This window comes from Anastrepha ludens, chromosome 2 (genome assembly GCF_028408465.1).
Source record: "Anastrepha ludens isolate Willacy chromosome 2, idAnaLude1.1, whole genome shotgun sequence".
Classification (NCBI taxonomy): Eukaryota; Metazoa; Arthropoda; class Insecta; order Diptera; family Tephritidae; genus Anastrepha; species Anastrepha ludens.
In genome coordinates, this window is record NC_071498.1 from 151692676 (window position 1) to 151764764 (window position 72089).

The 72089-nt window shown below is 37.5% G+C and overlaps 2 protein-coding genes and 1 long non-coding RNA gene across 4 annotated transcripts; all 3 read left to right on the forward strand.

The window, feature by feature from the left end:
• The first annotated feature begins 34803 nt into the window (after nucleotides 1–34803).
• On the forward strand, nucleotides 34804–35982 carry LOC128855605 (phospholipase A1-like). Its single transcript, XM_054090638.1, has 2 exons — nucleotides 34804–34862; nucleotides 34931–35982. The coding sequence occupies exons 1-2, from the start codon at nucleotides 34823–34825 to the stop codon at nucleotides 35929–35931; spliced, it is 1041 nt and encodes a 346-aa protein (XP_053946613.1). The 5' UTR covers nucleotides 34804–34822; the 3' UTR covers nucleotides 35932–35982.
• A 12537-nt stretch (nucleotides 35983–48519) lies between these two features.
• On the forward strand, nucleotides 48520–49653 carry LOC128859975 (pancreatic triacylglycerol lipase-like). The gene is made up of 2 exons (XM_054097163.1): nucleotides 48520–48559; nucleotides 48659–49653. The coding sequence occupies exons 1-2, from the start codon at nucleotides 48520–48522 to the stop codon at nucleotides 49651–49653; spliced, it is 1035 nt and encodes a 344-aa protein (XP_053953138.1).
• Nucleotides 49654–69876: 20223 nt separating this feature from the next.
• On the forward strand, nucleotides 69877–70344 carry LOC128859982 (uncharacterized). Of its 2 annotated transcripts, XR_008454211.1 has the most exons (4): nucleotides 69877–69918; nucleotides 69978–70066; nucleotides 70121–70188; nucleotides 70245–70344. It is a non-coding gene; the product is annotated as an uncharacterized LOC128859982 (long non-coding RNA). The 2 variants fall into 2 exon arrangements; XR_008454208.1 differs by lacking the exon at nucleotides 70121–70188 and having other exon boundaries at nucleotides 70232–70344.
• The last annotated feature ends 1745 nt before the right edge of the window (nucleotides 70345–72089 follow it).

Sequence of the window (72089 nt, forward strand, 5' to 3'; positions counted from 1 at the left end):
TTTGAATCGAGCTCTCAAATAAAAGTGGCCGAAATGGGACGGTAGACATAATAAACTGATTTTGCTGCATGATAACGTCAGGGAACACGTTGCCAAATTAGTCCAGAAATATTTAGACGGCCCACCCGCCGTATTTCCCAGACATTACACCTTCGGATTACCACCCGATCCGATCAATGCAGTGGCCCTTAAGGGGGGCCTCTACTGTAAAACTTAAAAAAAATCGATTTTTTACTTTTTGTTGAAACATACTCAGAAATAACTCCAGAATGTTCCATGAAAATCTTAAAAAGAAATCTTGAATAGTTTTCAAGTTATAAAAGTTTTAGCCAAGCAGGTATAAACTGAGCGCTCGAGCGGTTTACGGTCATATGCGCTTGATAATGCGCTTGTTTAAGCGTGTTTTTCTCGAAACCACGTTTTCAAAATTGCCCACATCACAGCTCCGTGAAAAATTAACATATCAAGCTCAAACTTTGATAGTATATTTTTAACAATATTTACTAGTTTTTAAAGCTATGGTGGGAAAAAATTTATTATTTATAACCCCTTTTTTAATAACAAAATGACAACAAAAAAATGTCGATTTTTTAAAAAACTTCAAAAATTTTACAAAAAAAATTTTTTTTTGCAAGTAATAGGCTTAACAACTAAAAATAATGATATATAATAAAAAAAAATTGGTTTTTTTCATTTCAGATTTTTTTTAAATGCGCGACAGTGTGGGCAGATTTCAAAAGGCGTTTCGGGGGAGCGGCTGTACAGCTGCCATTTTGAAATGAAAATAAATTTAAAAAATTTGTTTGTACACTCAAGACCTGTGTTTATGTAACCCTAAACTTTTTTTTACTAATTAAATTAATACAAGTATGAAAACAAAATCCATGGAAATTTTATTTTTACAGTAGAATCCCCCCTTAAAGGAGAGCGGTTCACTGCTTACGAGAGCATCGCAAACCAACTGAATGAATGGATAAATCAGAAGAAGTTGAAATTTGTGCCAGACGAATCCTTTTATTGCCTGAAAGATGGAGCAAAGTGGAAGCTTGCAATGACACATATTTCACATGAATTCATGAATTATTTAATTGACTTTGAATAAGAAAGGACGGAAACTTATTCCCATACCCAATAATTAAATTTATTTAGTACTTTGCTTGGTATCTTTTATTATCAATAATAGCTTGAAAACATGGCTTGGAGTCAACTATTTTCTTTTTGTGTATTCTGAAACTAATTTGGTGCCTCTCTCCAAGTATCGCACTTTTAAGATCAGATTTGTTATGGATGTCATCTGTATCAAATGAGGTGTGAGTGGCTGCATATTAATACAAATACAGGTCTGCAGAATTGTTTACTTATAATTTATACTATATTAATTATCGGGTAGTCATCCTAAATACTTAAGGAAGTGATTGTTTAAGTAAATTCAGATTAATTTAGCTATAAGATATGACCGTTTTCGAGTGCTTCGATTTTAAAAATTATTTAAAAAAAAATTTTTGTTTTTGCTTGCACGTCCACTTCTTTTAAATTTAAGTCAAGGATACGACTTTTTTTTATGTTTTTGATTAAGAGTTATGTCAATCAATGAAATGCATCATTAAAATTTGCACAAACACCAAACTGCTTGTTGGCTGCTTAATAAAGTTTTGAATTTTCGATTTTTCGCTAAGTATTTCCTACTTCAAGCATTAAAAAACAATATTTTATATGAAACTGCAAATTAATTTAAAAACTAATATGCCATCTTAGCTATCAAAAAATGTATAAAATTTAAAGCAAAATATGTTCCATTAGACTCAAATTGACTAGTGACCAGGACTTTGGTCTCTGTCTGGGAATACGAAAACGTTAAGCACTGAGAAATATGCCGACTTCCTAATCTGGAACTGGATGGATACCGTTCTGCGTCCTCCCGATGTAAGCAGAAAGGAGTCCCGAGATGAGTGTCTATGCAGAAGAAGAGAAGGGATTGTTCTAGTGGTTAGACCACTCAACGCAGTAGACGACGGTGGCAGTAAGTACGAAGGCATTTTAAACCACCTACTAAACCAAACACAAAAAAACAGCGGCACAAAGCATTTGAAGGTCAAGGAGTGTATATCGTTATGAGTTTAAAAACTTTCTTGTAGATTACGAATAAGCAAATCTTTAGATGACATTTGCAGTGATATGGTATAAAGAGCTTCAACTCTTATTTCTTCAGAAATCGTATGACCATTAGAGTAACCTTGGAGCAATCTTTTGCCAGCGTTGTTTAGTCAATTTAGAGCATCTAAGTATAAGAACGTATGGCTGTATGGGATTTAGCAATACAAGGCAACGAGCAACCAAATTGATCATGTTGTGATCGACGGAAGGCATGCTTCATGTGTGCAGGATGTGCGAACGTTTCGTGGAGTGAACTTCGACTCTGACCACTATCTTGTCGCAGCCAAGATATGCATGCGGTTATGCAATGCGAAGAACCAATACGCAACGAAAGCTAGACGTCGCTAAGCTGCTATCACAACGGACTGCCGAAACTTATTCCGCTCACCTCTCGGAGTTGCTCCTCCACGATTCTCTACCTGCAGACGCAGGCGGACTTTTATTACATATATCCCGCTCTATGCGAGCTGCCGCTGAAAAAACGATTGGGTTCTAACGCCCACCTAAACGAAACCAATGGTACGACGAAGAGTGTCACGAAGCTACTGCAGCGAAGAACACAGCTTACAAAAGAACTCTGCAGTCAGCTACAACGCGGGCCGTGCGAGATAACTACAAGGAAAAGAGATCGGAAGAGAGGTGCCTCTTCAGACGCAAGAAACGAGAACAGGAGAAGCGTGAGCGTGAGCTGCTAGAGGAGTACAGGGGCAGGAATGATGCTCCAAAATTCTATCAATAAGTCAAGCATCTGACTCAAGGTCTCAAGACCGGAGCATCAGTCTGCAGAGATGAAAACGTAAATCTGGTTATGAATACACAGTGGCATATGGAGGGAACACTTCTGCAATTTACTTGCTGGCGATGACGCACACAAATCCGCCCCAGTAGAAGATGACCCGATACCACCAATCGATGATAAATTGGACGTTTCACCACCTAGTCATGACGAAGTCAGAGTTGCCATTCAGCGGCTCAATAATAACAAAGCGACTGGCGCTGACGGCTTGTCCGCTGAATTGTTCAAGATTGGCGGTGATGTGCTGATAGGGAGCATGCATCAGCTCATCTGCAAAATATGGCAAGCAGAAAGCATGCCCGACGATTGGAATCTCAGTGTTCTTTATCCTGTACTGAAGAAGGGTGACCCGACGATCAGCATCCGGGGCATCAGTCTTCTAACCATCGCTTACACGGTCCTGTCTAGCGTCCTATGTGGAAGACTTAAGCCGTTTGCCAACACACTGATCGGGCCTTATCAGTGCGGCTTCAGAAGTGGTAAGTCCACCATCGACCAGATTTTCACATTACGCCAAATCCTGGAAAAGACCCATGAAAAGAAAGTCCACACCCATCATCTCTTTGTCGACTATAAAGCTGCGTTCGATAGCCCGATAAGGGATTGCCTGTATGCCACCATGTCTGAGATCGGTATACCAGCGAAGCTCATACGGCTTTGCAGATTGACGTTGAGCAACACAGCCAGCTCCGTCAAGGTAGGAAATAACCTCTCCGAGCCATTCAATACCGCTCGAGATTTCAGACAAGGCGATCCACTGTCATGCAACCTCTTCAACTTCGTGATGGAAAGGGTGCTCCGAAAAGCAGGTGTTCATCGTAATGGCACTATTTTCTACAAATGTGTCCAGCTCCTTGCGTACGCCGATGACATTGACATTATCGGCCGCTATAATCGAGATGTCACCGCTGCGTTTTCTGCTATCAAAAAGGAATCATCACAAGTGGGTCTGGCGGTGAACGAGGATAAACGAAGTATATGCGGTCTACAACGCGGAACACACGGCGTGTAGGAACGCACGTCATTGCGGACACCTATACCTTCGGCACCGCCGTTAATAGCAACAACGATATCAGCCTGGAGATCAAACGGAGAATCACTCTTGCTAATAGGTGTTACTATGGACTAGGTAAGCAATTGATTAGTCGAGCCCTCTCTCGCATGACCAAACTGACACTTTACAAGACGCTCATCATACCCGTGTTGCTTTATGGCGCAGATGCATGGGTAGTGTCACAAAGCGATGCAGCCGCTCTTGGGGTGTTCGAGAGAAAAGTTCTTCGGAAGATCTTCGGTCCTTTGCGCGTTGGCGAAGACTACTGTTCAAGAATGAACCACGAGCTGTATAAGCTCTACGCCGACATTGACGTAGTTCAACGCATCGCCATCCAACGCCTGTGTTGGCTAGGGCATGTCGTGCATATGAATGAAGAAGCTCCAGCAAAGAAGGTGTTTGAGGGCGAAGTCCAAGGGAGCCGACGAAGAGGAAGACCATTACTCCGGTGAAAAGACCAGGTGGAGGAAACCCTATGCTCGCTTGGTGTACAGAATTGGAGAAGCCGCGCGCGGAGCAGAGGCCCCTGGAGAGAGGTAGTGAGGTCGGCCGTAACTCGGTAACGGGTTGTTGTGGCCACCTAAGTAAGTAAGTAAGTAAGTATAAAAGTAGTATAGTAAAGTAAGTATAAGCAACAACACTTAAAGAGAAGCCATACAATGCAATTGCCCCATATTTATCATTGCAGTCCAGTACGGATACAACCTTAGAGATGTTCAGGCATAATCCAACGGACATAGCATCGTACCACTGCTCGCTCGAACAAGTATTGTACCATTAGTCCGTACCTGCGGTTCCTCTCGTACCACGCAGGAATACTGTCGCAGTAACAATTGTCATTAGTAGGTTAAAACTAACCTATGTCATTAATCATGGCTAATTAAGCCTGAAAATTCTTTATTCCTGAGCAAAGAGAATAAACAATTTGTAATTGCATCAAATCGCCACCCCGCATTTTTAATCCTGTCAATGAGTGTAATGCCGTATAGGGCATTCTGCTGTTTCTGTAAAGTAACTTTTAATATATTTACCCATTTCGCGCCTTATGTCAAAATTTAATTTTCCTCTTTCCTTATTAACTCACGGTTCCTCTTCTTCATATAATTTCATAATATTCTGCCATCACCAGATGTGAAACTGAAAGTTTTGATATTCTTAGTAAGTATAAAAAAAAATATGTCATTGAAAATTGCATCTCCAACCATCGATCTTTAAACATTTTGCGAAGCTGTTGTTGCTTCGATGACTTTGTGTCAAGTCAGCGCGTACACCGCGCGTACTTAAAAACATCAATTAACGGCACAATAATTACCAACACCTCCACCATCATCACACCTCTATTCGCAGCCATAAACTACAGTCTGTTCAAGAGCAAGAGAGCAATGAAGACACTGCACACGCCCAGCAAATTCCCATATGCAAGCCCAGCAGGAAACTGCATAGCATTGAAGAACGAGCTATGCAGTTTCCGGCCCTCAAAGGGGGTTTATTCTTTAGGTCCTCAACAAAATATTGGTATCCGAATGTGTAATTCAGACAACAGAAGGATTTAGCTCCACTTCAATTTACATTCTGTCAAAAACATATCGGGAACTATTCATTTAAAAAGCTCACGTTACACATACAAGTATGTCTAAATTTTTTCCACTGGAATATTGATACAACTGTCCTCTATATTGTCACAGAGTTTGAGGGTGATCTGTTAATTAGCTTGTTTTTGGCATTTATTATATCAGTGTGCTCTGCGATTTTCACTATGGATAAAAATATCGCACAAAGATTTTGTTTTAAATTTAACGTTTTGAACGGGATTTCGTGTGCCAAATGTTACAAAAAGTCTAAGGCGATTATGCTTTATCAAAACCATGGTACAAGGGTCTACGAATGGTATAAGGCTTTTGCAGAGGACTCAGAATTCGTGGAAGATCTGCTCGCCCATCAACGTCTTCAACGGATGAAAACGTCGACAAAGTCAGGGAAATGGTGCTGGAAACCCATTATTCAAGTTTGAGGGAGGTAGCTCGTGACCTTAGCGTGTCTCACGAATCAATTCGCAACTTTTTACACCATCAATTGGGCATGAGACGCGTGGCTGCTCGACTCGTTTCAACAGAGTTGAATTTCTTTCGACACATTCATAGGGAAAAGGTGGCTTAAAACATGCTTGAGCAAGTGAATTCGGGCCCAACGTTTATCCAGCCCATCAGCGTATCATAACAGATGATGAAACGTGAGTATATGAGTTTGACATGCAAACCATGAGACGAAACCCAAAAAACCACGTCAAAGTCGGTCAAAAGTGAAAGTCGTGCTACGCGTTCTCTCTGATTATTAGGGTGTTGTGCACTTGGAATTCATTCCAGATGGTGCTACGATAAATAAAGAATATTATTTGGAAGTTATGTGACGTTTGAGCGAGAATGTGCGTGGGAAAGAGCCCAATTTGTGGAAAGAAAACTCATGGATCTTGCACCACGATAACGCACCGCCTCACAAGGGGCGAACAACCACCGAATTCACTGTATTCACCGGATTTAGCTCCCTATGACTGTTTTCTTTTCCCAGAACTTAAATTGTCTGCCCGCGGACGCCGCTTCGAGTCGATAGAGGCCATTAAGGAGATTTCGCTGAAGGAGCTGAAGAATTGCGTTTTATTGCACAACTCCCGGTACTTTTCTGACAGAATGTCACAGATATGTCACACCATATGACATGACACAATGTGATTGGTAGCACTGGAGATAGATGACTCCAACGACATCTATTGGCAAAATACGAAAGGACTTTTTCTTCTACCCAATATATATAGTTTTTTCTTTTACAATGGATTTTAATTAAAATTTGTGGAAGAAAAGCACAAATAATTTTTTGGAAATATTAGGCACAGTTTGATTGCAAGTATAATTGTCGTCTTCGCAGACCTATAGTAAAGTTTAGTGAGCAATTTTTTTGTAAAACACAATGACACTCGCTTTAGTAATTCCTTATGACACTCATTTGGGTTTAGATTCTATGAAAGTTCAGTAAAAGGGCAGCTGAAAGGTGGAAATGTTTTGAAAAAATAAAACAAAGTATACTGAAAATCTTCGATTGGAAATGGAGTCTCAGCCATAAAAATTAGATTAGATTAGCCAGGTTGTTGGTCTAAGACAGGGTACTCGGTAGCCCCAAGGCCCATTGTGATACCTGCATTTGCATTTCCATCCCCAAGTACTAAGTTACTTAAACCATTTGGATTTGTTTAAGCAGATATCCAATCCTTCCACTGAGACATTTTGCAAATTACCCAGGTATTCAAAGAAATAATCGCCAAGATATTTGGCACGGCTTCTTTGAAGTTCAGGACAATCACAGAGGAGGTGGAGGCCCCTCCACTACAGAGTGGCCGGGAACCCAACAAAGTGTGGTGTTGTGTTATTGGAGAAGCGAGGCCCACCTCCTGCATTCTTTAACACATCTTGAATTGATGCACCCTAAGGTCAGTACCTTGATCGCTGCTTGACTATGAAAAGCAATGGTAAGATCTGGTTAGTCCATTAGTCATAAAAATTAGTCCTAGCACTTTTCTACTAGCATAGCTTCTTTCAACTTCAAATAATTTCCGTATAACTTTACTCCAATGTAAGCATGGGAAAGTACTGTAAACTTTATTAATTCTTTTTTTTTTTAATTTTAATTAAATGTCAACACTATAAGCAGCATCTCGTTATCATAAAAATGTCCGCTGAGAATTCATGCATTATGCGCATGTATATAAAAATATATATATATATATATATATATAGGCGGCTGCATTATGCGCATGTATATAAATATATATATATATATATTGTATGTACTTAAACATACGCAAATATTCTTATACATTGCAAACTTTTACAGCTGCACGCCACTGCCAGTTCTATAGCTAATTAACAACTCTTCGAGCACTTGGAGTATTTTCACACCTGAAATGAAAAAAGTACCAACAAACTGAAAACAAAAGCATGCACGCAAATAAACGTAGAAATATACACTCGCGCTTGTTTGTATGTATAGCATTTTGATGGGAGCATCACAACGCAAAAAGCCGCAGCAAATGTTAATAAAGTGAGAGTGTAAAGACTCACGCAATATCCATGACACTTTAAAATCACTTTAACAGATTTTAATTAACAGTGTGTGTTTAAATATTTAACAGCAACGCGAGAAGACGAAGGAGTAGTACGCCATAACATATTCAACTTTTCCTACTTAACGCGAGAGCATGAGTGTTTCCTACATGCATACACACATACATACATACATGCATATTATAAAAGTGTGTGTATAAATAAATAAAGGCCTGTGGAATATGTTGCTGACATAATCATGCGACTTCACAATATTTCACAGCAACAAATGTGGAGAGAGAGGAATCGCACGTTCTCGGCGGTAAATTCACAAGACCTCCGCGAAAGCAAAATTTATGGTCTTGCAGTTTTGAATCAATTTTATTTTCAAATTTAGTATTATAAATTAATTCCAACTTTTGAGTCCATCAAATATACAAGGTGAAGTCCAAAATAAACAAGACTGGCGTCATAAAAATTTTTTTGTTGGCACCATCTTTTTAATGAGTTAGTGCGTTGGAACTTACATCCCTAGCTGACTTCGAGTGAAAGCTTGTTGGCATTTGGTTCAGTGGAAGCGAAGTTATTGCGTCTAAAGTGTCAGTATGTTTGTGGGATCGGTACAAAAATAAGTCTCGAACAAAGAGCTAATCTCAAATTTTGTTTAAGATCGATAAAACGTTTACCGAAACATTTGAATTGATGAAAAAAGTTGATGGTGATGATTGTCTATCTCGTGCCAGGGTTCATGAGTGGTTACCCGTTTCAGAGATGGTTGTGAGGACATAGATGGTTGTGAGGACATAAATGTCCCAAATTCAGTAATCACCGAAAACTCCATCGAATTGTTCGTAAATGTATCAAAAGTGAAACGAAATCATCGTTGAAATTCATGGAATATGAGTTGAGTATCTGCAAAACATCAATTTATCGAATTTTAACTTATCATTTGGGAAAGGTCTATGCACGTGTCATTCCGCACAAGTTAACTGAGGTCCAAAAATTGCTCAGAATTCAGCATTCGAAAGATCCCATTAAATTACAAGAAAAGACGACAACTTCCTTTACAACATTGCAACTGGTGATGCAACAAGGTGCTTCCAACATGAACCTGAAACTAAGCGTCAAAGTACCGAATAGAAGACCCCAGACGAGCCACCACCCAAAATATCGCGTTTGGAGAATTCAAAAAATAAGTCGCTGCTAATTTGTTTTTACGATTCCAAGGGAATTGTCCACAAGGAGTTCGTGCTAACGAGCTAAACCGTCAATGCAATTCTCTTTCTTGGCGTTTTAAAGCGTTTGTTGCATCGCATCTGTCGAATTCGCCCTGAATACCGCGAAGGAGGAAGCTGGCGCTTATTGCATGATAATGCACCTTCTCATCGATCCACTCTTGTGACTGACTTTTTGACTAGAAATCGCATTTTAACCACCAATCCCTCACCGTGTTCCCCTTATATGGCTTCCTGTGACTTCTACCTATTCAGAAAATTGCATTTGGCCATGAAAAGAAAACGTTTTGCGTCGTAGAGGACATCCAAAAGGCTTGTACCGAAATCCTGAAGGGCATTCCAGGTCAATGAATTGAAATACTCTTTCGAAAGGCTTTTAGATCGTGCAAAACAGTGTATCGAGGCCATAGTGAACTATTTTGAATAAATAAACTCGAAGTTATCAGAACACAGCTCCTGTCGTTTCTATTTTAGCTCAGTCTTGGTTATTTTGGACTTCACCTTGTATATTCAGCAATACTAAAAAGCAAAAAAAATGATAGATATGGCATTCCGAAGTAAACTCACTTTTGGGGTAATGGCTTAAGCAGCAGCAAATTCAAACTACGAATTAGGAAACATAGAACACCTCTTAGGAAGATGCCCTATTTTGAAACAAGCCAGCTAACGGTACTTTGGGCAATTCCACTAAGACCGAGATGAGCTTAAAGGGAAACTTATACAGTTCGAGTTTTCAAAAAAGCTAATATATTTTTTTTTTTAATCGTAATTTTAACACGACCTTCTTAAATATATTTTTTAGTAATGGAGGATTTTTTCTCACCGATAATTTTTTTTTTTTTTTGATAAAAAATTTAGATTTTTTTGATAAAAAATTTAGGGCCGAAATTTTGGTCAAAAATCGATTTTTTTTTTGTTTTTTTTTCTGTTTGAGAAACCGCCATTTTGTGAAAAAAAAAATTATTTTACTTATTCTATCGTCTAATTACTAGATTTAACATTACTTTCAGAGGTTTCAGTTCAAAGATGTAGTGGCCACCGTAAAACGTTTTTTTTGAGAGCAGCTCCTGGAGATCAGTTGTAGCTCCTTTCCAAATAAATATTTTTACTAATACTAAGCCTTAGTAACATAATATGTGTACAAATTTTCAGATCAATCAATTTAAAAGTTTTCCCATAAAAAATTCTGGAAAATTCGAAAATATATAACCCTTTAATAACAGACTGAATGGAATTGGTTAAGGGTGAACACCACTGCGATTCTTCAAAAAAATTGATTTTTTTTTTTGCATTTTCTTAAAGTAGATATATTGAAAAATATTAAAAAAAATTTTAACTTAAAATATTGAAAATTCACGAAGTTATACCCAATACAATATAGTGAGTTACAACGGCCAATGAAAATTTTAAACGTGTTTTTCTCAAAACGACTTTTCCGAACACGGTGGCCTCGATTTCTCAAAGACTTATGAACCGATTTTAATTTTTTTTGTTTAATTTTTTTACATGTATTGGATACAGTCGAACATAGCCGTTTTTAAAAACTCCAAAAATTAATATTTTTTCAAGCCTTTCGAAAAAAGGGTAAAAACACAAACTCATTTTTCAAAACTACACCATTTTCTCAAAAAAAAAAATATAAAAAAAACCGCCACTTGCGCCGATAGCCATTGAGGTATAGATTTACCGTTTCGACCCGACATTCGCACAGCAATCCTGGTATAAAATTGATTATCGAAGTTGGTTAATTAGGTGATGTATAATTTAAAAATTATTAAAAATCTGAGATGCAATAACAGGGTGGCGCGGTGGGTGGTGGTAAACCGCTGTACCACTCGGGATGTTATGTGGTACAAATCAGTACCAGCCGTCCTGTAAAACACACGTAGAAATAAGATATAATATACACAAAAATGTATATTTTATTTATTTATTTATTGTTTTTTATTTATTTTTATTTATATTTTTTAATTTGAATATTATTCAAGAAACTTTAGTGAAAAATAGCTTTATACATAAAATTCACGTATGGTAAGGTGCGATGCACGTTTTGCAAAGCGGTACTTGGCACTCTTTACATATCGTCTTAGTGCGAGTCTGAATTTTTTGAGAACTGCAATTGGTACAACGACGTCGTGTTGTACCTTCAACAGGAAGGTGTATTGCCTTGCGTTTGGCAATTTGTGGTGTTCGTCCAGGTTTTGAACGACAGACGGCTGTAGTTTGTAAGCCGTCCTGGATCAATGACTCAGCTAAAGTAACTAAAAATTATTTGAATGGCATCTTTTTCCGGTTGAGGTCGTTATAAATAACCCAAACGTTCACTGCTGTCATCATTATCAGACGGTAAAACACTTTCTTTCACCACTTACCCGATATCCTATCGTATTCATAAAGCCCAGACATCTGATAAGCCAAGTCGACTCCTCGAATGACCTCCCTATACAATTTTATTTGACTTGGACATTGAACTAGAATTTTTTCTCCTATTTTCAACGTTTTTGTAACATTAGTCACAGAAGGTGCGTGACAATTACTCAATACCAATACTTCTTTCGTGTCGTGTCTGATCTATACTTGAATGTTTTGGTATGCGGTTTGGTATTGTGCAGTTCCGAAGTCCATAAACAGTTTTTTTTTGGTACAACATTTTCATCAGGAGTATTCCAAATAATATTTATTTTCGATGTGCCGGGGTTCGAAGCGTCGGCATCAATATCGCTTTCAGTATCATCGTTACCGCTGTTAGATCTCAAGACAACACTTGGTAAGAATCTCTCGTCAGCATCCTCATTCTCCTCGTCCACTGAATCTTCGCTAGCACTGGAAGTAGTGCAATTCCTTGGAAGAAAATTGTCGGAACTTCCCCTAGTGAAGTCTTCTGAGTCGCTGGTACTATCAGCTTCGTCTTCTAGGATTTTTCTGATACCTTCAGCATCCATTTTCTAAGGATAATATAAATTTTGACCAAAACAAAGAGTCACATTATGTAGTATTTGTGCAATCAGAATACTGGAACACAACGCAGGCAACAATACATCCTTACGTTGTGCATTACAATGAAAACGGCGTAGAACAGCATAAGAATTTTGTGATAATTTCTGAAGCATTGGAACATGACAGTTCCGCAGTCAATTTGATCAATTCTAAATTGATTCAATATTTGATTAAACAGTTTGGTAAACGAAATTTGAAGAAAATCTATTATTTTTCCGACGGGGCGGCCTCACAGTACAAAAACAAATACAATTTTATAAATTTACTATTTCACAAAAAGGATTTTCGCATCGATGCCGAGGGGGACTTTTTTGCCTCTGCACATGGGAAAGGTGCCTGCGATGGTATTGGTGGTGCTATAAAGAGAGATGCGTACCATGCATGCTTGCGAGATAAAATCCCGGTGAAAATTACGGGACCGAAACAGTTGTATGATTGGGCAAAAGTCAATTCTAAGAAAATTAGTTTTGATTACTGTAATAAACAAGAACATGAAAATCACTCTAGTAAGTTGAAAAAGCGCTATTCCGAAGCGCAAACTTTGAAAAATACGAGGCAGTTCCATTCTTTTATTCCAAAAGTTAAAAATTCCATCGAGTGCAAAATATTTTCAGCCCACGATCAATCTAAAATTATACCCATTATGTAAAAACAAACTACATGAAAAGTGTAAAAAGCGTGAATGATTTTCATTTTTTCTCGAAATAACAAATGAATATGTGATATCTGTATAACTTTCTATATCTTTTCACTTTTTGTGTCCGTCCGTGAATTGTTGTTGTTTTTCAACGAGAAATTTTAAGGGCATTTGCTGACTGAACTTACAATGTAGGTATAGATCTGATATGTAAACATAAACGTTAGTAATAAAGAAGTATATATGAAACCTTGCATGACAGCTTATACATTCCTTTGAATACATTTGATTTAATTATCATTACGCATTTCCGCGAGAGTCAAAGCGCAAATTCTGTTATACGTAAATTATTTATATGGCCAATCTTTAAAAACAAGTAAACACCAGTAATGGAAAAGTCGGCAAAACTGATCTTACGGAAGCATATCGCGTTGAGACGTTTCTAAAACGGTTTTTCGCAAGCCGCCCGCGAGTCGCCGTTTGTGTGTTCGTGCGCGTCCGCGTAAGTCAAAGCGCGCATTCTGGCACAAAAAAATTAATTATAATTAATCCCTTTACGAATTGCACGCATTTTTTTTCATACATAAATGCACAGATGTTTATTACGTTAATATCCTTAAAAAATTTTCATCCCAGAGGCGCAGAAATTAGTTAAATTTTTAATTGTTTATTAAAAAAAATTTTTTACAAAAACAAAACATCAAGTTTCGGAACAAAAATAACGTTTTTGGAAAATATCATCCTTTATCAGTCTGCAGTTGAAAAATCGTTGTAATCGGATACTTACTTTACGAGAAATGTGATAATTATTCAAGCGCTGCGAAAAACTTCGATAGTTAATAAAAAAAAAACTATTTAGAATTTTACAACAAAATTTTCTGAGTGTGCTTCTGGATGATAGAACTCAGTCCTGGCTGAATTTCATCGCAAAATATTCACTTTGGTAATTTTGATGCCCACTTGAGAAAGCCTTACCCATTTATAAGACTAGTGGTACACATAGGATTAAGAATTTTTTTGGTTTTTTGCTTTCAGATGATTTTTCACCACCATTGATTTTCGTGGCCACCAGGGCGCATCAGTTTTTTATGACTCCATTGCATTAATATTAATAACAATTGTAATTTTTAATATTGTTTAATAAAAATTTGTGTCAGTATAGTTGAATATAATAGGTCTATTTATAAGTTCGTGCGGTTTTACAACAGATGGCGTAACTTGATTATTATTCCATCGATCCACATTTCCAAACATTCATTGGAGAGCTACTGTCGTAAGGCACAAACGTCAGTATAAGTTTTTTATTTGAAGCGTAAACAACAATATTTTTACCACACTAGAAAATGTCGAATTTCGTGCCAAATAATGTGTTTTTGCGGGGAATTCTTCTTCATTATTTTAATATGAAGAAAAAAGCAGCCGAAAGTCATCGTATCTTGGTGGAAGTTTATGGTAAGCATGCTCTATCTGAGCGAACGTGCCAGAAGTGGTTTGCACGCTTTAAAAGTGGTGATTTTGGCTTGGAAGACGAAGAACGCGAGGGTGCGCCGCCAAAGTTCATGGATACCGAATTGGAGGAATTGCTCGATCAAGATCCGGCTCAAACGCAAGAAGAGGTTGCAAAAACTTTGGGAGTTGATCAATCAACCATTTCCAAACGTTTAAAAGCCATGGGAATGATCCGAAAGGTAGGCCATTGGGTGCCGTATGAATTGAAGCCAAGAGACGTTGAACGCCGTTTTATGGCATGCGAACAACTGCTTCAACGGCACAAAAGAAAGGGTTTTTTGCATCGAATTGTGACTGGCGATGAAAAGTGGGTCCATTACGACAATCCAAAACGTCGGGCAACGTATGGATACCCTGGCCATGCTTCAACATCGACGTCGGCGCAGAATATTCATGGCCTGAAGGTTATGCTGTGTATCTGGTGGGACCAGCTGGGTGTTGTGTATTATGAGCTACTGAAACCGAATGAAACGATTACGGGGGATGTCTACCGACGACAATTGATGCGTTTGAGCCGAGCACTGCGAGAAAAACGGCCGCAATACGCCGATAGACACGACAAAGTTATTTTGCAACATGACAATGCTCGGCCACATGTTGCACAAGTGGTCAAAACATACTTAGAAACGCTCAAATGGGATGTCCTACCCCACCCGCTGTATAGTCCAGACCTTGCGCCATCCGATTACTATCTCTTCCGATCGATGCAACATGGCCTGGCTGACCAGCACTTCCGTAATTACGATGAAGTCAAAAAATGGATCGATTCGTGGATTGCGGCAAAACCGACCGAATTTTTCACAAAGGGAATCCGTGAATTGCCAGAAAGATGGGAAAAAGTAGTAGTAAGCGATGGACAATATTTTGAATATTAAATTTGTAACCATTTTACGTCAATAAAGTTTCAAATTTCGAAAAAAAACGGCACGAACTTATTCATAGTCCTATTAGTATATAATAAATCATGTATTTCTAGACTAACTAACAATAAATAAATAAATACTAATCATTCGAGTCCCGTGCAATCGCTTAGTACTAGCACTGAAAATACTCTCTCAACCTTTCCGCTCAATCGAGTAATTTCATCGAAGGTTTTAAGGTAATAAATTTATTATTTTAAAATAAAATATTTATTATTTATTATATTAGAAAAAGATAATCTTTTAATGCTGTTATTAATCTTTTATATATTACTGCACGTATGCGTCAGATTGTATTCTCATATCACAAATTGAATGAAGGTGAATTAACTGATAAAGTTTTGGTAAAGTGCAGCAAGTGATTTAAAAATATAAGGTAATATAACTGTAGTTGCGATTTTACGCCGTGAAGGAAAATATAATGAAACTATTAAGCGTGGTCGATTTTTACTAAAATAATTTTCTTTGCGTAAATATTTTTGCATTAATAAAATCGCCAGCGAAAATTACGCGACAATGAAACCTTGCACTGCACTGTAAGTGTCAACGTCGAAGGGGCGATTGGTTAAAAGCGTGCTGAAACCGGTACAGATGTGCTGGATACTTAAGAATATTATTTTTTGGGTTATTTTCTGATTAGTTTGGTACAAAACATAACCACTTTCGAGATATTCGGTTTTAGAGATTATTTAGAAATAAAGATTTTGGACTTTATTTAAAATGTTAGTTGAAGGGTTGGACTCCTTTCTGTTTTTCAATTAGAGGGTAAAATTAATAGCTAATAAATGTTGTCAATAAAACCCGAACCAGGCCCTGCGACTTAAAAATAGCTGCTTGATAATATTTTGAACTGACGGTTTTTCACTGAATGTTTCCCACTTCAAGTCATTCAAACGAAAAAACAAAAAAAAAAAACAAAAAAGAGGTCTGTAAAGTCGGGTTACTGTCGATGGTTTAACGTGACAACATCATAAGAAAATACTGATGGAATGGCTGCATTTTTCAAAAGAAAATTTTAATTTTATTTGTTTGATAGATATTTTGTATGGATATAGAGAATGAGGTAACATTGACATAACATAATATACTTTAACATAACATAACATAACATAACATAACATAACATAGCATAACATAACATAACATAACATAACATAACATAACATAACATAACATAACATAATATAACATAACAAAACATAACATAACAAAACATAACATAACATAACATAACATAACATAACATAACATAACATAACATAACATAACATAACATAACATAACATAACATAACATAACATAACATAACATAACATAACATAACATAACATAACATAACATAACATAACATAACATAACATAACATAACATAACATAACATAACATAACATAACATAACATAACATAACATAACATAACATAACATAACATAACATAACATAACATAACATAACATAACATAACATAACATAACATAACATAACATAACATAACATAACATAACATAACATAACATAACATAACATAACATAACATAACATAACATAACATAACATAACATAACATAACATAACATAACATAACATAACATAACATAACATAACATAACATAACATAACATAACATAACATAACATAACATAACATAACATAACATAACATAACATAACATAACATAACATATCATAACATGACATAACATGCTGTTCAAGCAAGGTAACGACGCATGAGCAAGATAACGACGCATTTTTTGGTGCGTGCAGCCGCCTACATAGAATTATTAGACGTTATCACGTCAAAAAATAATAATAATAACATTAAAACAACAGGTATTATTAACAAACTTGGTTTTATTTTAAATTCTTCAAGTAAATCAAATTAATAATAATCAATAAGAAGGCATATGCAAATACAAATACGTGAATTTGTATATGTACATATGCGCATATACATACATATATACGCTCACTTAAGTAGGAGAGAGCAAGATGTCGAACGTTGCCGTTCGTTTGCTTTGTTTGCTTTGTCGTTCGTTCCGCGCTTTCGCTTGCAGTTCATGCAATGCAATGAGCAAGGTAACGACAAATGAACAAGGTAACACTAATGAGCAAGGTAACACTAATGAGCAAGGTAACACTAAAGAGCAAGGTAACACTAATGAGCAAGGTAACTACATATGAGCAAGGTAACACTAATGAGCAAGGTAACGACACATTTTTTTGTGCGTGCAGCCGGCTAAATCGAATTATAAGACGTTATGACGTCAAAAATTTCATGAAGATCACTTAATTTTCATGCGTTCACAGTGGTGTTCCCCCTTAAGGCGGATGGAATGGTCTATTGTGGTTTGTCACAAGCGCTTTAGAATATAGGCACTTAATTGTGCACGAATAGAGTTCAGCTATGCGCATTTATTTCGAAGAAATTTGGTATTCAATGTCAATTTAATTGTGTTTTTCCGACAGAGGACCATTTGGGTTATTGTCGCGTATTATTTCATAAATTGTTTTTGATATATTTTTGTGTATTTCCATTAAAAACAGCAACAATTTATTTAATCTAATCTAATCTAATCTACATCAAGATTTGAAACATTTAAGTATAAAATCGAGCCCACTGGGTGCTCTTCAGTAATAGTGACGCGTGACAGCTGCGTCGGTTCTGTTCTATTTTTGTGGGCATAAAAAAGTGTAATCGCACGTTTGCTGATTATCTGAATGACTTGTTTTCGATTTGTTTACAGTGCGCTATGACTCTTCAATTGTTGACGGTAAAGATTTTTTGCTATGCGTTTTACTCGCACTCTTTATCTTATGGCTAAATTTTCGGTTACACGCGCACAACTAATAATATATCAATTACTAGCAAACCCGGCCCCCTTCGCTGGGCACACTAAAATAGAATAGATGTGGTTTAGAACAGAAAATATATGGTTTTCATATTATTTATTTCTTTATTCTTTATTCAAGCGCTTTGGCATAAACAATATTTTTTGTTTTTCTATTTGTTTTTCAGTAAATATAAAATATAAATTGAAAATCAGGAAAAAAGAAGATTGTTTTTGAATTTCAAATCAACGCATATGAATAAACAATCGCCTTTTTTCCTGATCATCCATGAATTTTTCGTTTCATTTTATATGTTTTATTGAGCATTGGAGCTTTTTTAACCATTATCCATTTATATTTTTCAAAAAAAAAAAACACGAAAAAAAATTTTTTTTCCACGAACACATAATTTCATTCGGATTTCACATTAAATTCTCAAATTTCGTAAGAAATTATTCACTGCTCCAAAATCCACTCCAAAAAAATTCACAAACAATTTTTACATGTTGCACTTACGTTTTTTCCTTATGGCATCCAAATTAGAAAGAAATATTGACACATTGTAACTCACACTGTCAATTTGACAGTTCAGTTCCGTCCCAAGCGTTAAAAAAGTAAGCGACATTATGGCTGGTTCAAAAGAACGCTGTACCCGTTGCCAGTGCTCCGAATTACAACCAAACTTTACGAAACCCATTTTCAATACTTACTTAACAATGTGCGTAAGTTTGGTTTAATTCGGTGCAAAGACACGGCGGGTCCACGTTTTGGCATATATTTCGAGGCGCTAGTCATCAATAGGTATGAAAATTACCCCGTATTAAAGGACTTATCAACAGCTTTCATTTGATACCCATATTGTACATACACAACCAAAGGTTACCCGGGTCCACGTTTTGACCTATATCTCGAGACCCCAGTCACGGAGGGGCATGAAAAATACTCTGTACTAAAGCATTCACCAACAGCTTCAATTTGATATCCATATTGTACAAACACATTCTAGGGTCCACGTTTTGGTCTCTATCTCGAGACCCTAGTCACGAAGCGGCATGAAAAATACTCTGAACTAAAGCATTCACCAACAGCTTCCATTTGATACCCATATTGTGCATACACATCCGAAGGTTGCCCGGGTCCACGTTTTGACCTATATCTCGAGCCCTATTTCCAATATAAAATATAATCCATGTTACTCGTGGATGATGTAGCTTTCGAATGGTCAAAGAATTTTTAAGATCGGTCCAGTAGTTTTTGAGCCTATTCATTACAACCAAACAAACAAAGTTTTCCTCTTTATAATATTAGTGTAGATAATCAAACACTTTATTTGAACTATAAAAAGTAAAGATATAGATTTTGAGCTGTATACACTCTGCGCACTTTTTGTTTTTTTTTTTTTGTTTTTCTTGTTTTTTTTAATAAAAATTAAGTAAAGAGTGATTGGAGATACTTTTTCCACAAGGGTTGTTTTGACACGGGATTACTGTCAAACTAAATACATCACTTTATTTGAGTATTCATTAACATTTCACCATGGGAAGACTTACGCCTCAACAACGTTTACAAGTCGTCCAATTTTATTACGAAAATCGACGCTCTGTGAAAAGTGTTCACCGCCAGCACAGGCCCACTTACGGTGTACTTAATCGTCATACCGAATGCACTATACGGCAAACCTTCGGCAAAATTCAGAATGCTTTTACATTATTGGATAATACTCGACTGATTAGACAACGTACAGCCCGCAGTGAAAAGAATATTCCTGCCGATCTCAACAACTTGGTCTATCGTACGGCACTACTTGGACGATTTTACGCAAAAATCTTGGTTAGCAAGCGTATAAAATACAGCGAGTCTAAGATTTGAAGCCGCCCAATCTTCCAAAGCGTTATAATTTCAGTCGTTGGGCTCTTGAAAAACTCGCCAAAGACCGGCATATCGGGACCCTAATTTTGTTCAGCGTTGAGGCACATTTTTGTCTTAATGGCTAAGTCAATAAGCAAAATAGCCTTATTTGGGCGGAAGAGCAACCCGAAGTCATTCAAGAAGAGCATCCATTGAAAACAACCACTTGGTGTGGCCTACGGGCTAGAGAATGAGATTAGATTTGTGGGGGGTTGGACAAGTCCAAGCACTCAGTCAGGAGACAATTGTACTACACCCGGATAGATTTCAGTAGACAGAAAAGAGAGACAGGAAAGACAAAATTAAGGTGGTAAGACGGAAGAATTAATTTGAGGTCACTCTTCCACAAATCTCTTTCATTCATTGATGAATCTTAAGAGATCCGAAAGAGGAAGGGTATGAACTTTATCCATACTCAGTATATCGCAATCCAATGTTCAAAGTCTGATTCTGAAAACGCCGGACAGCTACAGAGAAAATGCTCGGCAGTGTCGTCATCCTCAAGACAGGGTAGGCATATCGGGCTGTCGAGGACCCCCATGGCAGCCATATGCTGACCACAGGCGTTGCGCTTACACCCACCACTACTCTCAGGTTCTTCCTATTAAGTTTTAGGAGAGAGTTCGCTAATTTAATGTTTTGTTCTTTCACAAAACACTTGGCTACTCTGCACGAGTTCAACCCATACCAACGTCCTCTATTTGTAGGCCTCATGAAGTCGTCAATCCATAGTTGAATCGATGTAGAATTGACATCTAGAAAGGCTGGAGGAGTCATTGGCCCATATTTCTGCAAAGACGAGGCTGGCGCCAATGTAACAGTAAATGGCGAACGCTGTGGCGTCATGATAAACGACTTTTTGATGCTGGAAATTGAATCCTGTGATCTCCACAACATTTGTTTCAACAAAACTTGCCATACAGCTCGGGAAACAATGGATTTACTGCGTCAACGTTTCTGTGAGTTATTTATCTCTCTTCTCGGACCAGTGGATTGGTCACCAAGGTCGTGTGATATTACACCTTCGCGGAAAGACTTTCATTTGTGGGTGTATGTAAACTCTAAATGTTTTGTGAATAAACCAGCTTAGATTGAGGCATTGGAAGCCAACATTACTATTTTTAAATCTACTAAAAAAACTGATAATAATTTTAGCACCTATGGTGTGCCCAATGGCCGACCCTTCGACCTAAAAGATCCTTTGGGTCTAAAACATCCAATACCACTGCGCGATTTTTTACTCACAATTTGTGTAGTCTCTATATGGCTAGAGTAGGTAGCAGGGAACACAAAATGCTGCCCAAAGATTGGAGTGTAGCACTACATTTAATCCCTATCCAAAGGAAAGGTGGAAAGGAAACTGTAAAAATTATCGCGGTATCTTGCTTCTTAACACAACATACAAAATCCTAGCGCGTATTATATTATAAACAATAGACTTATTAAATAGGCTGAAAAAAGTTGCTCATGAGCACAACCTTCATCTTCATACGCTTTTAATTGACTTCAAACAAGCATTTGACAGCGTCAACCGATTGGACATGCCAACAATCTTCAAAAAGACCAAAATCAATAAAACACTGAATCAAAAATTGTGATACAGGATAATAAACCTGAATCCTTTCACGTTCAGAGTCGCGTTAAACAGGGCGACAGGCTTTCAATAACATTTTTTGACTTAATGCTCTGCTGTGCAAAAGATGAGATGAACAATGCCAAAAGAACTTGACATATAATGAATAGAACAACTCAGTTATATGTACGTCACATTTCGATGATATGCGACGTGAAAAATCGGACTAAAGATAAACAACGAAGAGACCAAATATATATGTATGTGCTGCTCTATAGACTGAAAAACAAACAGCCACCAAAAGCGGTTGATATTGGAGAATACAAATTTGAAATAATAAGCACTTTCACATATCTAAGCTGCAAACTGACGACAGATAATTTGATGAGTCTTACAATAGAAGAATGATTTCAAGCAGCTAATAGAACGCACGCAAAACTCTTTAACCGATCCGAAACCGTAGTTCCAGCGGTGTTGTGCTATGAAACTGAAACATGGACGTTGAGTGAAAAAGATAAGAAAAAACTTAAAATACATCATTTCAAAGGAAAGTTCCCAGAAAAATATTTGGCGCAATCAGAATTGCACAAGACGAATGGCGCATACGATGAAATGATGAGCAGGATGAACTTATTAATGGAGAAAATTTAGTACTTTCCATTACGATGGCTAGGCCACGTTATGAGAATGAAGAGTTCAAGAGCTCAAAGTAAAATTCTGGAGGTGAATGCATACACAAATTAAGGAGAGGAAGACCAGATAGATGAAGTGAAAGAAGACCTGGAACAACAACTTAATCTACCAGATAGATACCTATGAAGTGAGACTTTCAGCTATTACTCTATAGATGTCGCTTGGAGTATTTTTAAACTTTCCCAAATGTCTTGTTTTTTTCATCTGTCATCTGTCAACAATATTCAGTTCATTGTTTGTTACGATTCATAGAACAATGCATTTTTGTCGCTCTTAAAAATGTCGAATTTCGTGCCTTCAAACTACGATTTGCGAACATCGTTGATGTTCAGTTATCAATTCAAGAAAAACGCTTCCCAAGCTCATCATATGCTTATAGAAGCGTATGGTGGGCATGCTCTAAGTAGAGCACAGTGGTTCAGGTGGTTTGAAAAATTCCGAAGTGGTGATTTTAGCGTGGAGAACGAGGACCGTGGCCGACCACCGAAAAAGTTTGAGGACGCCGAATTGCAAGCATTGTTGGGTGAAGATGATGGTCAAATGCAAGAAATGGTGGCAGAGCAGTTGGGAGTGACCAAAAAGCTATTTCCAAACATTTAAAAGGCATGGGCATGATTTTAAAGGTCGGAAGATACGTGCGGCATGAACTGACTGAAAGACAGCAAGATAACCGTAATACCACTTGTGAAATGCTGCTCTCCCGGTTCAAAAGGAAGACGTTTTCGCATCGAATCGTTACGGGTGATGAAAAATGGGTGTATTTCTCCAATCCCAAGCGTAAACGATCGTATAGTCCGCCCGGCCACAAGCCAAAAACAACGGCCAAACTAAATCATTATTATTATTATTATTTCTTTATTAGTTATATATAACTTTTTACATTTATAATTCATTTTACATTATTATTTTACATGATATAAAATTCCAAATTCATTTAATTTATATTTAATTTTATAAAATCCACTACAAGTTTTCTAAAGTGAAGCAAATTATTTTCATTTTTATTACATCAATTAAAGTGTTGAATAATTTTAAGCCATTATACATTATTGAATTCTGAGTGCTTCTCTTATTAAATCTTCCTAATCTGAAGTCATTTGCTCTTCTCAAATTATAAGGTTGAATATCTCTGACATAGAAGAGCTCATCTTGTAGGTACTCAGGAAACATACTGTGCTTTACATTGAACAAAAAACTAGGACTCTTAACGCCAAACGTTGCTTTACATTCAACCACATTAACATTTGTAACATAGAAGACGTTGATGTGTATATATTAGTTATCTCCTTTTTAAGCCCTTTTTGGGAGAATATATATAAATTTTAAAATTATGCCAAAGACATTCCAAATAATAATGATAACCTATTGTATAATCAAAAGAAAAATAAGTTTTAAACTCCTAGATAAATACAAATGTATGTTAGGATAATGCTAAGTAATCTAATTTTATCATAACTTTGTAAACTCCTATGTTAAAATGATTTTGGGCAATAAATGAAATGAATGAAATGATGTGTATATATTGCAATCACCGGGAGATTCAATCAAATTGCTTCGGCCGCAAGGCAATGCTGTGTATTTTCTGGGATCAGCGTGGTATGATTTGATATGAGCTATTAAAACTAGGTGAAACAGTTGACGGTGCACGCTACCAACGACAATTGGCCGATTTGAACAGCGCTATACACCGAAAACGCCCAGAATATTCCGATCGGCGCCACAAAATAATTTTTCTTGATGACAATGCATCGCCATGCCGAACAAGAAACAAGGGCGACCCGGAAATTGGTGGAGACGTACGATTGGGAACCGCTGGTGCATGCGGCTTACTCACCGATGGGCCACGTACTTTCCGAGCAGCGCTTCAATTCTCACGAAGAAGCCAAAAAATGGCTCGATGATTGGTTTTCGACCAAACACGGCCAATGTTTTTGGCGCGGCATCCACAAATTGCCTGAGAGATGGGAAAAATGTGTCGCTAGCGATGGCTATTATTTTGAATATTAAATTTGTAGCCATTTTTTGTTAATAAACGTTTGAAATTGAAAAAAGTCACATTTCGTAGGTGGTAAACAACTGGAAGGAAGCGGCAAGGGATAGAGTAGCATGGTGATAGTACTGCTCAGCACGTCAAAGCTCAAAAGAAGCTGTAGCGCTGAGGTGGCAAGTGACATATTTCTTATTTTCACAAATTGGGAAGGCGTAATAGAGCCTCGATCGAAATGGGGAACCGTAGTGGTGGAGGCAAGGAGCTGTACAAGACTGTACAAGTGCTATGGATGATGATGATGATGATGATGTCTTGCACTAGAATCATTGCGGGGGCGAACAGACAGAGAGACTTACAAATTTTGCCACCGTAGCTTTTACAAAATTTTATAAACACGTTTTTGTAAACATATTTTTGTATGAAACTCAATTCTATTTGGCATCAAGAAACAGCTGTTAAGGGGTTAAGGGTACTCGGAGACCCGAAAAAATGATGATTTAGAATATTTTTTTTTTTTTGCTAGTCAATTGCTTTATTTTACAAAAATAAAACACAGCATTAATACATCATGTTTCGGCTTGACTTTAGTGAAATTAACAAAAAAATTAATAATTGTAAAAGTAATCGCTGTTTGTGTAGAGCCCGTTTCTCCAGAAGTCCCTTGCGGTGATTATCACAAGTCCTTGGAGATTCATCTAAAATCATTCGGACAAGAGAAGCTGATCGAAGCTATTTTTTTTTTTTCAAAATTAACAATATGGCGGCCTCGGGAAATATTTTTCAGATTTTCGAGAAAAAAACCGAGGAAATCGAAATTTTTGAAAAAAAGGCACGAGTTTTTTATGTTTGTCAAAAGCAGCATACATTTTATTGAAATCTGCCAAGCGGTTTTTACAGCAGTTACAGTGATCACCTGTTCAAAAAACACAGTTTTGAGAAAAACGCATTTAAAGTTTTGCTATCGATTTATGTAGCACCCGAGCGCCCTTTGTTAATTGTTGAATAACTTGAAAAGTATTTGTCGGATTCACTTCAAATTTTCACACAATATTTTTAAGATATTATACTTTAATAAAATGCAAAAAAATCCAATATTTGAAAAATTCCACTACCCCTAACCCCTTAAGTAAACAAAAATAAATACTCCGATGCATTAGCACAAAAGCAGTTAAATTGATGTGAGTATATTTTGTACACAAGCGCTTAATCTCATATTCTATTTGCTGACTTTTTTAATTTTTAACATGACAGTAGCAGTGAGTTTGGCAAATGCTATACCCCTCGTATGCTTGGTTTGTTACCGTTCGCTTAAGTGCGCATCGCATTGGGGTAATCATTTTCAGCCAAACGCTTACTTGTTTACCGCACACTACGTTAACACATATACAGGGTGGCGCACGAATCGTGCTACAAAAACAAAACGTAATAATTTTTTTTCTGTGTGAGTAATCGCCTTTTTTTTTTTTTATTTTGCAGATTAGTATTTAGATTTACAAAAAATGGAGGCTTGGGATACCGAAAAGAGGATTTGGATAGTGCAGCGGTACCATGCTTTGCAGTCCATCATTTCCGTCCAAAGGGAATTTAGGCGGGAGTTTGGCGGCACTCCCCCGAGCAGATGGACCATTATGAGGCTGGTGAACATGTTTGCTGAATCTGGAAGCATCGCACGCAGACCGTACCATCGAGATCCCCATGTTCGGGTCGAAGCCACAATCGCGGCTGTAGCATCGTCAATTCAGGCAAATCCAAGAGTTTCGACTCGTAACTTGTCGGCGCAAATTGGAGTTAGCAGACGGTCATTGCAGCGGATAGTTCATGATGACTTAAACTTGTTTCCGTACAAAGTTGAAATCACAAGCAAATTAAACCCTCTGGATTTGCCTATTCGCCTGGAATTTTGCCAAAAAATTATTGAAATGGCCGAAGAAGACAACAACTTCATAAATTGCTTGTTTATGTCTGATGAGGCCCATTTTGATCTAAACGGCAATGTAAACAAGCAAAATTGCCGTATATGGAGTCAATCAAATCCGCAAATACTCCATGAGATGGAACTGTACCCAGAACGAGTCACAGTGTGGTGCGCAGTTTCATCAAGGTGCATTGTCGGGCCATACTTCTTCGAAGAAAACGGTGTAACAGCGACTGTAAATGGGGACTGTTATTTAAACATGTTGAAGGAGTTTTTTTATCCAGAACTGCGGCGAAGACGTATCCCTTTTAACAGCATTTGGTTCCAGCAAGATGGAGCAACTGCACATATAGCCAGACCGGTTATGGAGGAGCTCCAACGAAAATTTAGAAATAAATTGATATCCAGAAATTCCACTTTCCGCTGGCCCCCAAGGTCACCTGACCTCACTGCACCAGATTTTTTTTTATGGGGTTATCTCAAACAAGAGGTGTATAAAGCAAAACCAAGTAATTTGACTGAATTGAAGTAGTCCATCACAACAATAATTGAGGCGATCCCGACTTCAACCCTTCAGTGCGCAATGAACAATTTTCTCATCAGGTGTCGCATATGCGTGAATGAGCATGGAGGTCATTTACGTTCTATTATTTTCAAAACTAATGAGTTACATAAAATAAAATTGAATTATCTATACAATAAAAAAAACAAAAAGTTAAATACATTGATTAGAAAAAAAGTTATTACGTTTTGTTTTTGTAGCACGATTCGTGCGCCACCCTGTACTAATATACTAAAGTAAGCTTATTAAGCATGCGGTTGATGAAAGATAAATGTGCATACATCAAAAGTGAGGCCCTGCTAATTAGATTCTTCTTAAGTGCACATCCTGTTTAGGTGCAAAGCAACTTTTACCACTTTATCAAATCGCTTAAAAAAATGCACAAGGCACTTTAAAATGCTTCTCATTCGGGTACTTTAATCGATTAGCCAACCAAATCTTGCATGCGTCAAATATAATTTAACCTTCGGTTTCCTTCTTTTAAGAGCTTCTATGTTTTTAATTTGACTAAATATCAGATATGCGTACATATGCGAACATCGAAAGAAAATTTGTATTTGCATTTGCGTTATTTTGCGTTTGTATTACTTTCATTAGCATTTTTCCTCAAGTGCGTTATGTTTACCATTCACTCAAATACTTGGAAGATGTAAAATTTCGGCATGAGAGACTAATGTAAGACGGTTACACTCTTCATATCTCATTCAAATATAAATTATGAGCACAAAACATATGTATGTATGTATGCGTGTGCATAGGTTGGTTCGTTTATATGTGAATTATCCAATTCATGTCTGAGCTTAAATATGCACGCTCTTGAAGGTATGTATGTGTGTAAATCTGTATAGAACATACTTCTTTTCGTACTTATTAAAGAGCACGAATGAACGGATTTTGGTAACAGTAGGGTAACATGAATTTTTATACAGGACAGAGAATGTTAATGAAGGAAAGCGAATGTCATTAACGTTCTTTGCTTTTACTATTTTCTTCTTCTTTGATTTGTGCGCTCTTGTTTAGAAATTAGTTTTATTATTGTAATAGTCTCTTCGAAAGATTTATAGTATTTACGACGCATGTCAATCATATTTGACACTTCCGAACTACACAGCTCGAGTATACAAAAATCAAGCAATAGGCAGCATACAGATTTCTATCACACAAAATATTTTTTTTCTTCTTTAGCAAAAAAATTATTCGAAAACAAAATTGGATGATTAATTTTGCGCTACCTATTATATTATTGTATATTAAATGTGCAACTAAGTGATCGCTGTTTTTTTGATGAAAATACAATTTTATTCTGAAAAAATGGTTACAAGTGAATCATTGAAAAACGACGTTTAACATCCCTTGGTTTTAACTCATAAGGAACCCAAGCCCCCTGAATCAGTTTCTGAATCATTCTGAAAGCATGCAATCGCTTGGAAATGGATTGGCGGGTAACTCCTAATACTAGAGCAAGCTCATCTTGCGTTTGACATGGATCCTCATTGAGCAATGCCTCCAATTCAGCGTCTTCGAAGGTTTTTGGCCTTCTTTCACGTGGACGGTCGTTTAATATTAAAACCACGGTCTCTGAAGCGACGGAACCAATCTCGGCACGTTGTTTCACTTAAAGCAGCATCTCCATGAACTTTTTGTAGCTCCCGATGCGCTTCCGCCGCCGTGTTTTTTCGAATGAAAGAGGAAAATCAACACTTCCCGTAAATGACGATTATTCGGGACAAAATCAGAGATTTTCACAAAACCAAAAGTATGTGATACCAAAACAAAATCACTAGTGAGTCAAAACAATTTGTTTACCATATGTCTAAGCTTGGTTTATGGCTGATGTTTAGGTTATGTTAGAATCGACTAGCACACGCTGCTGGCGGCATCTGTTGACAAACTGCGGGAACTTAGTGCGCACCTAATATTAAAGCTTAAAAATAAATAACACCTAAATTCGAATGGTCAGTGATTGGGATCGGATTAAAAATTGTGCCCCCAAATGAAACAACATCCGATGTGAGAGAGATCTGATTTAAATGATTGATTTGTTTTTTGCCACTACCTAGACAGCACAGCATTATGTTATTGGTGGTACTGATAAGTGAATGTATACATAAACATAATAATATTCTTCTTCTTCCACAGCTTTACAACGCGGGTGCATCAAAACTTCCTTCATAGCGGTCGATCTTGAGCTTTTGCTTCGTTGTTACATATGTCCAAATCTTTGAGATCGCTTTCCACTGCAATTATACATCGCTTCCTCGGTTTGATTTTGACCTTTACGCCCATTAGCTTTTCTGTCATGGCTTTATTCACGACGCAGTCAGCAGGCCTATGAGTTATATGACTTAGTCATCTTATGCGCTGCGCTTTAACAAAACGCACAGCTGTCTCATTCGGAGTGAGGTCGTTTAGTTTGGAGTTATACCGTACTCTACAAGTACCATCATCCATTCTTATTAGGCCTATCTTAAAATTTATGTTTCCATGCTAGCAATCAACGCGAAGTCAGCAACTTTAAGAGTCCATATCTCACATTTATACGTTAAGATTGGTCGGATGATGGTCTTCTACATAATTAGCATTGTAGTTTTAGTCAAGAGCCGAGACTTGAACAAGTTAAGGTGCGCATAAAACGTTTTGATGGCGCCGTTGGTGCGATCCTTGACTGCAGAAGTTGAATCACCGCTACATGCGAATACTCGTATATATACTCGACTTCAGCAAATATTTAATTTTGCTCTCGTCTACAAACAAACCATTATCGTTCGCAATTTTGTTCATTTTTAAAAAGATTTCATTTTAATCGGTCGTATTCCTCGAGAGAATAGCGATGTCATCTATATATACATTTCTTGGGTTGTTCTAATTAACAAGGTACCACCTTTGTTAACTTCCTTGATTGGTCGAGGAAAACGATCATTCGTTCGTAATCATCGTGAAGCTGCCCAAGAAAGGCAACCTGTGTGACTGCGGCAACTGACAAGGAATAACCCTACTTAACACCATCTACAAAATTGTAGCCGCGATCGTACAAAGTAGGTTCAAAGGTATCGAACGCTCCTCAAGAGACGAGCAAGCTGGTTTTCGCCCTCACCGAAGTTGTGTTGATCAAACCAACATGCTTCGAATTATAATAGAACAATCAGTTGAGTGGCGCTCCCTGCTCCATATGCTGTTCGTAGTCTTGAAGAAAGCGTTCGACACTATCAAGCGAGACGCCAAATGGCTGTCACTGAGAAGAGAGAGAGTTCCCGCCAAAATAATTCGACTCATCAAAGCCCTCTACGAAAATTCCGAACTGGAGTGCTTCACAAGGGCGATATCAGCGATCCATTCACTACTAGCGCAGGCGTAAGGCAAGGTTGTCGCACCTTCTTTTCGTCTTCTGTATTGATAACGTTATGAGCCAACTGACCCTACACAATAAAAGCATCGTCTGGAGTTTCACCAGACATCTTAAGGATCAGGACTTCGCCGATGACATCTTCCTCCTCTCTCACAAACTCTCTGGCATGCAAGCGAAGGCGGACAGCCTAGTCGCACTGGCACGCACTGTCGGACTGGAGGTTAACATCGCCAAGACCAAATCTATGAGAGACGATGGATCAGATGAGGATGTCAACTGTAGGCTAAACAAAACAAGGGCGGCATTCGGACGAATGCATACAGTATGGAGGAGTTCGCAAATCTCCAGGCGCACTAAACTACGAATATTCAGCTCATGCGCAAAGGCAGTATTATTGTACGGAAGCGAAAAATGGCTGGTCTCTAACACCATCATACAGAGGCTACAATCTTTCGTCAACAAATGCCTTTGCATCATCTGCAGAATATTCTGGCCAAACACCATCAGTAACGACGCACTGTGGAGATTAAGGAAAGAGGATCCCATTCTTTAGCAATTCAAACGCAGAAAGTGACGATGTTTAGGTCACATATTAAGAAAACCACCAGAAAGCAACACGAGAATGGCACTCGACTGGAACCCGCAAGGGAGCAGAGGTCACGGTCGACCAAAAACACTTGGAGAAAGTCGATGTTGCGCGAACTAGCAGCTGCCGCCATCACATGGGGCGGTGCAAAAACAATAGCACAGAACCGTATACGATGGAGGAGTCTTGCCGAGGCCCTATGCTTCCTAAAGGAGTGAACAAGGAAAACAAGAAAAGTGCTACTTGTTTTACTCGTGTTTCAATAGAGAAAGGATCTGTGCGCTTGCCTTAAATGATCACTTTTGCTTTTGCATTTGTGAGCGTTGCGATAAGGAGCCTTAGAAGTTTGGCTGGTATTCCAAGAGTTCGCAATACGTGGTGAATCCTATCTCTTTTAATACTGTCGAAGGTTTGTTTAAAATGAACGTAAAGGCTATGAGATACGTTTTTGTAAGTTTGGGTTGATTGCCCTACGACTAATCCCGTTTTAAGGCAGTGGGAAATGCACAAAGAAAAGGTAAGGCTTTTCTAGTGAGCCGCTTGCGACAAGATAGACAGCCGCTTTGCCTGTTTTGGTCCACTTGTGGAATTTAATTTCCCACCTACCCTGCATGTCTGCGAAGCATTCCCTTATTCACCAACTGAGTTCGATATACATATTACGCTCACTCAAAATTGCTGAAGTCTAAACTGCTAGCACGTGAATGTATGCTCCGTCTCTCATCATCATCATCATCATTTCTCCGTATCCGTTGCGGAGCATTGGGCCAAAGTCAAATTTTTCCATTTTGTGTGGTTCCCGGATATATTCTTCACATGCTGGCAGGTCATTGATTGGTCCACAGCTTCGTATTCCTCTTCGATGCAGCGTTGCCAAGAGCTTCTAGGTCTACCTCTTCTGCGCTGTCCTTGGGGGTTATGGCCAAGCCATCTCCATTTACATTCTCTTTTTTCAGTTGCAATTCGTTTTTGATGGCATCGTAGATGCAATTCGGTGTTAGATATCCAGTTCTCTGGCCACCAGATAGGTAGAATGCGTCCCGAGCAGCGGTTCACGAACACTTGAAGCTTCTGTACAATTTCCGCAGACACACACCATATTTCGCAGGCGTAGAGCAGAACTGATTTAACTATTTAATGTTTAAAATACGGATTTTCAACTCCAATGTTAAATTAGTTCTGCAAACTCCGTCTATACTAGTCAATAATATTGCCGGTGCGGTCATACGGCTGCGAGTGTTCGAACGAAAAGTGCTCCGAAGGATGTAATTCGATAGTTTATTTATCGGAAACTTATCCTTAGTAGAGTGTCGTTACCTCTAAGAATTATTACATGACCATAAACCAAAATGATGCCTAGATGTCAATAGTGAATAATTCTTAGACGGTGCCTTCTTTAATGTCAACTTTGGCATTTGTTAAGTAGACAGATATACAATTTTACTTTAAATGTGTTAAAAGCATTCGAACGTACCCTATGATCAAAAAGTACCAGGAATGTTTAATTTAAACGAACCGCGTACGTTGGAACCGGTCCCCATTTTTATCTTATGTTGGTAGGACTGTAAGACTTACATCTGCCACTTTTTAGCGCCATCGGATCATTAGTTTCTGATAACGCGTCATCACACCGAGACAAAATTGTGCTGAGATATTTGACCAAATACCAAGTAAATACCAGCGTGCAAGCACCGTACTCATCTGGTATGGCCCCTTTCGACTTATTTTTTGTTTACCGAGGTGAAGTTATCCCAAGGAAGAGGGACGGCCTTCAGCCTTTCGTGGACCTATCAGGGGTGCATGGAGGAGTGGGTTAAACGGTGGCACATGACGGGTCATACTTTGAAGGAGATAAAATAAATTTGCCTGAGATTTAACTCTGTTTTGGTTTATTTAAATATTCCCGCTACTTTCTGGTCATAGGGTACTATGAAAATGGTCGATCTTTAAGAACAAGATATCGAAAAGTTCTTGGTTTTTTTGCGGGGAATCGATCACCAACAATTCAAGGTTCGATTTCAATTCAAATTCTTTTGGGGACCGAAAAAAGGACTTCGGTCTGCCATCATTATGTTCTTCCCATCCGAATAACCTTCAACATGGATATCTCGACGCTCTCAACACCTACCTGAGCATTCATGATACGACTGTTTGGCGGATTTTCCCTGTAGATGTGCCCATGGTGGACATTTAAATGATGTCACTTTTTACAATATAATTGGGAACATCCATATTTTGAATAGAAATAGTGACACCTGAAAGAATTTAAATTTTGACATGTTTTGTTTCAATATACCATCTAGGAGCGTCTTTTGAAAGGCCGGCGTCTTTACAGTACGTCAGCGAAGTCGGACTCCTTTTAAAAATCGGAGGTTTGTAACTTAGCTCTTGTCAAACAGTGAAACAAATAAACACTGCGTTACAAAAACGAACTTTTTTTCTGTCCTATGAACCAAATATACTTTTTAGAAAAGGGGGGAAAAAATAAAAATACACGTGTATCGGCGATTTTCATGTACACGTCAGAATTTCTTTTTTTTATGTATAAAATATAGAGCTCGTAGTCCGCCTGTGTGAAAAACTTTGGATCAATTTTTAACCCTTTTTCCGTGATCCAATCGGGCTGAATTTCTGCAGGCAGACTCGTGGAAATGTTTTTATTATGTAAAATTAAAAAAACAAAAAAAAATATTATCAATTCTCAGATTTCCTAGAATTTTCTTTTTCTAAAAAAAACAAATTTTTTTCTAAATTTTCGGCATAACTTGAAGGTACTCCAAATTTTTAAACAACTTATTAACCTTTAATTTCTTGTTTCATACAACACACTCTGTGCCGCTTGTCTGTTTGTTCCAGTTCCGGAAGTTCCGATCATCTGACAGTTGCGCTACTAGGAGACGTATACTTTGACAATTGATTTAAGTTCTGTTGCGCGAAAACGTCTTTCTGTATATTTCATCTTACGAAAAATGCAGTGCCCGACTCGAAATAACTTTTGTTACGTTTGTGGCTTATTCGCACCAAGTAAAAATTTTAAAACTATTACGAAAACAGTGGTTAATTCGTTTCAGAAAATATTCAAGACTGCTTATGTTCCTTACTTGTGGTATGCTCCGGAAGTCGTGTGCGACTATTGCTATAGAAATTTATGCAAGTTTACTGATGGAAGGTCAACAATAAAGTACTCTGTACCAACAATTTGGCTACCACGTACGGAGCACTGCAGTGAACTGTGCTACTTTTGCGTAACTTTTACTCAAACTAAAGGGTACCAATACTTTCGCCGTAACAAAATTCGCTACGCTAATGTAGAATCGGTTATTCCAGCGGTTCTGTACTTACCAGAAGAACGTATAGCGGCTTCAATGGAGATTTTTGATACCCACATCGGCATATCTCATGCAATTTTTTTTTTAATTTCGAACAGGTGGCAGCCCTGTAAAACATTGTCAGTGGCAACACCTAGGTGAAAAGTCTAGAAATGTGATACCTTATCTGTGTGCCCAATTTCATTCAAATCCGTTAAGCTAATCCTGAGATCGTGTGGCTATACAGATATGCATACAAGAATTGCTCGTTTAAAGTTGTAAAATACAAAAAAAAATTGTGACATTTACATGAAAATCGCCGATACACGTGTATTTTTATTTTTTATGCCCTTTCCAAAAAAGTATATTTGGTTCATAGGACAGAATGTGTGTAACGCGGTGTAAGTAACGGCATACCAACAATGGTTTGCAATGTTATGACGCTTCTCTATTTTATCAGCAATATTTTGCTAAAATACCCCTCGTTATAGCAATTTAAGTCAACCTGAAGTAGTATATCAAGAAATTAATAGTATAAAACGTTTTAATCACGAGAGATCCCATATCATTAACTTGCGCTTGTTTTGTCTGTTTTCTGCATTAACCACTCGAGATGCACTGAGACAGCACTTTTAACTTCCCCCACTAGTACTTGAGGGAAAAATATAAAAAGCGTTTCCACCGACTATTTCACCATTCTGATTTCGTCAGTCTTTGCAAAATGAAGGTGTTTTTACTTTTGGCAATTTTTGCGCTGGCAGGTAAATAACGCAAAAACCTCATAAATTATTTTTCAAATTCAACGACTTTGATTTATATTTCAATTCAGCATCGGCTGCCCCATTGGAGGATGACGACGTTGCTCGCGTCAGTGGCGAGAATGGTTGGTATGTGCCACAGCTTGATGGCTCATTTGTCTGGATGACCACAGAAGAGGGTGAAAATCTGCTTGCTGAATTGGAAAGCCAAGAAGATATGGAAGGCAGGCTCAGCACCTCGCCTGTCACCTACTATCTCTACACCAGGACAAATCAATATAGTGGGAAGAAAATTACCGCTGACTCCAAGTCAATTTCGAGTTCGAATTTCAATGGTGACCATCCCACTCGTTTTGTGATTCACGGCTGGACACAGAGTTATGAAGCCGTAATGAATAAAATAATTCGTGACGCTTGGCTTTCAAATGGCGAATACAACATCATTATTGTGGATTGGGGTCGTGCGCGTTCCGTTGAATATGCTTCCTCCGTTGTGGCTGTACCCGGTGTGGGAAAGAAAGTGGCTGGCATGATTGATTATTTGGTGAAAAATCATGGCATGTCATTGGACGAAACCGAAGTGATCGGTCATAGTTTGGGTGCACAAGTTGCTGGTTTTGTTGGCAAGAATGTGGGCACTGGTAAGATCCATGTCATTGTTGGTTTGGATCCTGCCCTCCCACTTTATAGCTACGATAAGCCAAACCAACGACTCAACAGCGACGATGCTAGCTATGTCGAATCCATACAGACAAATGGTGGTAAATTGGGATTTTTGAAACCCATTGGTAAGGGCGCTTTCTATCCGAATGGTGGTGAGAAGCAACCGGGTTGTGGTCTGGATTTGACTGGCTCCTGCAGTCACGGCCGCTCCTGTATCTACTACGCTGAAGCGATTCAAGATAATAATTTCCTCTCTATGCGTTGCGATGATTACGAAGATGCGGTGAAAAAGAGTTGTGGCGGTCAGTACAGTGGCATCAAAATGGGAGCAGTCTACAACTATGAACTCGTGGGCGGAGATTATTATGTGCCTGTACACAGCACGGCTCCATTTGGTTATGGTAGTTAAGAAAAAAGTTTTGATGAAATAAAGATGTGATAATTTTGTGAATATAAAGAATAGTTAAATTTTAGTCTATGCAAACTTAATAGTAGACCTAAAGAGTTTTGCAGTATTCGGGTTAACACGAATATAGCCGCTCCTCGCTGAAGAGCTAGCAACAAGCGACTTGTAGAACGTGGATGCAGAACCAAGTAGATTTGTCCATTTACTATCCATGATGTTAAAGGGGAAGGTTTTATTGTGCAGTGATCTGCGCGGACATTCCAACACCTTAAATTTAAGTGTTCAGAGTAGTCGATTGGATAACAATCAGGCGTGCAACCAAGATCCCTGGCTTTTTGTTTGACTGGTTGAGTAATACAATGGAAATAATCATAATTAGCGACCAGCGCCGCTTTTCTACCACATACATCACGTTTTTTTTTTTTGTTTTATTTTTGTTATTTGTTATTTGCGTCTGTTTCTATATCGTATCATTATATTACAGCTTATAAGTACCTCATACCTGCGTCCAATGTTCAATGATTGGGATCCGGCTAAGCATTTTGCACGCAAATGAAACAACATCCGATGTGACAGAGATCTGATTTAAATGATTGATACATTCGGTAGGTACGAGGGGTGCCTTTTATATGCCGGGATTAGAGAAAAAAAAACAAATTTTAATCATCGAAAATCACTTTATTGTTTTTCAAAATATTCTCCATGAAGATCTATACACTTTTGCATGCGTTTGAACCAATTGTCGAAGCACTTTTGCCTCTCTGAATGAGGTACCTCTAAAACATGCATTCTGAATGCCGCAAACGCTTCTTCAGGTGTCGAAAAACATTGACCTCTCAGTTTGTTTTTTACGTACGGGAATAAAAAGAAGTCATTCGGTGCCAAGTCAAGACTACACGGCGGATGACCCATTAATTCGATGATTTGGGTGCTCAAAAATGCAGTCGTTTGAGCCGATGTGTGAGAGCTCGCATTGTCCTGGTGAAGAGTGATCCGTCTTTGGCGATTGGTTTTCCTAATTTCTTGGAAGACAACTGGCAAATGGTTGTGTACCACTCAGAATTTACTATTGTGCGTTGTTCTAGTGGTACGGTTGCGACATGTCCAGTTTTTCCGAAAAAACAGGCGACCATTTGCTTGGAAGTGCTTCGTGCGCGAACAACTTTTGTTGGATTTGGCTCATCTTGAAACACCCATACAGTCGACTGCTGTTTACTTTCGGGCCCATACGCGTAAATCCATGATTCATCACCTGTCACGATGTCATAGACGTGTTTCGAGGCCCCGCGATCGTATTTTTTGAGCATTTGCTTCGACCAATCGACACGAGCCTTTTTTTGAGCGATTGACAAATTGTGTGGGATCCAACGCGAACAAATATTTTTCACAGTCAAATGTTTATGCAATATTGAATGTATGCTGGTCCCACTAATGCCTAAGATTGTCTCAATCTCACGATAGGTCACATGACGATCTTGCAATATCAGTTCGCGCACAGCATCAATGGTTTTCGGAACAACAACTGATTTTGGACGACCTTCACGAAATTCGTCTTGGAGTGAACTACGACCACGATTGAATTCACCATACCATCGATAAACACTGGTCCTTGATGGAGCTTCATCGCCAAAAAATTAATTAAGGTCATCCATACAATGTTGCTGAGTTAATCCACGTCGAAAGTTGTAAAAACTAATCGCAAGAAAAAGTTCACGATTTAATTCCATTTTTGGACCGAGATGAATCTTTTAAGTTACTGTAAACAACACAAATAGCGCTGGTATTTCAAAACGTTCTGAGTACGTAAAAGCCAAAAAATGTCAAACTTTGCGATACAGCTGTCAGTTGCCAGATTGCAACACCAGGGTTGCCAAGTCCCGACATATAAAAGGCACCATTCGTACATTGAGCGACAGTGCAGGCATACAACGTTCATTCATTTCAGTCTTGTAAGTCTGATTATTTCGTCAATCGTAATTTTATTTAAAAATAAAGTGAATAATTTTTAACCCCAGTTAAAATGAGTAGAAAACGAAAAAGCTATTCCATCGAGTACAAAAACGGAATCGTAGATGACTCGAGGGGTGTAAATCTGGTAGTATTCTGTAAAGAGAAGATGCTGGATCTCCGTATGATGCATAAATGGTGTGCAGACTACGATTACTTGTGCCAACTGGTGGACCAAGGAAATGAGAAAAAACGCAGAGTTTCGTTAGGTAAGCAGCCGTTATTTTCTGAGTTAGAATATTGCATCTGGGAATAGATGGCAGGCAGGAAAGCAATGGCTTTGGTTGAGCGCAGAGCTGATATTTCAAAAAAATTTACCTTGAAACAGCAATTGAATTTGATAGAAGACAGAAGGATTTAAAACATCGTCCCATTGGTTGAACAACTTCCTTTAACGATATGAAATGTTTCTAACAGAGATCAGCAACATTGCTTAAGCTGGAAGACAATGAAGTTGTTAGGCGTGCACTTGCGTTTAAGCTTTTTGTTGATGGCATCGAATTTTCGAAATATCAACTCTCCAAAATGATTGCTATGGTTGAGAGTGCGGTACTCCTGGGCCATAGAGCTCAAACGACAAGGCTTCTTCAACTCAATTTAAGTTCCTTCTACCGGTTACGATAGTGCACGTGCTACCTGTATTTTAGCGATTCGTCTGGATGGCAGGAAAGTATCGCCGTTTTTAATCACTAAAGGTAAAAAATTCCAGACTCAACGTGTTTCAGGAATTTATGTCATTGAAAGTGAAAAGGCCGGGTGCACCCAAGCAGTTATAAAAAAGTAGGTTGATTTTATGCTGCCACCATTGTTGAGGGATCAGAATAGATTTGCTTTTTTGCTATAAAAAAAAACGAATCAATATTTTTCCAAACTTTTTTTTTTTATTTTGAAGATTGAACATTGTCATTTATGAATAAAAAATAATATGGTTCAAATGACTGCCACGACTGGATTTACAGTAGGCCATTCAATCAACCCAATTAAAAAAAAAAAATGGCCCGATGATGCCGCCAAACCAAAACCCGCACCAAACAGTGACTCGTTGTGAATGCATTTGCTTCTCTACAGTAACTCTTGGATTTTCTGAGCCCCAAATCCGACAATTTTGCTTATTGACGTATCCACCGATGTGAAAATGAGCTTCATCAGAAAATACAATGCCCATTCAGCGAACCGAAAACGCATTGGATAGTCATTAGGCTTCAGTTCTTGCATCAATTGAACTTTGTAAGCCTTCATACCGAGGTCTTTATGCAAAATTCTCCTTAAAGAAGTGCGTAAAATGTTCAATTCTTGAGAACGATGACGAGTTGAGGTTGTTGGATGTTCACGCACATTTTCGGCTACAGCAGCAATGTTTTCAGGTGTACGCACTGTAGAAGCACGGTCACGTGTTGTTTTATCCATTAACGATCCACTTTCAAGAACACAATTAACAAATTGATCCACAAACTGTCTTGTTGGCAAATCTTTTTTTTGGAATTTTTTTTTTTTTCAAATTTCTCACAGTTTGAGTAGAAGACTCACCACTTTGGAAATAGGTTTTCAATAATTCCCAATTTTGTTCGAGCGTATAGCGTCCTATTTCGTAAATCTCAAATCTTTAAGTAAATTATGAACACATTTGACATGTCATTTGTTTTACCATTCTCAAAAAAATAGGTGGTTCAAAAAGCAAACGCTATATGGCCCACCCTGTAGTTTGGGATTCAGCGAGTACTCACCGCGCTAAAGACGTGAAAACCTTGCTGAGCGGCAGATTGATCAAATAATGATTCCGGCAGGAATGACTGGTTACCTCTAGACACTTAACATTGCCATAAACAAACCATGCAAGGGTCATTTGCGGATGGATATCAATGAATATATTGAACACAGAATGGTGAGAAATCATCGAGGTAATTTTGTAAAACTAGGTTTATAAGAAGTTGTGAATTCGGTAAAAAATTCATGGGACAAAATAACTGATAGTTATGTTTCCACTGCATTACGAACAGGCTACTTAGGCAAAAAGTATTCATTTAACGATAGCTGATATCGCAAGGCATGAGAGATTCGGACCAATGAAACGAAATGGATTTTGAGGAAAATCAGAATATAATTCCGAATTTTACTTATAACGATGTTCCAGAAGAAGATGCCATAACTGCAATTGAATAAATTTAAATTTTTGTATTCTGTGTGAAATAAATATTAAATAAAAATATACAAATATACTTCTATTTTTGCCCTCCCCCGAAAATAAGCCCTAGCGCGGATTTAGGGCCAAAGGAAGAAAGTAAGACCGTGTTTTATTTTCGAAAAAAGACGCTACAGGGTTTGATTGAAAAGTAATGAGCCTTCCCGCGCGGAGCGTCTGCCAAGCGATCAACCGAATCGGCTGGTGGGGGAAAATGATCGTTGGACCTTCCCCTTCCACTAGAAACCGGTCCCAGTTCGCTGGCAACAGCGGTGCAGTCAACATCGCTCCGCGCGTGAAAGCTGTTTTAAAAGTGTGTTAGGATCATAGCTCGCAAATGACTGTTGACACTTTTTCGTTGTCTGCAAATAAGTGCCTTTCACTCACACAATAAAAAAGACTCAGACAGAAACTGTTTTTGTCGCGTCTGGCTTAGCCCGCTCGAACTATGAGCGAGACTGTTATTTCTGTTTTCTTTTCGCTCAAATCAAACACTGATCGTTTGCTTGAGTTAAATGAAGCAAATTGTCTTTTGCGTATGTATGGGTAAACACACGCGGTTGTTGCGTTCTTTTTGTTTGCATTATACGTATTAATTGCGTTTGTGAATTCAATGTATGCGGAGCATTATATTTTTTGCGAAATGGGAAGAGACGAAAATAAAAAAGTTCATCATTTTTTTAGATTTATTGTCGAAAAAAATAAAGAAAATGGTCCAGCGGTTGAAGCTCCTGCATCTGAAGATATAAACTTATCATTGTCTTCAACTTTTTCGACTGCATCCTCGGCTGAAGAGAAGACGCTCTTGTCGGCATATTTGGATGATGTCCAGACAGTGACAGAAATCAAAGAAGATAATGTCTCTGCAAAATTTATAAAAATTTATGCTGACATTGAAAGTTTCGACGCAATATATGGTCGTTTACCATTAAACGCCAATATTTTGGAGTTTTTTAATGATCTCAGACTTAAGTTGCCATATTTGAGTGCACTCGCGCAGGTTGTTCTAGCAACACCGGCAACTCAGGTATCTGTAGAGCGAGCATTTTCTGCCCTTCATTTTATTTTAAGTGAAAGACGAAGCGCTATATCTGCAGAAAATCTTAACGCGTTATTAGTTGTAAAAAAACAAAAAAAAAAATATTATTAAAAACAAAATAAAAATAAATATTGCTCTTTACAAAACAAAATATTTTTTCACATTTTTATTTAATATCCGATTGCATTGTTTTTTTATTATTTTCATTCTTATATACATTTATATGTATGTATGTATGTATTTACATGCACACGAAGGAAAAGATCATTTCTGTTGAGTTTTTTAGTCAAACTGTCTTTTGCTGAGAGTCTTTGTGTGAGCGAAAATCGTATTACTCTTTACGCGACACTCATTTGAGAGCATCACACGAATGAGTCAACGCAAAGCGCTGGACCAAAACCGACAGAGCGAGATCGTATCTGCACAATCTTTTCGGTTATGTTGGCTCAAAATCACCAAGGTGCAGAATTGGCTTTGCTAGCAATTTAATGTCTTAATTCTTGACTTATTTGAGAAAAAAAAATTAATAAATTACTTCAACTAACCTGCTTTGTGTGTACATCAAACAATATAACTAATTAATAAAGCAAATTTTAAATAAAATCAATATACATGCATGGATAATCATTTCGGGAACGCGTCCTAATGTACAATCTTCAGCAACAAGTCCAAAATTTAATATAAAAATTTGAGGTAAGTTACCCATTTCATTACTTAATACATCGTATTTTTTATACAAAATTTAGTTTTAGAAAGGATACTAAAAGATTATTTATTTTTAACTATGAAAATGTCCAATATAGTTTGTCCAATACCGCACAAGTCATTTCAGTGAACGTATCAATAAGAGATCAAAAATAATTTTAAGTGAATGCAGCCATTCGGTGTCTAACGTCAGTCGAGGAAGAAAACAATAACAAAGCGGGCTGTCAGAGTATTTATCGTCAAATAAAATAAATCTAATTGGTAAGTACCTTTCAATTCATTATTCGTAGAGCGTACATCAATAGGCCGTCAATTCGGGAACGTAATTATTACATTTAATTATTGATGAAATTCTTTTTTACGACACGAAATAAGAAAGTAAACTCACACTTTTCCTATTGGCAAACCCAGATCGCATTTAAGATGGCCGCCGTTTAATCAAAGCGCGCGCTTATTTGAAATCGTCATTTCGTGAACGGTCATTTCGGGAACGTTCCCGGACATGATGACACGTTCCCGAAATGACTGTTGCGTTCTCGGAATGATGATTATTATTTCCAAGAAAAAAATAAAACAAAATCTCAAAAAAAGCTTAAAAAGGATAGTGCAGCGCAAGTAACCAAAGATAAAAAGTGAATGCTAGAAGAAGAAAGTTTTTGGATAAGATGACTGAAGAGCAGAAAGAAATTAAACGGGAGAGAGAATATTATAGAAAAAAAGGCGAGGCTGGTCATGGTAAAGGCCCAATGGATGGGGTAGGAGGATACCGAAAAAGAACAGCTGACAGACATGTCTTGATGGGTAATGATGTTGGAACAGCCTCAGAATTCGCCGATTTGTTCAAAAATGCTGCTATCGAAGTAAAAGTAATCCCAGAAGATAACGTGATTGAGTAGAAAAACCGCGTTCCAAAGCCTCTGGATGCTATTCCAGGTATAATGGACATCACAAAAGTGTACTGGCAAAAAGGACTAGACGTTTTAATACAATTATATCGATACGAACATTTTCATAAAGAGCTAAAACTATCGAGGCTTTCTAGCCTTTGTAATATGAGTGCAGTTGAACCTGAGAAAGTTTTTATGCCTGCAATTGAATCTCCTGTTGACGAAGAGCCCATGATCACAGATAACGATTTGAGATTTAAAAATAGAGTAAATATTAATAAATCTGAATACTGGTCATTTTCCTCGGACAATGAAGATTTAGAGACAATATCTCGTCGTCAGCAGATTAAAGTTAAACAGATTTCGTATCCCCTGGGAAATTCTTGGTTGTTAAAGTTCCTACTGAGAAGCCAAATATTTGCTTCAGATATGTTGCTACCTACCAGACATGTGTCGATGACGATGATGAAGAAATCTTAGTACCCTTTTTGAGATCTGTGCGTAACAATATTAGAAAATTTAAGCTGAAATCTAAGGATATATCGTATATTGATTTTGAGCAAATAAAATTTCAACACCGACGCTAAAAAAAGAAAAAAGTCAAGAATATTGTTATTTTGATAATGATATTGATGTTTTTGAAAAATAATAAGTTTTGTAAAAAAATAAATAAATAAATAACTTAGTTCTTTAAACGGTTGTTTATAATTTAAATATTTCCTTATTTCTACCTAATTATATCAATATAATCATTTCGAGAACATTTTTGTCATTCCGGGAACGGTTGATCATTTTCGGGAACATTACAATATTTCAATAAAATACGCATAAATGGAGGTATTAAATATTTATTAATATATATATATATTTATTAGATTACAGATCTTTTGTTCTGTACATATTACGTTAATTCGATTATAAGAGTTTTAAATATTTTGAAATTTCTTAAATTTTATGCGGAATAATAGCATCTTCTTTAATTTTTTGACGTATTTTCCTTGTAGAAAATTTTGAATGTATTGATTTCATTATTGCTTATTCAATATATGTAGATACATAATATACCCATGTTTTTAAACAAAGCTCAAATTCTGCGCTTTGTTTGGTTTTTGCGGATTTTATGAAACTTAGGAAAACGTTCCCGAAATGATGGTTTTCTACAAGATATTTACTACTAAGCAATATTACTAAAAAAAATAAAGAATTCTGTGCGCTGCCCTGTAAAGGTTTAAAAATATTCAAATTAAGCAACAGTCTAAACTAATAGTCATCCTTATAGCTTGCAATTTTTTTTGTCATAAAACCGATTTTGAAATTCGCAACCTTGGTGATTTTGAGCCTGTTACGAAGCAGAGCATATAAGAAAAAACGATCAACTGTAATTTGCGAGCTATGAGCGGGTTTGTGAATTTTTGAACATTGACCGTCGTGCTAGTCTACGTGAGATCAGTGAAAAGTTAAATTTAACTTATTACAATGTGCGGGAAATCGTGACCGGAAAACTTGAATTGCGCAAAGTGTGTGCCAAATTGGTTCCAAAGATTTTGACTGATGAACAAAAGCAATTTCGTGTGGAAAAGAGTCGTGAAATATCGGAAAGTGACGAACAGGATAATACTTCAGATAATTGTATCACCTGTCCCCTCCGGACTTCTTCTTGTTCCCGCACCTGAAAAGAAAGCTGAAGGGGAGACGTTTCGACTCCATCGAGGCGATCCAAAAAACTGTGACAGCCGAATTGAAAGCGATTCCGGCGGAGGAGTTTAAAAAATGTTTCCTGCAGTGGAAGAACCGCTACCAGCGGTGTATTCACGCTCAAGGGTCCTATTTTGAAGAATATTAGTTGTATAAGCCAAAAGGTTTAATAAAACTGCTTAAAAAAAATAAGGCTCATTACTTCTCAATCAAACCCTATACATCAAAATCGATAAAACAGACGTGTTAAGTAATCGCCTGCGGATTTGCCTACAACTTCTGGTGTTCATCATATGCGTATTAGCGCCGTTACTGCTTATGCTGTCTTTCTGCTCTCGTCAATTATTACGTCCAGGTACTTAATGCATGCCTTCGTTTCTATGCCATGATCGCCCACCATTATATAGACCGCACTAATTCCCACTACTTCAGTTGTACAGTCCGCAATAGCCAGCCATTCATTTACCATGTCGACAGACTGGTCACATATTGTTTCAGTTTAGAGGAGTAATCTAGCCACGACCACAACAGCAATACCGTCAGGAAATGCTATAATTTGTAACCCTAGAGGTAGATTGAGGCGCAAAACTCCATTTTACATAATGTTCCGTAACAAGGGGCCTAGGACTGAGCCTTGTGGAACTTCACCAAATATTTTATGCTCCTTCACACCTGCATCGGTTTTACAGCGCAGGGTTCTGTCAGAAAAGTAACTGGCGGCTATCCTGAATATATACACTGGAACCCGGAAAACATCAAGCGCGATCAGAATTTTTCTCGAATTGCAGTATTGTAGGCATCCTTAACGTCCAGTGTCGCAATTAGGCAGTACTCCTTGCTACTGTGTAACCATCGAGTTTCTTCGATTGCTCTCTGAGCAATGGTTTTTCCCGCAGATACGGCAACTGTGGTTGAACGAACTTTGCGGAGTCCGAATTGTGGGGACGATAAACTGTCTGCATCATCAATAATAGCCTCCAGACGATTTGCTATCAACCGATCAAGAATTTTTCCTACGGTGTCGAGCATGCAGAGGTGACGGTAGCTTTTACGATATTTCGCAGGCCTGGATCCCTTTGAAATTATTAACAGTTTATGCAACTTCCACTGGGTTGCCATTTGCATTTCTTTTAGACATGTTTTGTAGTGATTTAAAAAAATATCGACACGACTTTTAATTGCCACTTTTTGGGACTCCATCTGGTCCTGGATTTTTATTATTTTTCAGCTGTTTTGTGATCATCAGTAGTTTTTCTCTGTTGTTAGCTGCAAATTTTGATCGCCTTCACAAAATCTTACCCATTCGTGGTCTCGAATAGTATCTTGCACGGGGCACAATATTTGTACTTAGTTATTGGAAGTAGCTAAGTTACTTTAAAATTATTCACAACTTCCTCGTCGCATAGCTAGAGGAAACACCGTCGCTTATAGCTTTTTATTGCCCTTTTCGGGATCTTCCTTTTTTGCTTATATTGGAGCTGGTTTTCTTGGAAACTGCCCATACCCTTAATCCTTCGTAAGCTCACCTTGCTCTATTATTATGCAATGTCTGATCTCCACCAGTGTACAGGTACGCTGTTGTGCTCGTTGGGCCTCGTTTTAGAGGTGGCTGCATCGCTTTCTTTTGTTAGTTGCCACATGGCTTGCGTAGTTTGCTCAGCTACCATATATCCCCAGCGAGTATTACACCTGCCAACATAATTTCAATAACCTCACGTGTCGTAGTTATTTCAGAACCTTTCTTCGCCGTGCTTCCCTATTTCTTAAATTATTGCGAGGTGATTTCTCCGGGTAAAATGCTGGCTGACGCACCATTTCGTGTAGCGAACCAGACTGGACGTCTCGAAGGTAAGTTCGAATGTCGATCCCGTTCCCGCTTTTTGATACGACGGCTGAATTCCAGAGATCATCAAGGCTACATCTAGCATGGCAGGGGCCAGGGGCTTGTCCGTGGACATCCTCAGTTAACAGTCCAGGCTCCGTTCAAATCACCAGCTACCAAGAATAGCACTTTACACGTGTAAGAGAATGTTGGGAAAAAATGGGGTCTCCAACCAAAATTATCCAACTGGTCCTACACAGCCATTGTAAGGCCAATACTAACATATGCGGCACTAGTTTGGTGGCCTGCAACAGAAAGGAAATACAACAAAACTAAGCTGAACAAGATACAAAGGACAGCGTGTATCTTAACTGCAGGAGCGCTTAGCACCAGTCCTACTGAAGCGCTCAATATACTAACACATCTATTGCCATTAGATTTACACATTAAAACTATAGCTACTTGCAGCGCGGTGAGACTCAGAGACATAGGAAGCTGGACAACAAGGTCGTACGATCACAGTAAGATCCTCCTAAAGGGACCCTCGCTGCTCAAAAACGGATCAGACTACACAGTCCCCGACCTCAACTTCAAGAAAGGCTTTACGGTACGTTTTCCACCGAGAGCCGAATGGAGCAAAGGGAAGGTGATTGGAAGATACAATATCGAAATCTATACCGATGGTTCTAAGATGAACTGTGGTGTGGGAGCTGGCTTCCATTAGGAGCCACTGAACCTATCTCAATCAATTCGTCTTCCTGATTATGCCACCGTGTTCCAGGCAGAACTTTTAGCGATCAGAGAAGCATGCAAATCCCTAGAACTCTACAAGGAAGTTGGTGCAAGAGTAGCTATCTTCTCAGACAGTCAAGTAGCTAGTAAGGCCTTAGACTCCAACTACATTTCATCCAAACTGGTCCTACAGTGGAGAGAGGAGCTGAAACTGCTCAGCCATTGGCTTAAAATTACCCTGATATGGGTTCCCGGTCATAGGAACATACGGGGCAATGAGATAGCGGATGAGCTAGCAAGAAAGGGATCGACACTAGACATAGCAGAGGCGGTGGCAGTCTCCACCCCGCTGAACACACTAAAAGCATCCATTGCTTCACACTATCATGTTTTAGCCGAAAGAAGATGGAAGCAAATACCTACATGTATTACAACAAAAAACACATGGCCGTCATACAAAATCCAAAGGACGAATGACCTGCTAGGATGTTCTCGGCCAACATTTCACGTATCACTGCAACCCTTACAGGACATTGGAAAGTAGGTGATCATGCAGCTAGACTCAACCTACTCTTCAATCCTATCTGCAGAAGCTGTGAAGCGGAAGGGGCGAAGGAAAGTCTGTTCCACTATTTATGTGAATGTCCGGGACTAGCCAGGGCACGACTCCGATCTTTCGGTAGGCCTTTCCTACAGCAAATTAAGGAAATCTCAGACATCGAGATAAAGGATTTGCTGCTATACTTGGACCTCACTAAATGGATCTGACTTGGAAACAAAAAAAAAAAAACAAAAAAAAACAATAACAACATCATGTTCACACGAGATAGTGGTAGTAAAACGGTGCTGGTCACTAATTAGGAGCATTTCAGCTGAGAAATGTTCAACCACCTCAACAACAACAACAACCAAGAACTGTCACTTCAGTAGCAGTCCCCGGATATGCATGGGAATGTTTATGCTGCTACAACAACGACAACAACAGGTCTGTACTCCTTTGCATCTTAAACGTTTATATGTACAAAGATCGCTGTTAGCTTAAAGAAGATGAAAACTTTAAAAAAATACTGTGGTTTTTGGTAACTACGCATATGACAAAAACTTTCGTCTCACATTTTCTACGACGTACGCGATGGCGCACAACAGAGGGATTGCCAACGGTAAGCGAAATCCACCGGAGGCGATTCGTTGGTCTGACCTTTCCTTTGCAATATAGAATAAGGCTGTTAAACTGTCTGTTCGGCCTTGTGTCGTTGGTTCACGTATGCCGGCGTGTTTACAATTCATGAGCGAAATTAAACATAGCGTCTGGCAAAGGAGATGTTATCGAACTGTGACAGCTTTTACAAACAAACAAACAACAAAAAAAGCAGCAAGCAATATTGCCTACGTACTTTCTTTATTAATTTTATTATTTTCTGCACTGGGGCCGCACTTTCAATTTCCCCCCTAATACATGTGGGAAAAATATAAAAAGCGCTCCCTCCGGCTGTTTCACCATTTTGATTTCGACAGCCTTTGTAAAATGAAGGTGTTTCTGGTTTTGACAACTTTTGCGCTGGCAGGTAAATAACGATTCCGGCACTTGGATTTTCTCCGGCAATAAATTCAGAAATGATTTTTGAAATTCAACTAATTATTTTTTATTAATTGTTTCGATTCAGCTGCGGTTAATCCATTGGAGGACGATGGTCGCATCAGTGGTAAGAATGGTTGGTATATACCACAGCCTGATGGGTCACTTCTTTGGATGGCCATTGACGTGGTTACAAATCTTCTTGCTGAATTGGCAAACCAAGCAATAATCTTAGGACTGCCCAACGACTCGCCTGTCTATTTCTACCTCTACACCAGGAAAAATCAATATAGCGCACAACAAATTACCGCTGATTACGATTCAATTTCGAATTCGAATTTCAATGCTGAACATCCCACCTGTTTTGTGATTCATGGCTGGACACAGAGCTATGAATCCGAAATGAACGGACTAATTCGTGATGCCTGGCTTTCAATTAGTGAATGCAACATATTTGTTGTGGATTGGCCGCGTGCTCGTTCCGTTGAATATATTTCCTCCGTTGCGGCTGTACCCCCTACGGGAAAGGAAGTGGCTCGCATAATTGATTACTTGGTGAATAATCATGCCATGTCATTGGAAATAACCAGAGTGATCGGTCATAGTTTGGGTGCACATGTTGCTGGTTATTGTGGCAAAAATGTTTGCTCAGGCATGCTTCAGGAAATTTGTGGCTTGGATCCTGCGCTCCCATGCTTTAGCTTCGATAAGCCAAACGAACGACTCAACGAAAACGATGCCTACTATGTGAAATCCATCCAGACATGTGGTGGTAGATTGGGATTTGAGAAACCAATTGGCAAGGACGCCCGCTATCCGAATGGCGGTAAGGAGCAACCAGGTTGTGAACTTGATCTGACTGGACGTTGCAGTCACGCACGCTCCTGCGACTACTACGCTGAAGCAGTTCAAGGCAATAATTTCCGCTCTATACGTTGCAATGACTACGAAGATGCTGTGAACAAGAATTGTAGCGGTCCATACAGTGACGACAAAATGGGTGCTGTCAACAACTATGAATTTGCCAACGGAGTTTTTTATGTACTTGTACAAAGCTCGCCTCCATATGGTGATTGTAGTTAAGGAAAAAGTTTTTTTTAAATAAAAATGTTATAATTTTGTAAATATAAATAATCTAAATAATATTTCAAATTTACTCTATGCAAAGTTAAGAGTCAGCCTGGGCTTTGTAGCATTCGGGTTAATACGAAAATAGCCGCTTCTCGCTCAAGAGCAAGGATCAAGCGACTTGTGATACCTAGAGGAGGGTCCAAGTAGATTTTTTCGTGGATACTTTGAAGTTGAATGTACAGGTTTGGTAGAGCAGGGATCTACAAGGAGATTCCCAAACCTTAAATTTAGGTATATACATATGAATAATTATCAAATTTGTTTTCGAGCAGGGAGGGTCCCTGTAGGAGGACCTTGCTGTGAGCGTACGATCATGTTGTCCAGATGCCTTTGTCTCTGAGTCTCAACGCGCTTTTATGTGTTAGTCTAATGGTAATAGATGTGTAAGTGCGTTAAACGCTTCACAATCCGGGAGCCAGGGGTCATTTTGACGAAGGCAGACGCTATCCAATGGATAACGAAACCAACCGTCGGCTGGCCCAGTAGCGGTGGGTACGTGCGTGGGATGCTGCGAAACGTATCGAAAAAAAAATTTTAACAACTCATTTAATACTGGCTGAAAATTTTTTTTAATTTATTGTTGACATTTAGTAGAATAAAAAAAATAGTCAGCTGCGCCGTAGAGGGGGGAAAATACGTTTGCTGAACAGGCGAACTTGTAAAATAAATTAAAAAGTAAAACTACTTTATGCCGATAGACATTTTTTTACATAATTTTGGACACATATGAAAATACCTATAATAATGATGTTCAGCTGCGTTTATAGCGGTGGGAAGACCGCCAGCCGAAGCAAGAATATATCATTGCGTTCATACATCTCGGCGGCGCGTGGAATTTTCAATGCTACGACTGACGTCTTTTCTCCCAACGGACAATTAGCTGAGAATTATTTTTCCATTTTCATTTATTAATACTATAATATTTGAAATTTTCAATCGGCATAAAGTAGTTTTACTTTTTAATTTATTTTACAAGTTCGCCTGTTCAGCAAACGTATTTTCCCCCCTATACGGCGCAGCTGACTATTTTTTTTTTTATTCTACTAAATGTCAACAATATATGCAAAAAATGTTAGCCGTTATAAAATGAGTTGGTAGAAATTTTTTTTCGACACGTTTCGTACCCTCCCACAATCACACCCACCGCGGGTGCGCCAGCTGACGTTCACTTTCGTTATTCATGAAAGCTAAATAACAAGTATAGTCAAGTATTGACGGTATAAAAACGCAGTCCAAAATCGACCCCTGGCTCCTGGACTATCAGTAGGACTAGTGCTAAGCGCTCCTGTGACTAGGACCCTTCGCTTACTACACTCAGAAAAATAACAACAGTAACATGAACAGCCCTGCACTGTTAATATCAAAAATTCTTTGAATAACTGAAATCTGTTCATATAAACAGATTTATGGATTGAATTCATGAAAAAGCCATTTGCTTTAACCAAAATACCCGCTTAAATTATCCATTAATTCAAGAGACCTGTTCTGTTAAATATTACCAGAAATTGCAGTTGATATAAGCGACACTCTGTTAACTTCAACTGTAATATTTCCGTTTTTTTTATCTGTTTCATGTGTATGTTAGTTCAACAGATGCCTACTGTTGATTATTAACAGCAATTAAAGTGGTTTTGCTGGTACTGTTAAATAAAATTGTCCATATGTTAGTTGCCCCCGTCTGTTAGTTTAAAAGATCCAAGCTAATCATTTTTAACAGAAAAGGAAGTTGGCATGCCGACATACACTGCTGGTCTTAGGTTAGACGCACCATCGTTTTTTTTGAAGTGAAAACTTCTTTAGAATCGTTGGGAGTGATTTGAGAAAAAGTGAAACGAAAAAAGCGACACTCTTGGCTACGAATATTACATATACACGTAGCGACGAACTAAATAACTTTTAGGCCAGCGCCGACAGCATGGCGCGATAGCCGAGCGGCTAGCAATGTGAGCTTCCGATCCAAAATCCTTGGTTCGAATCACAAGAAAAAAAAATTTTTTATACAGTTATTTTATTTTATTTTATGATATGTTTATGAGGAGCTTGTTTTCATGGCAGAAATACACTCGGTGTTTTGCCATTGCCTGCTGAGGGGTGAGCGCTATTAGAAAAATAGTTTTCCTTAATTTTGGTGTTTTCACCGAGATTCGAACTGACGTTCTCTCTGTGAATTCTGAATAGTAGTCACGCACCAACCCATTCGGCTACGGCGTTTGTTTAATTTTACTGATGCAAAAATGAGGAAAAATATATGAATAAAGTTTGCTTACTGTTTACACATTTTCCAAAGGTGACGGAGAACCAAAAAAAAAAAGTCGATTTTCAAACAAATACGAGTGCATATGTGTAATTGTGTTAGAGTTTCGGTCACGCCCCAGCAAAACCTGTGTGCATATGTGTTTGTAACATTCAAAAAAATGTAATTGTGTTAGAGTTTCGGTCACGCAGGTTTTGCTGGGGACGCTCATAATAGCAACCGCGTGTGTATTTTTATATTCGTAAATATTTTCATTTTTAAATATTTACCGCAATTATGCCGAAAAATAATGCAGAAAAGTGTCGTGAATATCGACAGAAAAAAAAATCAATAAATAGCATCACGGAATTCATTCACGAAAATTTAATAAAGTATACACCAGAAGTATCGCGGATACTTAGAAAAGATTACAATAAAGTACCAATGATTTTAAGTGGCGATTTTAACGTAAATTTTGCATTGGACACAGCGGTTCCTTTAATTGACTTTCTCAATACAACATTCAATTTAAAAATGTGTAACAATCGCACTGAATCGACAACACGATCAAAAACAACCATTGACGCGGTATTTCAAAGATATGTTGACAACATCGAAACCAAAGCATTTGTATCATATTTTAGCTATCATAAGCCACTCGTATCATTTGTTGAAATTGAAATCATTGAGGATGAATAATAATACAATGAAGAAAATAAAATATGAACTTTATAGCAATATTATAATGAACCTATAATTATCTTGCTCCTAATGCTGCTTTCGTCTTATTCTCTCTCAGTTTGTTTTACGGAAGGTTTCACTTCTATCGCGTCTAACCGTTAGACTGGTGTTTTTTTTAAACAAAATCAATTGTTTATTATCATGCTTGTTCTAATTGTCCAAAATGCTTTTCTTATCAAAGTGCGAATCTTGTTCGAAAAAAAAATGCTGACAGCTGGTTGATTTGCGAAAAAATAACTGTACATTCGGAGATTATAGAAATTTCTATGGCAATCACACGTGTTTTGAATTGAATTGAATTAGACGCAGCTTAAATTTTTTCGTATTGCGTGGACAAGTGTAAAGTTTCGTATTGAAAAAATATCAAAAATAAACAAATAAAGTGTTTTCGAGCTACATTTGAAGAAAAAAATGGGAAAAGCTGCTGTTATGAGCTTATTGGAACGTCAAAAAGTAGACTTTCTTCACTCGCAAGGACTGCCCAATCGGAACATTGCCAAACAAATAAATCGCAGCTCCAGAACTGTTGACAGATATTTGAAGGATCCAGAGGCATATGCAAATAACTTCAAAAGGAAAAAAGGCACTATCAAAACAAGCAGTACGCCAAATTGTTAGAATTGCTTCGAATTCGACTAAATCTGCTGCTAAGATCAAGGAATTGGCTGGAGTAAATGCAAGCCTATCAACTGTTCAGCGTACGATGAGAAATGCAGAACACCTGAAGCGTCTAAAAATCAAGAAAAAACCCCCTTTGAATGCAATACGCAAAGAAACCCTGCTTCAATTCGCGAAAGAATACATGACGTGGACTGTCCAATCTGACACTCGACTAAATGATCGGCGTTCAGTTGTATTTACTGATGAAAAACGTTTTAATTTAGATGGCCCTGATGGATTTCAATATTATTACCACGATTTGCGGAAAGATGAGCTATATTTAAGTCGCCACCATAGCCGAAAAGGGGGAATAATGGTGTGGGGTGCTATCACGTTTTATGGAACAATTGACTTGATTTTTATCGATCAAAAGATGAACGGCGATCACTTCAAAACATTGTTGGAGTCCATATTTCCAAAATTAAATGATCTCTTTGGACCAATTCCTTGGATTTTTCAACAAGACAATGCTCCTATTCATAACTCTCGAGTAGTAAAATCTTTTATTTCGAGTCAAAACGTTAATATCATGACCTGGCCACCATATTCTCCAGATCTTAACGTAATTGAAAATGTTTGGGGCTGGCTAACACGGAAGGTATACGAAGGAGGAAAGCAATACGAAGATAAGGAAACATTAACTGCAGATATTAAACGTGCTTGGAGCGAGATTTCCTTGAACTACATAGATTCCTTGTATCATTCTATGAAGGACCGGATTTCAAATAAATCAAATAGTAATTTAAGTTAAAATCCAAATACTTTTCTTATAAAAATTAAAAAGCCAAAGTGCGTCTATTCTAATGACCAAGAAAAATTCGCCTTATTTTGAGTAGCTTTAAGAAAATGTTTGAAAAACACAATTTTCTTAAATATGTATAATCATTTGAATATTATATTTAAAGTATCATTAGATAAGAAATGTTTTTGCATATCAACTTCTTTTCTATCGTCCTTTAATAAATAAATATGAAGCAAAGTTGTGTGCAACTAAACGTGCGTCTAACCTAAGACCAGCAGTGTATGTGCGTGAGTTATGTATAAGTCTCTGTTAATAACAGAGCTAATGCTAGTGATGTTAAACATATGTTAAACAATATAAACTATGTTAAATGATAAGAAGTTAAGTGTTACGAACTGTTAATGGAAAAGCAGTGTTGGGGAACCTAAATTAAACGGTTCTAGTAACAACAAATAAACAAATAGTAAAATACCATTGCAACTGTGCTTTTATATGGCGTGATGTCTTTGGTTTAACTGTTCATAAAATGCAGCTTTATTTTAGGTAATAAGCAATTATTTTAGAATGTACAGAGGAGTCTTAAGTTGACGTTGCAGATTAAAGACATGGTGCAAACTACTCACTGTTTAATTTAAAATATATAATTCGTGCGTTGGGCAACTGAGACGGAATCATTCCAGTTGTATTTTTAGTTGCCAAGAATTGCCTTGATAAGTGCCTCGCTCGTAATTAAATTAAAAATAATAATTTCGCTTCTAATTTTCAAAAAAAATTTAGTTTAGTGACTTAACAGCTAATATTAAATATCACTAGAGGATATCCGCTTTTTCACTCAAAGTCAAGCCGTTCGAGCACTTAGCTCCTCTTATACCCACTCAGATGTGGTTCGATCCTGTCTCTTATCTCTTAACGAAATAAGTGTTCAGAATTCAGTCCAAGTTATCTGGATACCGGGTCACAGTGGATTCGAAGGTAACTACAAAGCTGATGAGCTCGCAAGATGAGGAAGTATCGAGCAGGCATTTGCTGTGCAGTTGTCCCGGCCTAGCCGGAAGTCGACTCGCTCTTCTAGGCTCTCCAACAATTGACAATCTTTCAGTACTCTCGGACCAGAAAATCGAATCTGTCATAAAATTCTCGAATTGAATTATTATCTTTGACCAAAATCTATAATAAAAATCTCGGTTAGGTGGGGAAATCATATAACATAATGAGCTCTAGGGCAACACGACGGACCCAACTTGCGGTCTATGTGGCACTCCGATGTGGGGTCACCCTTAAACCAACCAACCAACAGCTAATTAATGCAATTTTCGTTTCGTCGGTTCCGTTCAGGCATTTTTGATGTCAAAGAGAATATCGTTAATGTCGAAAATATCGAGAAAGTCACAGAAATAATCGATGTTGATCGGCATGGTAGTAGTCGTAACATCAGCCAGGAGCAAAAGATCGCCCATTTGCACAAAAATTTGACTCAAAAATAATGGATTTCTTTCCCCTAAACTAATATTATAAAAAGCTTTGTCAAGTCAATGCCACGACAACTTCAAGAAGATATAATCAAACGGGGATCCAAAACAAATTACTAAGCTCCAGATTATAAACTAACACGAGGAATTCTTGGGAGGTTGAATTAGTTTTAAAGGTGACACACAGATGGCGCTATTTATCACTCTATCGTGTTGGCAATACTGAATATATATTCATGACAAAGCCTCATCCCTAGGCTTTGTTTATCAGTATCTGTCATTTCGCTGAAGTATAAACAACGCAGTGTTTTCGTGCTCCGAGTATGTCAACTTTCGTGCCGTCGAAACGCAATTTGCGGGAAGCTTTGCTTTTCTGCTTCAATTTGAAAAAAAATACAGCCCAAGCCCGTGAATTGCTGCAGGAGGCCTACCCAGACCATACTCCGTCGATTTCAACATGTGAGTACTGGTTTCGACGATTCAAAAGTGGTGATTTTCACACCAAAGACAAGGATCGTCTTGGCCAGCCCAAAAAGTTCGAGGACACGGAATTGGGGGAATTGGTGAACGAGGACTCGTGCCAAACCCAAGAAGAGCTTGCTGAATCATTGGGCGTTGATAAATCAACCGTTTGCAAGCGTCTAAAAGCGATGGGAATGATCCAAAAGCAAGGACATTGGGCCCCGTACGAGTTGAAGCTGCGCGACGTCGAACGGCGACTTTTTACGTGCGAATTGCTGATCGAGCGACAAAATCGGAAGGGTTTTTTGCATCGGGTGGTGACTGGCGACGAAAAATGGATCCACTACGATAACCCAAAACGCAAAAAATCATGGGGTTTGCCCGGCCACGCATCAACGTCGACGGCCAAGCAGAATATTCACGGCAAGAAAATCATGCTCTGCATTTGGTGGGATCAGGTCGGCGTCGTATATTTTGAGCTGCTCCAACCGGGCGAAACAATCACGGGGGATCGTTACCGACTGCAATTGATGCGTTTAAGCCGGGCATTGAAAGAAAAACGGCCGGAAACGGTAAAAAGGCACGACAAGGTTATTTTGCAACATGACAACGCTCGGCCGCATGTTGCTCAACCTGTCAAAAAATACCTTGGAACGCTTGGCTGGGAAGTGTTACCCCACCCGCCGTATAGTCCAGACATAGCTCCCTCCGATTATCATTTGTTCCGGCATATGAGTCTCGATTTGGCGGACCAGCGGTTCTCCTCGTACGAGGCTACCAAAATATGGGTTGAGTCATGGATAGCCAAGCAGCGGCCAGAATTTTGGAGAAACGGCATCCGGAAATTGCCCGAAAGATGGGCGAAAGTTGTAGCTAGCGATGGCCAATACTTCGAACAAAATATTTTGTACCGTTTTTTTACAATAAAGCCCCAAATCTTCGAAAAAAACCTTTAAAACTAATTCAACCTCCCATCTATACTTATACAAAAAATCGAAGCCCTTCTAATTGACAAACAAAATCAATTTTTCTTTTGGTTGCTTCCAAAATTCACTTGAAACCATTTGCTGAACATCACCAATCTTTTATTGTAGGAGTTAATGCAAAGGAAATGTGTTTTAATGCGATGGAATTTTTCACTAGTCCTCCTATGCATTTATATGGTATAGCAGATGGTTCAGCATATTTAAGAAATAAAATGTTGTGAGTTCTTAAATTTTATTTCTTTAATTTATTGCTAAACAGAAGTATGTGGTTGTTGTATAGGTACAATATTTGTTGTCTGCTATAAGCAAATATATTTATGTATGCACTTGATCAAATTACATTAAATGAATGAGCTACAGAAACACATTTAAACACGATTTTTATTTATTTTAATGAAAGTATAACAATTTTGACTGTCAATGAAACTTTATTTGAACAGATTGTACGAATATTTTGACGTAGTAAAGCAGCAGTCGCTTTTGTTATACCGTAGCAGAAATATTTGGCTAAACAGCAATCGGGGCTGTTAGGTGAAGTTTAGGTATTTGTGGCAGTCGGCTTAGAGTAGCCAACTCACTTAGTTATGATACCACATGGAAGCCTCAGTATTTATTTATCATGGAACCATTTAGGCGCTCTTATGAAGCGTAGAATAGATTTCATCCCAACACCGGATAGTTCCGTAAGAGAGTCAAAATGGTATTGTATTTTCCTAACAACTTTACTCTACTCCTAGTTAAGGCTGGTCAATTACATAGGAAGTGTTCTACTGTCGATGATGATGCCGATGATGATGCCGACCCAAATTGGGGGGCATCCGAATTCGTTTTAGAGGTATGGTTCCTTCGGCAAAGTATCTTATTTTGATCCCTAGAAAGTGATTTTCACAGAGAAATGGGCGATTTTTTTGCCTCCCTACGAGTTGTTCTCTCTTGAGAGATTGAACAACTCTCCTGACCCTTTCTTATATACATAATTGTTAGCCTGGTTATAACGCAAGCGTTTACTTCTCTCCATTACTTATTGACCTCCTGGAGAATATTATTTTTTATCCTTCTTCCAATATTTCCTCTATTTTTAAGCAGTGGAAGATTAGTGCCTTTTCTAGTTAGCTCATCGGCCGTGCAATATCCTTCAATATCTCTATGGCCCGGAACCCATATAAGGCTGACTTTGAAGACGGGGCTGATATGATTTAGAGCTGCCAAGCATTCCTGAGCAACCTTGGATCTTAGTGTAACTGTCTCCATTGTTTTGATGGCTGTCCGAGAAGATATTTATTGGAGTTTTTGTTACGCGAGTTAAGTCACTCAACCATTCTACTCCAAAAAAAAATACAATTGAAGTGGACTGGTCATCATAACTCGATACCCAACCAAATAAATGCCATTGCACTAACGCATTTCACAAACGACACAATTAGCTTGTAAAGAAATGAGTGCAACGACACTTATGCAAATAATTTACGAAATTTAGAATAAGCAATACAAATACTGTATTGTAGGTGAATCAACTATTAGCAATAGGTATAATAAGTAACCAGAAAATATTATAAATACCAGCTGTAAGCATATCAAGATTGTATTTGAAAATATCATTAAATCAATAAAGACGCGTTTCGACGCCACTTGATTTTTTTTAAGCCACGACTTTCGCTTTGGCATACAGTAGATTCTGTTTTTATGCGGTTTTGAAATAGTGCGGTTTAAAAAAAAAATAAAAAATGCATTTCGACCTATCGGGAATTGTATAAACAATATTCTAAATCAGATAAGCAAAAACTCATCACAGATTGCATCAGAAATGCTAACCCTACAAGTATGGAACCGCCTGCATAGCCATCTAGATCAGACGTGTACATTTACTCAAGTGACGAAAGTGATTTTACGCCAAATCCTAAACGAATGCGCAACATGCGGATATTGTATGATTCTATTTCTGACGATGTGAATTTATTTTTCGATTCTGACGTTTCTTAAATAAAGATATAATTTACAAAAATAAAATTTTTTGTTTATGCGATTTTATTTAATTATTTCAGATTCATGCGGTCTATGGAACGTATCTATAGTTATAATATGGGACTAGTGCCCTTTTTTAAGCGATTTTATTACATTATTTCAGATTTATGCGGTTCTTAGCACTTTTGAAACCTATCTCTAGTTTTACTATAGAACTGGAAGCTTTTTTTATGCTGCTTCTTGCGGAACGTATATACCGCATAAAAACAGAATCTACTGTATTTCGCGCGACTTCTGCCTGGTAGACGCTACAGTAGTCCGGATAATAAGACCGATAATTATAACCCTAATTTTTTTGAAAAACTCCATAGCCTACTTTATTTTCTAGCCGTTCTCCAGGGTCTTTGAATTTGCCACTCTCTTCTTGGCGGGATGTTAGTATTGAAGAGCCTGTCGAAGGTGGGTTTAGAATAGAAGTAGACGATTTCTTCTGCTAAACCGCCGGCTCTTCCATAGCGCCATACTATTAAGTGTAAGCGTAGATTTAGAGCGGACAAGTTGACTAGTACCTCGAGCGCCTTATTAGGGGTGCCCTTAAATCAGCAGTGATGCATATAAACGCAATTATTTGGAACTTGCTCAGCAGTTTTGTATAACTTACCTTTTGAATTGATGTCCACCTTAAAAGTATTACATATGTATAATAAAATGCGCCGAACTGCCGAAGTGTAAAGTGAGTGTGTGATAGGAGGTGTTAATCCACATTTGATTCCGACCGTTCTTTTGTGTAATGCAATGTTGGCCCTTTGGATTCCTATGCTCAATAGTAGGTTTCCATGTGAGTTTCCTGTTCAATATGAATCCTAAGTATTTAGCATTCTCTTTAAAAGGATTCCCCACTCCGTTAAAAATTAGCGGGGGGGCTGTCTCGCGATTGTTAATAAATAACAGAAATTTAACTGACTAGAGAAAACATTAATTTTGCAGAAGAGATTTTTCTAATTTAACATATTTATGCTTTGGATGTGATTTAACTGCTAAATATATTGTTACAAACTGTTATTCGAATGTTTTTACACAGGCTTTGCCTTAACTACTTCGTAGCAGCAATATTACCGAAAACATTGCTCTGCTCTCGCTATTACTCTGAACTTCAACAGATGAGTAGTGGGGCGCAAAACATGCGAACAATTGTTTTACTCCGATCCAAGCTACGCTTCGTTAGAGCTTGCAGCTCAGAGTACTAGTCAAGAAACATCTTCAGTACTCTCTGCAGTTGGAGTTGTAGCAGAAAATTTGGAAACGAGCGGAAAAGGTCTATACAAATTTAGATTTCTGTTGTCTATCAGTATTTTCGTGTTTAAAAGAGTACTTTTTCTGTAGTAGATAAATATTAATCACTTGATGTATTCCTGAAAATATCCAGCTTGTTTGCATCTGCACACAGCTGCTGCTTGCTCAATATTTAAATACCATAAATAAAAGTATTCAAATAAAATTCTGAAGTACAAACATTCTTTTATTGGTTTGCGTATATATATACATGCATACATACATATGTACATATCGATGGTTTTCGAGAAAAGTGACATAATTCAAAAATACAAAATACTGAGTTGGGTCAGTTTTCTAGATAAGTGACGCGCCAATTCGATCATCTGACCAAACGACACTAACGCCATCTCTCAGAATTGCTTCAGGACTCGCTTATGACGCTTTTCCAGATAAAAATATATAAACTCTGTAGTTAATTTTTGCTTTTAACGGCAAAACTCAGAATTTTGAGTTAATTTTGAGTTGTGTCACTTTTCTCGAAAACCATCGATATATTTATTTATGACTAGCGGACCCGACAGACTTCGTTCTGTCAAATAGATTTTGAATGTGGCAGTTTATATTTACTCTGCTGACTCTCACACACCGCCATATCATCATGGTGACGGTTCTGTTTAGGGGAAATTAAAGAAAAGGGTCAGCTCCGGTGACCTAAGTATCTTCGTTTCCACGAACTTTGGAACCCACTAAAAAGCCCGACTGGGATGTTTGCCATAGGGCTTCAAACTAAGAGGGCAAAGGTTCAAAGAATCAAAGGGATGTCCGCAAGGAGGAGTTCTTTCTCCACTGCTATACTCCCTACTAGTTGATGACTTGGTGCACCACCTAAACAATAAGGGATTTATAACCATTGGTTATGCAGATGACATATCTGTTATAATAAAAGGCAAACCATCAAAGGACCCTAACAGACTTAATACAAAACGCCTTGAACGCAACATGAGAATGATGTAAAAACGAGGGGCTGTCGATCGACCCTAACAAAACCACAATTATCCCCTTCACAAGAAAAAGAAAGTTGGAGCTTCCTATATTGAAAATAAATGAAACAGTGATAGAACTAAAGGAAGAGGTCAAGTATCTAGGTTTGACCTTAGATAAAAAACTCACTTGGGAATCACAAATAAATAATAAAACAAAAAAGCCACGAAATCCCTGTGGACAACCAAACAATTACTAGGGACATCCTGGGGCCTCAACCCTAGTATGGCCCTCTGGATATACACCCAAATGGTTAGACCAATCATACTGTATGGGGCACTAGTATGGTGGAGCAAATCTATACAACAAACAACGATAACCAAACAGGGAAAAGTACAAAGGCTTGCTTGCCTATGCATCACAGGGGCTATGAGAACTACCCTAACAGCTGGTATGGAAGCACTCCTCAATCTCCCACCACTTCATATAGCAATCCAAGAGGAAGCAGCTACGCAAGCACTCATGCTACACATGAAAGCAAATTTCAAATTAGGCAACCTCACCGGTCACCTAAGTATCCTAAATAAAATCAAAAACACCATAAGCATGGCTCAAGTTTCAGACCACATTGACCCAACCCTCTGTTTCACAAAAGGATATACAGTTACCTTTCCTCAGACGATCGAGTGGAAAACAAACCCGAAATGGATGAATCATGATTCACAAAAGTGGTACACTGATGGATCAAAACCACCTTATGGTGTAGGAGCAGGAGTAGTGGGGCCCAGAATCCACAAATCATTCACTCTCACCAGGGACACCACCATCTTCCAAGCGGAATTATACACAATAATGGAAGCAGCAAACATCATGCAACGTAGAAACCACAAGAGAGTAAAGATTAAAATACTCTCGGACAGCTAATCAGTTCTAAAAGCTTTAGGTAGTTATACCTACAACTCAAAAACTTTCTTAGAATGCCACATGGCACTCAATAACCTGGCATCCAAAAACAATGTCTCATTAATTTGGGTATCAGGAGATGAAGGATATGACGGCAACGAAAAGGCAGACTTTCAAGCCAAAAAAGGGGCAGATGTAAGCTTTACCGGACCTAGTCCCATGTTTGGATTCAACAAAAACAGCCTAAAGAAAAAAGTAAAATACTGGACCAAAACTCTAATAAATCAGCATTAGAACATCGTTGAGGGTCTTAGACACTCCAAAAAGTTCTTAAGTTTTAACTCTAAAAGAGCTAACATGGCCCTAACGTTGAACAAAAATAGCATTCTCACAGGCGCCCTCATGGGTCACTTCACCTGCAACAAACACTTACATAAATTAGGCATAACTAACACCAGCACCTGCAGATTCTGCTGCGAAGATGAGGAGTCTATAGAACATCTCACTATCGAATGTCCGGGGTTGACGCATAGAAGGAAAAGGTTTTTAAACAAGTTCATGCTTACAGATGATGACCTTCAATCACTCCCTCAGAAGGAGCTGGTACAACTCATAAGTATACTTAACAGTCAATAGACAGCATAGGGTGCACAATAGATCAATATGGTCGCAGTGCTAAAGGGCCATACCTTAACCCTTTACTACCATTAACCAACCATTAAAGGTACAAACTTGATTGAAGAATAATCTAAAGGGATAGTGGAACCTAAAGGTGACAAATAATTATAAAGTGGGTGCTTCAAAGAAAAAACGTAGAGATAATTAATTATTTATTATTATTATTACTAACATAGGGTTAATAACCGATATAATAAAGAATAATGAAATAAAACGTATAGACATAAATATTTTCAGTAATCGCTTTATTGTAAATCAAGTGAATCATAATTATTAACAAAAGTCTGTTTTATTTTTATTGTAGTGCTTTGTGATATATAATGTTTTTTGTTTGATTACCTGGTGAATATACAAACAAATCTGATGGTTTTCCAACTCGGAAACAGGCAACTTAGAAGTGACCATGTGAGAAACATGAGTTTTCTAGACTAATACCACAAACACCTAATGATTGCCCCTGGGACTTATTTATGGACATAGCAAAAGTAAGCCGCACTGGAAACTGTAGTCGTTTATTTCAAATGGCACATCAGTGGGAATCATTGGAATGCGTGGCATCAAAACGTCTTTTCCTTTATACTTTCCTTTCAGTATAGTTGCCTCTATCACGTTGTTCAATAATTTTTTTATCGCTAACCGTGTGCCTTGCAAAGATGCGGTTGGTTGATATTTCAACATTATAACTACCGATCCAACCTTTAATTGATGATTGTGAGGTGGCAATCCTGGTAAATCCAGCGAGTTTAAAAATTCAGGCGAATAGTTGACGACATCATCTGGGTTAGTAGCCGAATGAACTGATGTATATATCCTCAATTCGCCTGTAATTTGTTCTTGAATTTTGAAATTTAATTCATTTACATCTATGTTTTTTGCAGCCAATACTCGTATAGTCCGTTCGCTCAACCAATCATGGTTTCTGTATTTTTGAGCAACATCTGGAAACACCTTTTGAATAAGTTAATCTTTTGATCGAGTTAACTGACAAAAACTTTGAGGAAAGTTAATGCGACCAGTCAAGGTGTCTATAGGAAATTCGCCTTTACCAATGTCAATGAGTTGTTTAGAGAATATGTCTCCTTATTGGTCATTTTGCAACTCGACACGCATATTCTTGCTTAAGGGGACCCGGTGGTCTAGAAATTTCAAAAAATCGATTTTTTATTTTTTCGATATTTCGAAAGCATAGTACTTTAAGAATATACTGTGAAAGTCTCATGCGTAAATTCCCAATATTATAGCTTCTACAGCCCATTAAGTAGGTAGAGAGTGTTGCGCGCGCTCCTGTACCTCCAACTTTAAACTCATTTATCTCAAAACGACTTTTTTCGGCACGGCGGGGATGAAAACAAAAAAACTATTCAACCGAATCACTTGAAATTTGGATATGTTGTTCACAACATGTATCGCTATCGTCAGAACTAGAATCATAATTTTATTTAAATAATTTTCTACTTTTTAAACAAAAACCTAGTGAAAAAAACCCGATTTTACGAACTTTTTTTTCAAAAGTGCGCCATTTTGTCAATTTTTCATTTTTTCGATTTGTTCTAGTTCCGACCATAACTGCACTCGTTTTGATTAAGAATCTTCATCAATTTTGTGTTTCAGATGAGTAGAAGTCTCGAAATCATCTACGCCGTCCGGGTTCGATTTTTCGAGAGGGTCATTTTCAGCGTCATTTTTATAATAATAAATATTATTTCAAAAGTAAAAAAAAAAAATATTTTGTATGCTCAGTAAACGTACTAATAAGCTCGAAAAGTTGAAACATCGTTTTTTAAATTCTTAATGGCAAAAAAAAAAATCGTGAAAATAGGTGAAATTTTCGTGCTCTAGACCACCAAGTACCCTTAAGTGTAATACCTTGACATGTTTCCACAAATTGGAGGACTTTAAACATGCATTGAGTTCATCAGCTCGCGTTGATCGTGGAATCACTGGCAATGTTTGACGAAAATCTCCTGCTAATAAAATCATTGCATCACCAAATGGGTTATGATTGCTCCGTAGATCTTGTAAAATATGAATAACAACATTCTTAAAATATGTTCGTCTTTTGTTATTCTTAAAATATATTTGGATGTGTTCAGCCCTGCATGATTAGAATTTACTTAGCTATTTGTGAATAAAATCATTCCTTAACTCGTTCTGAAACTAAAACAAAAGAAAGAATATTGCGAGGCCAATCAAATATATAGCTCTTACATTTTTTGACTTTTCAATTTGGTCGGGGTCACGATATTATCACTTTTGTGTGAACGCATTAGATGCTCCAACGCGAACCCGCACACACACGAACGCGCAATACTTGTATGGGAAAAAGAAAAGAGGGGAGCGGTACTAAATTCTGCTTTTCAAAATTCTTTTGGATGAAAATTGTGTAAAAATCAAAAAAAAAAATTCTGTCCAGCCTAAATTCTTTTGGTTCAATATTCTGTATATAAAATTCTGTATAATCAAAATGATGGAAAACTAAAATTCTGTATATTAAAATTCTGGAATCAAAACTATTTTCGATCAAAATGCTGTAAAAATATAACCAAATAAGCAGATAACCTGATAAGCACGCTTACCTGAATAGCACATTTATTTTATGAATAATGGAATTCTGATTTTATAGAAACAATGGTATAGGTATATACATACGTCAATTAAAGAAAAATTCAAAAACTCATTCAAAACAAAAGTTATTACATTATAATGGCGAAACAATTATTATATTATTAAATTTTTAGCAATTCACTTTAGAAAAGAAACATGCCTTAATATACGCCTTTTTTTTTGTTATTCTTTTAATTCTGTTGTTTGCTTTTACAGCCTTCTTCGTTTGTGACCATTCTGAGTTTTAGCTAGTTGTGCTTTCGCACAAACCAGCTCGCCTTTTAGATCGTTAATTAGTTTGTACAACCCTGAGTTGCGTTTCCCAACAATAACTTTTAGCCGACAACGCCAAGACTCAATACTGTTTTGCATTCTAGGGAAAGCGATATTGGACTCATCGTGCACTGACCAAAATTTTGGTGGGTATTTTGTCTGGGAGTTGTCTCGAGCTATGTAATTTCTTTCAAACCACGAGCAAAACTGTTTGGTATCTTCGTCTTCAAGAGTACTATAAAATTGATTATAGTACTCAGAGACTTCGTCGTGAGGCAAAAAAGCCAAAGCTTTTAACATTCTAATATGTAAGGAAAAATATGAATCATTTCCATATTTCTGAACCAATCTGCAAACAAAAAAAAAATTAAATATTCAGTACCTACTTTATGGTAGTTGGGATGAAATTGTTCAGTATATCAATATATTACACAATATACCTTTCTTTTTGTATTTTACGCCAAATTATTTGACTAAAATGAAAGAAGCATCCTTGCAATCTCTCACTAAGGATTCGTTTTGGATTTAATTGTATGCCATATCCTCGAGCAAATTCAATGAGCTCAATAAAAAACGTCTCATAGCTGGTAAGTGATTTTCTGCTCATAATGCAGAATACGAGAGGTATTATTTGCCCTTCAACCCGACCATGTATGGAAAAGAGTTGTCGCATAAATGTAGGCACCACATCGAAAGTGCCATCCATGATCCAACAGTCGCTTTCATTAAGCAATTGCAATTATGATTTAGTACCACATATAATCATACATTCATTGTGGAAATATTTTTCTGACAAAATAAAAAGTTCATTTTCCAAAACATACAAACTTAATGGAATATCTATTTCTTCTATCGAATTTGGTTCACGAAGTCCTACTTTCGCTCTTTTTATCCTGTTAATTTTTTGCTTTTGAACACTTTTTGTGGGTAAATAGTCACGGCTGACGGAAACGGTCTCAACAACAGATTTCTGGATTATTTGGCTAGTAGTCAGCAAGCTTGATTTCGCCAACTTTTTCACCAAATTATTAGCTTTTACGACATTGACCTCATCTGGAAATGGTTCATGGGAGTGATCCTTTGAATACTTCGTAATCGTATGCACATTTTCAATAAGTGTTGTAACAAGACGCGAACGACATTTCTTTTGTATTATTTTAGAACAGGCCCAATTGTATGTTTTTTTGTAGATCGCTCCAAATAAAAAAAATATCCGTCAACACAGAGCATATCTTTACTTTTATTAGACTTAACAAGAGAGACTTTCGCCATATTAAACACAGTCAATACTTATTTACACAAAAACTTTCATTATTTCTTTAAATTTGTAATTTCCCCAAACTTGATTCATGCACGTTGGCCAGCCACTATCAATAGAACTAATCGAAACTCTCTTTGTAAACTTATTTGACCTGCTGTAAACGAGAACCAAAAACAAAAGACCGCTGGGTTTGGTTCTGTCGTTGTCGTATTGTGTTTCTATAAAGTTTACAACAAAAAAACGTACAATGAAAGAATGGGAATTGATTAAAACAGTTAGGTATTTGAACGAAGTATACAGAAAATATTGCAATTATTCTACAATATTTTTTAGCACGGTTGCTCGAATTTCATTCACATTGTTTCTGAAGCTATAAATACATACAAATATATGGGCATTTGTTTTATGTAAATCTGTTTTGATAATATAGGAAACCATATGGGTCAAGACAAGTCTTGTATTGGCAGTATTTTGTTTTGCAAAACACTATATTGAAAAATCGGAAGAGCATATGGAAAAATAAAAAAGAGCGCACTTTTTTTATTTTTCCATATGCTCTTCCGATTTTTCAATTCAATTTTTTTATTTTTTCCATATGCTCTTCCGATTTTTCAATTCAGAATTTTGCAATTCAGAATTTTGACAATACATAATTTTGATTGACAAAATTTAAAATTACAGTGTTCCGCAATACAGAATTTTAACATTACAGAATTTTGCATTACAGATTTTTGAATACAGAATATTGAATACAGAATTTTAAATACAGAATTTTCAACCAAAATCATATTGTACCCAACCCAGAAAAGAGCTGTTTTAGGGTGTTCCCCGGAAATTATTCGAATTTTTTTCACCGTGCAAACCATCCTTGGACTTCCAGGAACATTTAAAAAAAAAATTGTTAAGATTGGTCCATGCGTTGTGTAGATATACGGTTTGCCATAGAACGTGTGATAGCTTCATATTCCAAATAATTGACATATATACATATGTACATATAATATGAGAAGTCGTTTGAAGATAGTTAAGCTATCAATAGATATCATACACTTGTGAATTTTTTTTGAATATATAATAAAAAGTTAGAGAGTTCAGGAATTATAAAAAACATAATTTTAAGTTGTATTCAACCATACCTACGACTTGCAGGTTATGAAGATACCTAATTCGTCTGTTACAGGGTGGGCCATATAGCGTTTGGTTTTTGAATCACCTATTTTTTTGAGAATGGTAAAACAAATGACATGTCAAATGTGTTCATAATTTACTTAAAGGTTTGTCATTTACGAAATGGGACGCTATACGCTTGAACAAAATTGGGAATTATTGAAAACCTGTTTCCAAAGTGGTGAGTCTTCTACTCAAACTGTGAGAAATTTGAAAAAAAAATTAAAAAAAAAAAATTTCCCAACAAGACAGTTTGTGGATCAATTTGTTAATCGTGTTCATGAAAGTGGATCGTTAATGGATAAAACAACACGCGAACGTCCTCCTACAGTGCGTACACCCGAAAACATTGCTGCTGTAGCCGAAAATGTGCGTGAACATCCAACAACCTCAACTCGTCATCGTGCTCAAGAATTGAACATTTCACGCACTTCTTTGAGGAGAATTTTGCATAAAGACCTCGGTATGAAGGCTTACAAAGTTCAATTGGTGCAAGAACTGAAGCCTAATGACCATCCAATGCGTTTTCGGTTCGCTCAATGGGTAGAAAATCGTTTGACCGAAGATGAGCATTTTTACCGAAAAATCATCTTTTCTGATGAAGCTCATTTTCACATCGGTTTAAGCCCGTTGGACTATTTTTGTGGGGAGTCATTAAGGACAAATGCTATGCGAGCCATCCAGAGACGATTGATGCTTTAAAACATGAAATCGAAGTTGCCATTCATGAAATTGGAGCCCAAACAATCGAAAATGTGCTTAAAAATTGGGTTGATCGAATGGCCTACTGTAAAGCCAGTCGTGACAATCATTTGAACGATATTATTTTTCCTTCAAAAATGACAATGTTCAATCTTCAAAATAAAAAAAGTTTGAAAAAATATTGATTAGTTTTTTTTATAGCCGATTTAAAAAGCAAATTTTACATGGCCCACTCTATACTTCGTGCTTGGCCCTATCATTATTTCGTTAAGTGTGTGTTGTTCCATATGATTTCATATATATCATATTAACCTGCCCTGTAATATACCGGGTGGTCTTTGAAAATGACAAATAAATTAGCATACATAATAAATAATTATAAAGTTATTCTTTTGCCTATATAAAAAATTGTTAACTCAGAAATAAATTAATTCTCGTGACAGATACAAGTGGTATACTTTGCTGTTGAGTGCCACTTGAAATTGCAAACGTAAGCCTTGAACTTTTGAGGAATATTAGCGGCACTTATAAAGCATTAGCCACAGCGCATACCGTAGACGTCTGATGGCTTTATTGCCACAGCTATTGAATGCTAGGAAAGGCGACTACGCTACTGATAGCAAATAGCAACAAAAACTTTTCTTACCAAATTTCCAGCAAAATAGACTGAGGCACTTAAGCTTTCTACACATTAGAATTGTTTATAAAGTAGAGTAAAGCGAAATTGAAAAAATTTAAATATTGCAATCATTTTTTTTAGTTGGGAGTAGAACGGAAACTCAAAATGTACCTATGTAATTGAATTCCGATCAAGTCTTAAGAATGTATTTTTTCTTACGAAGATATATTTTTTATTATTATGTTATGCTTCATGATTCAATTATACAAGGTTAAGTAAGTAAGCAGCTTTCTCGCTCCCTCTTGACAAATCGGCTCCCTTATTTGAAAACATGTTGCTTCTTTACAAATATTCCTACATTTTTTACGAAAAAACTTTTAAATTGTAATACAAATTAAACTTTTGGTGCAAATTATGTGGTCGGCAACATCGTTTTCACTTTGACGCTTTGCCTTGATATTATTCGTTGAAAATCATTTATCTGCTTGTAAACATTCAAGTAAGTATAATAATAAAAGCTAATTATTTTGTTAATTAATGGCATTTTTCACTATTTAGGTCAATTGAGTCTTACATATGGTGGTAGTCGATTATTTGGAGTCGCCTTTCTGCTGCCGAAAACTACCGGTTGGGGAATTTTCATACACGTAAGTCCAGATCAGACATTTGTATAAATTCTTATTAAACTTTTTCATTCATAGGTTTTTAGAACAGCGTTTTTGCAAATATAATAGTGACTACCTTACATACAATACATAAACTACAGTTAGTAAGTTCTGTTAGAATATTTGCTAATAAATTGGTTTTAAAAGTTTTTATTTGTAGGACTTCACAGACGAGCAAGTGCAGCGGAAGATGTGTGTTGAAGAGCTGGTTTTTAGAAACGAAGGCAAGTATGCGCGTATTTCTACCATCGTCACATGTGGTGCTACGGACAATTTCATAGATGACATTGATCGTGCTGTGTATGATGGTGTAAATACCTAGTAAGTGTTTGACATGTGACGGTCATTATGTTCCTAGTTCTGCTACCACTGAAATCAATTTGGCTTCCGAACTGGCTCTTCACGCTACCCGGTCTAGAACAATATGCTGTACGTAAATGCATGCGCAACACCTACACGAGCAAGTGCTCGCGCTTTACGTCTACATTTACACGCAAGTTGTAGTGGTATATTTATGAATTAACAATTTTTAAGATTTTTGGTTTACAGGTTTTTGATTTCTGCCCGAATCATCGCAATTATTAAAAGTGGATTATATTATCAATATAGAAATTTTTCGATGTATTAGTTTTAGACTATATGAATATATTATCCTAACTATACTAATATTAGGGATGCCAAGTTAATTAAGGTAGACAAATTTTAAACAATAAACTAATAAATTTGTAATTTTTTCAATTTTAACTCTTCTGACTCCAATGTTTTTCTTACGTGGAGGAATGATCGACTGAACTTCTGCTTTCGCAATGTCTTTACGGTAACAAATGGACATACATATATTGTTATGCTCGAAATACGAAATCAAATTTTCTGTTTTATCTTATTCCTTTCGTTAACATATCATGGCAGCCAAATCTATATCAAATTCAATGGTTTAACAAGTTACTCTCTTAATGCATATGAAGGATGCTAAAAGTCAGCATTTATTCCAGGAATAAAAGTTTGTAAAAACAGTTATGAAACGTCCATTTACGTTCGTACGGTACTGAAATGAGGAAATCTGCAACACGTCGTAATGCAAAGGTTACTAAACATGGCTTTATATGCATAAGAGTGAAATAATTTTCTAAAATATTTTTGTTTACTAGCTGCATTTCCATTTTAATGTAATGAAAATACTCCTTTAGAGACTCCATTTTTTTACTTTTGTCTCGTTTCCCATCTAACTAATATTTGTTTTACAACTGCGAACTAACTTAAAACACATACATAAGTAACATCACATATTTCTGCGTGCAATCCGAAGGTGTTATGCGTTGGGGCTCGATATGCATCAGCCCATGGAAACAGCAGAGTTCATTGATACGGTGAACGATTGGTTCGATATTTTCAATACAAAGTTTTCGAATTTTCAAACTGCTGCTGCAAAAAAGCCCTATGGGATGGACTTAGGCCAGCAGGATGAAATTATAAGTGAGATGGACGCCTTGAACGATGAAACACGCGCTAATGGACGAATTTCAATGTTGCCTTTTCAAAGAGGCATACAACTAAGCAACAAGTCCCTCAGGGACTTATATCGTTATGTTTAGGAAAAGTACCGCTGTCAGTACATTCTGACTTATCGATTAAATCAGGATGTACTGGAGCATTTTTTCGGGGCGATGCGTGCCAAAGGCGGGTTGTATGACAATCCTAGTCCTATGGAATTTAAATACAGATTACGAAGATATTTATTAGGTGAATGAATGCATATATTTTATTACTCATTTCTGAATAACTTAACGCTTTCTATTATCAGCACGAAATACTTCAATATTAGTTGATCGTGGCAATGTTGAGGCCGACGAAACTAACTGGCTCCTTCTTTAGAAACTTTACAAAGTTTGCTAACAGAAGATGAGATAGTTTCAGACAACACTCTCTTCGCCAACGATTCATTAAATGAGGACGCTGACTTTGATAGCTTACACGAAGATGCTCTTGAATATATTGCCGATTACAT

Excerpts from the sequence above, each read along its gene's own strand:
- LOC128855605 (XM_054090638.1), top strand. The coding sequence starts at position 34,823 with ATGAAGGTGTTTTTACTTTTGGCAATTTTTGCGCTGGCAG. Across the intron at positions 34,863-34,930 it reads GGCAATTTTTGCGCTGGCAG|CATCGGCTGCCCCATTGGAG; the intron begins GTAAATAACGCA and ends ATTTCAATTCAG.
- LOC128859975 (XM_054097163.1), top strand. The coding sequence starts at position 48,520 with ATGAAGGTGTTTCTGGTTTTGACAACTTTTGCGCTGGCAG. Across the intron at positions 48,560-48,658 it reads GACAACTTTTGCGCTGGCAG|CTGCGGTTAATCCATTGGAG; the intron begins GTAAATAACGAT and ends GTTTCGATTCAG.